Source organism: Vitis riparia, chromosome 11 (assembly GCF_004353265.1).
Source record: "Vitis riparia cultivar Riparia Gloire de Montpellier isolate 1030 chromosome 11, EGFV_Vit.rip_1.0, whole genome shotgun sequence".
NCBI lineage: Eukaryota > Viridiplantae > Streptophyta > Magnoliopsida > Vitales > Vitaceae > Vitis > Vitis riparia.
In genome coordinates, this window is record NC_048441.1 from 9,812,018 (window position 1) to 9,872,965 (window position 60,948).

General features: G+C 34.2%; 1 protein-coding gene across 1 annotated transcript; it reads right to left on the reverse strand.

Annotated features, from left to right (window-relative positions):
- Positions 1-32,027: 32,027 nt before the first annotated feature.
- LOC117925614 (histone-lysine N-methyltransferase ASHR3) lies at positions 32,028-54,409 on the reverse strand. The gene is made up of 11 exons (XM_034844680.1): positions 54,021-54,409; positions 53,163-53,309; positions 52,286-52,450; positions 46,045-46,071; positions 45,060-45,177; positions 44,838-44,931; positions 42,444-42,537; positions 42,219-42,297; positions 40,525-40,696; positions 33,213-33,293; positions 32,028-32,511 (listed from the first exon to the last, which is right to left on the reverse strand). Exons 1-11 carry the CDS (start codon positions 54,375-54,377, stop codon positions 32,361-32,363), a joined length of 1,485 nt encoding a protein of 494 aa, XP_034700571.1. The 5' UTR covers positions 54,378-54,409; the 3' UTR covers positions 32,028-32,360.
- Between the last annotated feature and the right edge of the window lie 6,539 nt (positions 54,410-60,948).

Sequence of the window (60,948 nt, forward strand, 5' to 3'; positions counted from 1 at the left end):
AATTTAATTAAATTATCATACTATATCCTTATTATAATTTTTATTTAATTAACCTCAATTCATGTAATTAAGCTATATCCAAATATTTTTTCATATAATCAATCAACCTAGGGTGATAAATTAAATGACAAGTATGGAAAATTTGAAATTAATAAAATACAAAATTAATGTTTCATCTATATAGAACATTGATTTGATTAAAAAAATTTAAACTAGGTTCATTTCAATTTAATACCATGGTCGACCGATATGGGAAACCCACTTAAAATCCTCAACTTTTCCCTTTTCTTTTTTCTTCAACTTTCCCGAATCCTTAAACCTGAAATCAATTTGCCATGGCACCGAAACGAGCACCGACCATAGCAAGCTCTAACGCAAGCAAAGGGAAGAGATCAGAAGTAGCAAGGACGACCGCCACCAAAGGGAAGAGACCGAAGGTAGCAAGGGCAAGTACTATCAAACGAAAAACACAAGATGTAGCAAAGAGCAACGACAGCAAAGGGAAAAGACCGGTGGTGGACAAAAATGTTGAGGTTCGTAAGAAGGCCACCTTTGATCGAGCTACCTTCATAACTCCAGAGCTAGCACAAAGATTTAATCTTCATTTTGCCAATAGGACTATAATCCAGAGTAGGAACATTGATTTTTCAAAGCTTAGTTATTTCCAATTTGATAGGCTTTTCACGAGAATGGGCTAGCTACCTATTATGTCCGTGAAAGAGTTTCTTTATCTTAGGGTTGTGAAATGCTTCTACTGCAATACGAATTTTGAATATGAATGACCTATTAGTACAAACATTAATGGTGTAGAAATAAATTTTGATGTAGTTGAGCTTTGTTAGATTTTAGACATTCCAAATGAAGGAGCTTGTTTATATGAATCAAAGAAGTGGCCAAGGGTGGATGGTTTCAAACCTGCAGAAGCTATACAGAGGCTTTGTGGTTATTAGAAAGCTGGTAGACTAACATCTCATTCATTGACTGTGTTGAGTCACATCCTATAGCACATGATCTCTTACATTTGTATCCCTAAAGGAAGACATCAAGATAATGTATCTTTCTTAGAGGCGTTTCTGGTTGACAACATACTGACTAAAAGAAAGATTAATATGGGTTACATAATTTTCCGGCATATGAAAGCTTGTTCATTAAGCAAAGATTCGGTGTTCCCATATGGCATGTTCATCACAAAGATTGTGAAATACTTCAATGTGAATTTGCGGAACGAGATAGACAATAAGAAACTAAAATCCTTTGATACATATGATCGGGCTTCACTTCATCGCATGCATTTTGTGTGCAAAAAAATGGTTCATAGGGAAGGAAGTCTTCTATGCCCACTTTAGAGGTGGATGTGTTTTCAGACGACGAGTCCTCTGATGAGGAAAATGAAAATGTGGATGTAGAGGAAAGAGATACTGAAAATGAGAATGCGATAGCAATACTGTCAAACGATGGGGTAGGAGTTAAGGTGGTTGTAGATCATCCTTCACAAATTGCTAGAAACGAGGCTGAAGCAGCAGATAACCTCAATGCCCAGATTAGCTCAATTGGTACGCCCTTAGAAGAGATGACGTTAGCCAATGATCGACATTTGACATCTTTGGAGCAGTGCATTGATGGTTTCCAAGAGGAATTCAAAACGAGTATGTAGGTTATATGAGACTAACATGATGAGTTGATGGCATTTTTGTGAGCCCAGTTCCCACTAGATGCCACATGCCATAAATGACTCCTCTACATTTTCCACTACTTATATACTTAGCAAAGTTTGGTTTTTTTTTTTGGACATTTGGATAATGTAATTGACATTTTCTATTTATGACTTCCTCTTACGACTTATTTGAGTACTGATAGGTCATTCACATATATGGCATAAATGTTTTCCCTCAATGTTGATGATGGTATATGGATGATATCGTTACTTATACATTTATGGATTATGTTATGCATCGATAGATTTAGCAAGTAATATGGTACTTCTACCTTAATTTGATATGTGTCATGCAAAGATTGAAATTTCCTGCACTTTAAGCTTCTTTAACACTTCTTTTCTATATTTATAATTATGGGTGGAGATGATATAATATGGGTTTCCATTGGGATGGCATGAATTTTTAAGTCTCACTTTATTGATTTTCCAATCCCTATAGAAGGGTTTCCTACTCATCACATGAGGGTAACGGTAGTTTTCTCACCATGGAACAACTGGTCTGATCCTTAAGACCACCATTAATTCATATCCATGCATATTTACTACTACTGCAGCATGTAATCTTGATGGGGATTTCGAATGCACTGTGGTTATTGAACATGAAACAAATGTTGAAGTAAGTCTATCATAGTAACTCACTTTTGATTTGTATTTACTTTTTCAAATTTACTAATTGGTGTAGTACTAATGAATGGTATCATATATAAATCATACACTATGCACTATTGAGACTAATAGGATCATGGTAGACCAATTTTATATGTTTGAAACATAAGTTGAACCTTATTTGTTGAACTGAAATTAACCGATGAAGGCATATAATTGGTAATGGTTTGTTGAGGTGAGCTATGTCATAATTGGCCAATACCAATTTCATGTCAGAAAAAACGGGTGAAAATCAAAAATTACATGAAGATCATATATTGGTTAACTAGTCGGCCTATAAAACAATTGGTTGCAATTATTTCTTTGTCGCTACACACTACCACTTTTGGTTCTTCCTCAGCAAAAATGGTAGTGTCTACTAGTTGAGAAAATTACTCAACCGCTAGGAGTAGCGGTCGACCTATTGTTGATGCTCCAAATAAAGACCCACTAAAATCTATACATCTATAAAGTGTTTTATGAGACAACCTTTGTCTTTCACCTTCTTTCTTAATCCTATTTCAGTGTGTTCACCTAACTTTTATGTGAGAGAAAGAAAATAGGGAGAAAAAATGTCAAGAAAAAAATGTTAAGGAAAATAAAAAAATAGATTCAAAGTCAATAAATTATTTTTATATGTTTCTTCAAACTCATTTTACTTACTTTCCTCCATTATATAAAGATTAAAAAAATTAGGATGCATGAATTTCTCACTAATTTTAATTATATTTGACTTTCTTTCATATTTCCCACGATGAAATCAAACATGAGAAAACCATTTTCCCCCACAATTTTTCTTTTTCAATACTTTCCACGAATGAAACATAGCTCTAAAGAAAATGTGATATTAATCTAAATGGATTTCCACAACTAGTTTTGAGATTGATCTAATTGATCTAAATGGATTTCCACAACATAGCTATAAAGAAAAGGTGCATTTAGGATTGTTTTTAGTGGAAGTGTTTTCTCATGAGTGTTTTTATAAGAATTACTTATCAAGTGTTTGTCTATAAAATATTAGAAGTGATTTTTCAAGACTAGAAGTGATTTTTCTATATTCTAAAAATGTTTCCTAAATTTTGGCAAACACCTAATGTTTTTTCAAAAACACTTTGTAGGTTAAAAGTGCATCTTAAAATCACTGGACAAATGGACTCTTATTTTCTGAAGACTAGAGTGTAAAGTAGAGGTCTACTCAAAGGTTGGAATATTTTTCTTTTAGATTTGAATTATAGTGTAGCAGATGCTATAACACAGTAATACACCTATTGATTTGTGCCATCAAATCATATGGAAACTATAGTTCCTTGAACTCCTGCTTTCATGGTTGTAAAATACAAATATATTTTGGATCAGTGGTTACTACTCATAGGAATTTATGGTTCTTCTATTTTATTTCCTGGCTTTCCTGCTTATTTTCTTTCCATTTGCATCAAGATTTTTTTTTAAAGAAAAAATAGTAGCTCCAACAAGAAGAAAAAAATAGGCCATTGTCATCTCTATATCAATTACAGGAATAGTTCTTTTAAGTCTGGTCCTAACCTTGTATGTGCTGAAAATGAAGAAGCGGAGGAAAGTAACAAATCATAGTGCTCGTGTCACTATATGTATTACTCGGAAGTACTTCCACACCTTGTCTGATTATGTATTACTAAAAAAATGAGCAAGAGAGTAGCCTAGCTTATTTTAATAAATGTAGAAATGATCTAGGCTTGGAAATAGATCAAGTTCATGATTTCTGTATATAAGATTTATGCATTTTGTAATCTTTCATTCCATTCTCCATTATCCAGGATACATGGGACACAATTCAAAAGGAGATGAAACCAATGAAGGTTGGAAGCATCTAGAGCTATCATTAGTTGACTTGGATACATTATTGAATGCCACTAATAACTTTTCTAGTGACAATAAGCTTGGAGACAATGGTTTTAGACCTATCCACAAGGTAAGGGTATACCATACAACAACTTACAAGTTTTTGAGAAGTTATCGATGTTCCCAATCCTCATATTATCTAAATGAAGCCACTTTTAGATATATGCCTTAATATCTTGAAACCAATACATGTGTTAATATTTTTGTGCCACTAGTTTTTTTAGGGCTTCTTATTTTGAATATTAACAAGTTTCATTTAATATGCAAAGCTTTGGAATAAAACAAATTTGATATTTTCAGGGAAAATTGCAAGAGGGACAAAGATTAAAAGAATTAAAAAATGAAGTTCAATCCATTGCGAAACTTCAACATCGAAATCTTGTAAATCTTTTTGGATGTTGCATTCATGGCAAACAAAGGATGTTGATCTACGAATACTTGCCCAACACAAGCTTTGACCTGTTCACTTTTGGTTTAGCTCTCTAAAACAACTATTTAGTTTCTTTATCTACTTGAGTGGCTTTTGGTTTTTTTTTTCTCCATTCCAATGCACATACTAGGAAAATTCTTTATTTATAATGGATTTGACTGATCCTAAAGAAAAATTGTTGGGAACAAGATAAAGAATAGGTGTATTAATCTGGAAAATCTTTCTTACTTATATTTTCTATAATTTTTTTGCTCTTATAAAAAAAAAACTAGGGGTTTGGATCCCTACCATTAATTGGGCAATCTATGTCATAATTGGGCACTACCATTTTAATGTAAGAATCACCATATCAAAATCCTAAATTACATCAAAAGCATATTGGTTTACCGATCAACCACTAAATCAAGCGGTTGCAATTTTTATTGGTACCGGTAGCCACAAGCCATTTTGGTGCTTCATCAAAAGAAATTTCAGTGTCTGACAGTAGAGAAACTGGCTCAATTGGTTGACTATAAGCGGTCAACTGTTTCATGCTTAGCCAAAATCTCTCTTCTCCTTATTATCCACATCTTTAAAGATTTAAAAAATGTTTGGTACTTCATATGGTTTGGATATTGTTTAAATAGGTTCATTACACTTAGTGGATGTTCAAATGATGCCCGAGAAACTCAAAATAAAAAAAAAATACTTAAAAATTAGAAAGGGTACAAAGAATGTGAGGAATCCTCACATTCTTCATACCCTACCCATTCTCCACTTCTTTGATGTTTTAAAAAAAAATTGGGACTTTGTATGGCTTGGATATTGTTTAAATAAGTTCATTACACTTAAGGGGTGTTCAAATGATGCCCAAAAAAATAATACTCCAAAAATACATAAAAATTAGAAAGGGTACGAAGAATGTGAGGATTCCTCATATTCTTCATACCTTCCCTATTCTCCATTTCTTTGATGTTTTAAAATAATTTTGGGACTTCGTATGGCTTAGATATAGTTTAAATGAGTTCATTATGATTAATGGGTATTCAAATGATGCCCAAAAAAATCAAACTCCAAAAATACTTAAAATAAGAAAGGGTACGAAGAATGTGAGGAATCCTCACATTCTTCGTACCCTCCCCATTCTGCACTTCTTTGATGTTTAAAAAAAAAAAAATTGGGACATCATATGTCTTCGATATTGTTTAAATGAGTTCATTACACTTAAGGAGTGTTCAAATGATGTCCGTAAAAATCAAACTCCAAAAATACTTCAAAAAAATAGAAAGGGTACGAAGAATGTGAGGAATCCTCACATTCTTCGTACAATCCCCATTTTCCCCTTCTTTGATGTTTTAAAATAATTTTGGGACATCGTATGACTTGGATATTGTTTAAATAAGTTCATGACACTTAAGGGGTGTTCAAATGATGCTCGGAAAAATCAAATTCCAAAAATACGTAAAAATTAGAAATGGTACGAAGAATGTGAGGAATCCTCACATTTTTCGTACCCTCCCCATTCTCCATTTTTTTATATTTTAAAATAATTTTGGGACTTCATATGGCTTGGATATTGTTTAAATGAGTTTATGACACTTAAGGGGTGTTCAAATGATGCTCAGAAAAATCAAACTCCAAAAATAAGTAAAAATTAGAAAGGATACGAAGAGTGAGAGGAATCCTCACATTCTTCACACCCTACCCATTCTCCATTTTTTTATATTTTAAAATAATTTTGGGACTTCATATGGCTTAGATATTGTTTAAATGAGTTTATAACACTTAAGGGGTGTTCAAATGATGCTCGGAAAAATCAAACTCCAAAAATACTTAAAAATTAGAAAGGATACGAAGAGTGTGAGAAATCCTCACATTCTTCGTACCCTTCCTATTCTCCACTTCTTTGATGTTTTAATTTTTTTGGGGGGGACATCGTATGACTTGGATTTTGTTTAAATGAGTTCATGACACTTAAGGGGTGTTCAAATGATGCTCGAAAAAATCAAAATAAAAAAATACTTAAAAATTAGAAAGGGTACAAAGAATGTGAGGAATCCTCACATTCTTTGTACCCTCCCTATTCTCCATTTATTTGATGTTTTAAAATAATTTTGGGACTTCGTATTGCTTGGATATTGTTTAAATAGGTTCATTACACTTAGTGAATGTTCAAATGATGCCTGAGAAACTCAAAATAAAAAAAAATACTTAAAAATTAGAAAGGGTACAAAGAATGTGAGGATTCCTCACATTCTTCGTACCTTCCTTATTCTCCATTTCTTTGATGTTTTAAAATAATTTGGGACTTCGTATGGCTTGGATATTATTTAAATGAGTTCATTATACTTAAGGGGTGTTCAAATGATGCTCGGAAAAATCAAACTCCAAAAATACTTAAAAACTAGAAAGGGTATGAAGAATGTGAAGAATCCTCACATTCTTCGTATCCTCCCCATTCTTCACTTTTTTATGTTTTAAAATAATTTTGGGACTTCGTATGACTTGAATATTGTTTAAATGAGTTCATTACACTTAAGGGGTGTTCAAATGATGCCAAGAAAAATAAAACGTCTAAAATACTTAAAAATTAGAAAAAGTAAGAAGAATGTGAGGAATCATCACATTCTTCGTACCCTCCCCATTCTCCATTTCTTTAATGTTTTAAAATAATTTTGGGACTTCTTATTACTTGGATATTTTTTGAATCAATTCATTACACTTAAGGGGTTTTTAAATGATGCCCGAAAAAATCAAAGTTCAAAAATACTTAAAAATTAGAAAGGGTAGGAAGAATGTGAAGAATCCTCACATTCTTCGTACCCTACCCATTCTCCACTCCTTTGATGTTTTAAAACATTTTTGGGACTTCGTATGACTTGGATATTGTTTAAATGGGTTCATGACGCTTAAGGGGTGTTCAAATGATGCTCGAAAAAATCAAACTCCAAAAATACTTAAAAATTAGAAAGGGTACGAAGAATGTGAGTAATCCTCACATTCTTCGTACCCTCCCCATTCTCCACTTCTTTGATGTTTTAAAAAAATATTGGGACATCATATGGCTTGAATTTTGTTTAAATGAGTTCATGACACTTAAGGGGTGTTCAAATGATGCTCGAAAAAATAACACTCCAAAAATACTTAAAAATTAGAAAGGGTACAAAGAATTAATTGAGGAATCCTCACATTCTTCGTACCCTCCCCATTCTCCATTTCTTTGATATTTTAAAATAATTTTGGAACTTCATATAGCTTGGATATTGTTTAAATAGGTTCATTACACTTACTGGGTATTCCAATGATGCTTGAAAAAATTAAACTCCAAAAATACTTAAAAATTAGAAAGGGTACGAAAAATATGTGGAATCCTTACATTCTTTGTACCCTCCTCATTCTCCACTTCTTTGATGTTTTAAAAAAAAAAAAATTGGGACTTCATATGACTTTAATGTTGTTTAAATGAGTTCATTACACTTAAAGGGATTTTCAAATGAAACCCAAAAAATCAAAATCCAAAAATACTAAAAAGTTAGCAAGGGCACGAAGAATGTGAGAAATCCTCACATTCTTCACACTCTCTCCATTCTCCACTTCTATGATGTTATAAAAATGTTGAGAGACTTCGTATGACTTAGATATTGTTTAAATATGTTCATTACACTTAGTGGGTGTTCAAATGATGCCCAAAAAAAATCAAAATCCAAAAATACTAACAAATTAGCAAGGATACGAAGAATGTGAGGAATCTCACATTCTTCGTGCCCTCCTTTCTCTCCATTTCTTTGATTTTTTTTTTTAAATTTTGGGACTTCATATGACTTACATATTATTTAGATAAGTTCAGTATATTTGGAGGGTGTTAAATGGATCCCTGAAAAATTCAAAATCAAAATTTACTAAAAAAATCAGTGAGGGGTTTGGAATTTCATATTTTTACTAATTATACATTTTTCGTATTTTCAATATTTCAACCAATTTTTTGTGTATTTCAATTTAAACGCTAAGAAATATTTTATTCATATATTTCTCAATTAATAATTAGTACACAACTAATTTAATTTTAAATTAATATATATTTTTAAAAATTTGTTTCTATTTTTTCCCATTTTTTTCACTTCATAAACCAATTATATTGCCTTTAACACTTCAAATATTCATCCAATTTTGTCAACAAATAATTTGATGTTAAAATAAATTTAATTTAATTTTCTTTAATTTATAAATTATATCACCAAATTATTTTTTTTTTAAATTTGTGTATTTTAAATTTAATTTCTATCTTTACCTCTTGGGTTTAATCACTTTATATTAAAAATAAATAAATAAATAATAATTTCCTTTTCCAAAATTTTCTTTATTTTTTTGCTTCATAAAAAAAAATTCCCAAAAGGAAATAATTACATTAAACATGATTTTATAATTGGTCATTATAATATAATTAGCCATTGTAATAAATATTAATAATGTGTGTTGCATGAGATTAATTCTCATGGCAACCGATTGGGTAACCTGAACAATTGGTTTTCTTTAATTTTTTATTTATCTTGCATGTCATGTGTCTTAATCATATTAGCCTAAAAAAGTAGGTATGGTACTGAAAAGTGATTTTGAGTACCGTAGCATAACCTGAGTTGGAGTTAAGCAGAAAACAAGCAAACTGATTGTCAGGTCATCAAGTGGTGAGGATTAATGTGGTTAGGTGTGTTAAGCTCTCTAACTAATCCACTATAACCATAAAAGCTAAAATGAAAGAATTGAAAGATGATGGAGTGAGAATAATAATAGATCCCTATTTCTAGAATGTTCTCTACTTTCTTCCCTCTTCCAAAATTTTCTTCTATGCTTCCTTCATTCAATATGTTGTTTTTCTTTCTTCATGGTATCAGAGTCCCAAAAAGACAAATACCATGGATTTTAGAGTTTCTTCATCTTTGATCCCCAAATCAACTTTAGCTCAAATGTAAAAGATAAACTCATATTCTCCCTTCACCACAACTCTGAGCACAATTATCTCTATAAGACTTGATCGCAAAAACTACTAAATTGGGTGATCTTAGGTAATTTCCGCGATTCGTGGTCATGATTTTCCAAGCTATCTGTTTGGAAAAAAAAACCTATCCATAGGAATTTTTGGACACTTATAATGAAAAAGGCAATGTTCTTCACACTGTGAATGCAGCCAACTGACCAATAGTTGATCTTCTTTTTTCTTTTTCAGTTCCAATTTTGCATTATGTTGTAAGGATTCGAACATCACATGGTGTCTGGAAGGTCTTGAAAACTTGTTCTCTATTTGCTCTTATTAGAGTGTAAAACACTGTAGCTATTTTGCTTTACTATTTTGATTGCTATTTCCTGCCACATGGCTAACAACCCTCTTGTACAACACATTTTTGGCATTTTCTGTTTCTGGTATTTTTCTGATACATAACAAAATAGTTTATGCTCTAGCAGTGCACTGAGCAAATTCCAATCTCTTTATTCTCCATTTTCTTCTCATTCTCTGCTTCACTTTCTTCTCCTCTTTCATCTTGGTATCAGAACCATGTTGAGTTCCCTTCGATCCCTCTCCAATGGCTTATCAACCTACAGCTTTAGGCAACATCGATCCTCAACCAAACAACCCTAATCAATTGGTTCCAGACGCTTCAAATCCACCTATACTGTATCTCCAAGCTTTTTCTCCCCTGAATTAACAAATTTCTATCAAGCTTGACACAACCAACTATTTTCTTTGGCAAACCTATATGTTGAACATCATTATTGAAAATGGTCTTAAAGGCTATATTGATGGCTCAATTCCCTATCCTTGTCCATTTTTATATCTAGAGCACCAACATCTGAATGTTGAGTTCACACAATGGAGACGTCTCAATAGGCTAGTTATGAGTTAGATATACTCGTCCCTTACCGAGAGCATGATGGGTCGCATTGTTGGCTTGAATACGGCATAGGAAATCTAGACCTCTCTGCATCAGGTATATCAAACAACCTCCATCTCCACTATTCTAAGTCTGAAAACCCAGCTCATGAATATTAAGAAGGATGACCTGACTATCACCGATTATCTGGATCGCCTCAAAACTATTTTTGGTAAATTTGCTGCTATTGATGAACCATTTTCTTACAGAGATAAGATCATTCACACCTTTAAAGGCCTTGGACCTGAGTATAATGTCATAGTTTCTGCAGTGAGTGCTAGACTCGATGACCCTCCATGGAGGAGATACACAACCTTCTCATAAACCATGACTACCATCTTGAAGAACAACAAACTAGTGACCACCTAAACCTCATTCTAACTCAAGCTCAGCTCGCGCAACTAAACCTCTACCAACTTTAGCCAAACAACAAAAACCAAAGATCCTCATCCCAAAAGAACCACTCTCCCTACCAAAGTCACAAACCTTTCAACTCATTTTCAAACAATCAACCTGGTATATTAGGCAAACCAAAATTTCAATCTAATTCTTCTTGGCCAAAGTAGAACACTCAACCAGCACCTATGCAATGTTAGATTTGCACCAAGTTTGGTCACTCAGTCTCAGTTAGCTACCATCGACCAAACCTCTAATACCAACTAAGGCCTCCACTAAGATTCAACTACAATGCCCCATTCAAAGGTCCAACAACAAATCAACCCAATGCTTTTACAGCAATGATGGACCCTCATGGCAATGCTACAGCAACCACATCAAGTGAGACTCCTTGGTTTCTTGACTCAGGTGCCACACATCATTTCACACCGGATAGCTCAAATTTGGACAACTCCATGCCTTTCCTTGGTGAAGAACTGGTGATGATGAGAAATGGTAAGACTATTTCAATCTCTAATATTAGTAGCATTGTGTTAAAGTCTCCATTTAAGGATATCAAACTGAACCATATTTTTCACACGCCAGCCATCTCTAAACAGTTACTCAGTGTTGGTAAATTATGTCATGATAACAAAGCCTTTGTTGAATTGCACCCAAACTTCTTTCTTGTGAAGGATCTTTGTTCGAGGAATATTATGCTCCACAGTCTTCTTGAGGGTGGTCTTTACAAATTGCTTCCAACCAGAGTCTCCAACTAGTCATCTCAATCTTGTCCAAGCACTCAAATTCAAACTTACCACACTCAACTTCAAGACCTTACCCTTTGGCACAACCATCTAGGTCATCCATCCTTCCCCATTGTTCACAAAGTATGAATCTGTGTGATTTGAAAGTTCCAAACAAATTTGTTTCAAATTTTTGTATTCCTTGTCAAATGACTAAGAGCCATAGATTACCTTTTGTAAACTCGGTTCTTGAGCTTCCAAGCCTTCAGATTTAGTATATTCTGATCTTTGGGGACCTTCACCCATTGCTTCAATTACTGGTGTGAAATATTTATGTCTCTTTATCGATGATCACTCTCAGTTCACTTGGTTGTATTTACTCCATGCTAAACATGAGACCTTCATTGTGTTTAAAAGGTTCAAACAACTGGTTGAAACCCAATTTGATACAAAAATAATGGCATTACGAACAGATTGGGGTGGTGAATTTCGCCCTTTAAAACCATTTCTTGAAAACCTTGGTATCGACCATAGGCACCTATGTCCAATCACTCCATAACAAAATGGGAGAGTTGAGAGAAACAATCGTCATATTGTCGAGGAGGTTGGTTTGTCTCTTTTAGCCCAAGCTTCCATGCCCACTTCTTATTGGCCTTATCCTTTCTAAGTCGCTATTTATTTAATCAATCGACTACCAACTCCTGTTATTGATAACCAGTCACCCCATATGAATGCTTGTACAAGAGACTACCAACATATGAGTTCCTCAAGACTTTTGGTTGTGCTTGTTTTCCATTTCTCAGACCCTATAATGTCAATAAGCTACATTATCACTCCACCCAATGTGTCTTTCTTGGCTTTAGCAATTCTCAGGAGGGCTATCTTTGTTTACATGTTCAAACAGGTCGTATCTATGTGTCTTGACATGTGATTTTTAATGAGTTTTGTTTCCTTTTTACTTCACTTGTAGTACCAGTCTCTTCCACCTCACAATCCTCACTTCCAGTTCTTCACCCTTCACCTGTAACCTTTATTCCTCTCACACAACAATATTCTTCCTCTTCTCCATCTCCTTTGAACTCATCCAACTCTGAGTCTACCCCTTCAATGTCCATTTCGACAACCTCACCTGCATCTTCTTCCATTTCTTCTTCTAACTCTCATGTTCCTTACCATCCCACGTTTCCTTCACAATCTTCCCAAAGGGAGACTCCAAGCACTAGTGTTCCAATTTTTTAGACTCCTAGTACTTCAAATTTTCTTGTTTCAGGTCCTATTATTCACAAGCATCTGAATGATTCAAATGTTCACTCCATGGTCACTAGATCCAAATCAGGTGTCCATAAGCCCAAATTATTCACAATAGCCATTAACTCACTGCAAGTCATGTTTTATTTGAACCAATCACCTATAAACAAGTTGTCTCCTCTCTAGAATGGTTCAAGGCTATGGAAAATGAGTTTCAAGCACAGCTCAAGAACAATACTTGGACACTTGTTTCTCCTACACCTACACAGAAAGTAATTGGTAGCAAGTGGGTATACCATCTCAAGCTACTTCCAGATGGCTCAGTTGCAAGACACAAGGCTCGTCTTATGGCTAAAGGATTCTTGCAAACTCTAGGCTTGGATTACTTCCATACTGTCAATTTGGTGGTTAAGCCAACAACAATTCGGGTGGTTCTTTGCTTGGCTCTCTCTCGTCATTAGCTTATTTGACAACTTGATGTTCATAATGCCTTCCTAAATGGAGACCTAAATGATGAATTGTATTTAGCTCAACCACAGGGATTCAATGATCCATCCAAACCTAACCATGTGTGTAAACTCAACAAATCCCTATATGGTTTGAAACAAAGTCCTCAAGCATAGTATACTAAGCTCAATCAATACTTGTTTTCTTGGGGCTTTGTCAATTCAAAGGTTGATTCATCCATGTTTATGTTTACTACATATTCTTCCATGCTTATTGTTTTGGTTTACGTCGATGACATCATTGTTACAAGAACTTCTTCTCAACTGATTCACCTTCTCATCAAGCACCTTCATAGTAGCTTTGCTCTAAAGGACCTTGGGCATTTGCATCACTTTCTCGGTATTCAAATGTCTCATGTAGGGACTCCATCCATTTGTGTCAAACGAAATACATCTATGACTTAAAAGAGCTGATATGTTTGACAGCAAGGTTGTTTAACTCAACTTGATTCGAGTTTCTCCGTTAACAAAGTGTGTCAGTATATGCATGCTCCCACCACCTCTATGGACTATCGTTAAACGAATCTTGAGATATCTCATAGGTACACCATCTCATGGTATCATGTAGACCTCCATTTTTGCCCCTTTAGCACATGTCTTTAAGTGCTCTTTCAGTACTTTGTAGAAACTTCTTGGTGGCCCATTGCTCTCATACGACTTACCTTTTTTTAGCCACCTTAGAAACTTCAATTAAGGGATTTATCTGACCCCTCATTGTGACCTTGGCAGCCCCCCAATTTAGTTTAGGTTTTCTTCACTTAGGTGCACTTTAGGCTAGATTCAACTTAGTTTGTCCTAGGTCACTTAGTCACTTTTAGACTCACTTATTCCTACATAGCTTGCATGATTGCATGGTTATGTGGTTTGCATGGTTTATATGGGTTGCATGCGCTTGATCTATTTATTTATTTATTTGTTCATTCACTTACCTATTTTCAAAAAATGCATGGGATTGATAGATTTGCTTTATTTATCTTTTTTTTATATTTTGTTTTACTTTATTCTATTTTATATATTGCAAGATCTCTAACTTCTATTTTATTTTATTTTTATTTTCGTTTTATTATTTTGCAAGGAAATTTCTAGCTGACTATTGACTCTCACAAAGGCATGTACACTCAAAAGAAGGCAAGCAAAATATTTTTGGAGGGAAGAGATCAACTTGGCTGCATATATATGGAAGGAAAGGATTCTCTAAAGGAAAAAGGGAGGTATTCTGATTTTCAAAAAATGAGAGGGGTACGGAGTTTTTGGGGGCAAGAGATTCAACCCACATTAGGGGGAAAATGAAGGAAGGGGGGAGAAAGGAAGGGGATTTTCCTTAAACAAATTTGTTTTCTGTGGGCTGATATATATATACGTAAAAAAATGAGGATTTGGTAGGACGCTGGAGCGGGAAGATTCTTTGATTGTCTTCGTAGAGAAGAAGGAAAACTGATGATTCACTGGTTTTTGAGGAATTTTGGAGATGAACGATATTCGAAGCCAAGCAATATTTCTTGAGATGAGGTCCTTCCTAGTACGATCACATGAAACTTATATCTTCTCATTTTTTATGATTCTGCATCATTTTTCTGCAAATTCCTGTGTTATTATGTTGATTATTGTGGACATCTAGGGTTGCTTGTTCATATTACTAAATATGTTTATATATATGCATGCCATGTTTTCTGGTTTCACTTCAGTCTTTCTAATCTCTCTTGTAAATGGCTGATGCATGGGTTTGTATATGACATTGGTGTTTGAGAATCATGCTCTTTTTCTCTTATATCCCCACCTGCTCCAAGCCATTAGAGAATGCATGAAATGAGGCCTCATATACTTAATTTTTGTCTGATTTTCTGCTGTTTTCCCTCTGATTTTCTTTATTTTTACTCTGTCTTCATCTTTATTCCTCTGTACACTCTCTCGTGAGTCTTCTGTTGGGGTAACGCGAGGTTTGAGAGGAGAGAATGTGTGGGACTGTTAAAAGTCCCTCTGAAGCTGCCTTTGAATCAAGTGGGTGATTCCATCAGATCTATGGGATGCTTGTGGGGATAGGTCTAAAGAAGATGCATGATAGGGTCCAATAGGGTGACTTGCTCGCTACAAAAAATAGTAAGGAATTCAGAGACTTTTGTACGTAAGCTATATGATGGGCAGTTGGTGATAAGATTGAAAAAGGGTCTTCCACCCACTACTCTTTGAACTGGAGATAGTATTCCAATGGCATCAAATTGGGTTTTCCTAACTCTAGGATTCAATGGCCCGTGTAGAGTCGCAGCTTCTGAAGTAATCTGCAGGGGTAATTAATGGGTCAAAGTCAAGCTAATATATCCCCGTGCGTCCGGGTGATCATGCGATTATTGGTCAGCATATTGTCGAGGACAGCATGATTTAACGTGACGAAAGAAATTCCTGCTGGATCTTTTGTTGGAAAAGTGGCAGAAAGCGCACATTACCAGTCTTGCTCTGTATCTTAATATACATGCCTTTTCAAATTGGGGTTGAAATTGTACTACAATTTTGAAGTGAACAGATGAGCACACTCTCTACTGCGGCGTGATACCCTTCCACTCCAAAATGCTTCCTTGCTGATTTCATTGGAATGTCACAAATGTTACCCAGATGGATTGTCCAAAATTCTAGAAGACATATAAACTGCTTCTCCAAGGCACTAGCGGCATTTTCAAAAATGTAATTATTGGGTTCTGGCCATGATTGTAAGCATGTCTGTTTCACCTGCTATATGTCAACTGCTTGAATAGATTCCTGAGATCATTAATCTCTCGAATAATCTGTTAATACCACTTCCACAAGGGATCAACCCTGTTCTAACTAGCTCTAATCTTCTCATTAAAGGGACTCTTGTGAAGGAACCTCTATTGAGCGATTCTAAGAAGCAAAAGAACCTCAAAGAAGAAATGTTAAAGGCATAAAACTGAGAGGCAACTCAATCTAGAGAGAGATGATTTTACTCACAACATGCTGAATGATAGTCTCAATCATTGGAAATAAGGCAAAATCTCAGCCTGTTGAAGAAAACGAGAAAGCCAGTGCAACCCAAACCAATAAAAGGCAGTCTGAATTTAAGCCGAGAGGCCAATCATCTGAGCTTGGTGCAACTGATATATTGACGAGTTTCAATTATACAGAGTCCGTGGAGACAACCCCACCCTTATCATTTTCAGTTTGCAAAGTGGTTCTGACCACAGGACTAGCAACCTTAGTAAAAAAGACGGAGATTGCGTCAGAATTTGTAACCCGAATGGGCGATGCGAGACCTAAGAATCTGATTAGATTGTTGGGTTTCTGCTGAAACAAACATGTGACATATCTCTTGTATGATTACTTGCCTGATGGGAATCTAGCTGAGAAGGTCAGAGAAAAAGGATTGAGCAGCCAAGTACAAAGTCATGATTGAAATTGGAAGGGAACGGGTGCAGAGTTTGGGGTATGAGAGCAAGATGATCATTTTTATGGAGAGGGAACTAGTGCATGGTTCAAAAGGAAATGAGGCAGAAAGGAAAAGATAAGAGAACAAGATGAGCACCTTGAGGAATGGCTACTGTAGATATCGTATTCCTATTCATCATCACCTCTTTTTTCATTCATCGCAACTGTGTTTTGATCTTGAGGAATGTGGTTTCTTTAGTGTTTGGGTTGACTGCAGTTTAGTTTGCCTTGGGGATTGCGTGGATCCATCTGATTTGCTCCCATCACTGATCAAGAATGGGTGGCTTCTATATTAACAGTCCTCTGCTGCAATGCAGAACCCTCCAATCTCCAAAGACTCCTATACAGATGTCAAAGATCTAGCCCACTCTGCCCTTGAGCCGGCCTTGGCCAAGGCTAACCAAGCTCTAGTGCACATCGGAGAGCTGTTCAAGAAGGCCACCGACCTTGTGCTGTACAAATTCTATGGCACGTGCATTGATGAAAATAAGGGAGCTATGACAAGGCATCTGCCTAGAACCATGAGTGCTTTGGAGTTTAACAACTACGAAACGTCCAAACAAGAGGCGGGCTCTGCTGCCACCAGTGCAGATACGTGTGAGCAGCAATTCGTTCCTAAGAAATCACCCATGGCTGATAAGAATCAGAAATGCTCACATGCAAGGACGTTGACTTTTCTATTCTAGCAAGTATGTCTAAAAGTGGCTTTGTCATAGTTAGATTGATTTCCTCTCAAAGAATTGCACTACGTGAAAGTTTGTCACCACAGCTACCTTTCTAGGCCCAAGAATAGGAACAGAGACTCAAGTACCACCAGTTTGTCAAACATCACCATGCTCACTCAACCACCCTTCACGCCCCTATTTTGCATGTCATCCGGGACTCTTTTTTATGCACCCTTTACCAGAATCATCATCAACTCATCCACCAAATTCAACATTTAGTACACTTTTCTCAGTTATCAATGTGGGTCACTATCAATTTACCTGAAATTGCTCATGTTCGCCAGTCACCAGCCGATTCTGCAATAGCCGACCTGCTTTCCAGATGGTAAAGGTCCAGAATTCCAGCTATTCAAGACGAAGTTAAGAGACAGTCCTGTTCATTTTACAGTAGAGGCATGGTTCGGAATATTCCTACAGATACATCGATCTTGAAGGGGCAGACCATGATGAAACCAAGCGATACATTCGTTGACTTTTTACCTGCGCGGACATAATGGCCTAGCTCAATCTGAAGTATCAGAAACCACAGGAGAGTCTAAACCAACCACCAGAATGACATTTCCATGCATTTCAGTAAGGCCATTTACCTGCTACTACATCTCTGAAAACTGACAGGTGTGGAATTAAAATTTCTGATCTTCCAGTTGAAAATGCTAGAAGCATGGAAAATAACAGGCTTTGCAAATTGTCTTGTATCCCACCTATAGCACTTGTTTTACACACATGCCTTAGGCCATCACGTGATTCCAAATCTACATACTGAGGCTATTATGGTGGATTTCTCACTTACACTTTAGAGTTCAGCTTGAAGGTCCGGAAAGGCCGAATGAAGACCAACTCTCCAATGAAATGCCAGAAATAGACTTGACTCAAGGATAAAGAGAGAAAATAAGGAGAAACAACGGCTAAAGAAGCAGTTTAGATTAGTAATGGTCTAGAAAGTGGGATGTTTCTAATGAGGTTTATCTTGGAAGTGCCAAACCGAGTTCTAAAGCTTTTTGTTCTGTCACAATTCTTATCGGACAGTCTAGAATTCATGAAGCTGTCCCCAGTTGCTCAGTTTCCAGCACCCTTCCTTCAATTGAAATTTTAACTCTTCCAGTAAATCCCAATAATAAAGACGATTGGTTGGCTACCGTGGCTATAGAGAAAACATCAGAAATTGAATTTGAGCAACACATCACATCAAGCAGTTCCAATAAAGATCCTGAGAGCTTTGTCTCTATGGATCCATCTTCTTCAGAAGGTCAGATTCCTTATAGAGCTGTACGAGTTTTCCAGATAGAGGAATTCAGTTGGAAGTTCCTGATACTTGTCCTGGTGAAGTGGAGGTTGGTGAGTCCCATAGAGAGAACTATGAAGTTGAGTTGACTGATGGCGAAACAACATTAATTGGAGTTTTATTTGAGAGAAAGCCTTGCAGAAAGAAAATTCAGGTGGACAATATGGAACCACTCCCTGATGAAAGGTGAAGGCAGATCATCTATAATATTGGGACCCAATCAAAATTGAAAAGCTACTTTTGTCCTATTTTTGTTGAGGTTTGGGAATGGCAGAAATGAAGAATTTCATCTCAAAGACTTGTTGGAGAAGTCAAAGAATGAAGTGAATACTATCAGGTCTTTCACATATCAGTTGAGTCATGAAGTTGAAAATATAAGGAATGTGTTATCTCAAAAAGGAGAGGAACTCCTTGAAGCAGGCCAAAAGCTCAATGCTCTATCCAACATCATCAACACCAGCGACACAGTCTCAAGTACACTCCCAGGCTCGACTCTTACACGGCCACCTTGTCGCACATCTTTTCCTTTGTTTGCTTCTTTGATTGGGAATTTACTGTTTTGAATTGAATTTTCAATTTCTTTTTCAATTAAACATTTCTAGCTCTGAAAATTCCATCTTTAGATCTCTTTTAGACAATAAAATCCAGATCTTAATAAATTTGCTGATATTTTCCTTCTAGCATGCATTTTCACCATTTTCTTTAATTTTCAACTATTTTCTTGATTTTTCTCGATTTTCAGCAAGCATGAACAAATCTCATGGTTCCAAATAAAGGGACTAATTGAACCAATTCATACAAAAGTAATTTGGATCTTGGTGGGGGTCCAACATTCTTGACATTGTCTTTGATATTGATTCAAGTGAGATGATTGTTTGGTCATTAATTGATTTTGATTCCTCTTGGTGATATACATGAATTTGTTTTGTATTTATTGTTGAGCTAACCATGTTTCCCTTTAAAGCGCTTAGTTGGCTACCCAAGTACTCTTTCTACCACCCCACTTTCAAAAATCTCATGAATATGTATGTCATTGCCCTTGTTTGGTGTCATACTTGACTATCTTGATATTTGTTTGATTGTTTGATTATCTTTGATAAAAATGCATGTTGTGTGTCATATTTTTTAACTAACTTTGATGTCTTTTAATAGCTCTTAAGAAGCAATCCAGGTACACACTCTAATTCTTCTTTGTACTTGTGATTTGATTTCTTATTTGGCATGTTAGTTTTGAAATCACCTTAGTTACCTAGGTACCTTCAAATCAATCAATTAATTGTCACATTTTCCTCGACTAGGCCAGTAGAGACCTTTTTAAGGCTTAGAGGGGTGTTATCTCTTTGAGGTACCTTTTTAATAAGTAACCTGATCACCGAACCTAGACTTAGGTTTTTCAAGACTTGCTTTTCCAAAAACTATGGAGTCACTTCTTTAGAGTTTTCTTTCTTGTTTTATTTTTCCTTTTAAAATAAAATAAAATAAATAACAACTCCAACTTTTCCAAAATTAAATTTTCACCTTAAAAAGCAAGTCTCACCGATTGAGTGGGGACGCACATGAAAAATGAGGATCCACACATCATCCTCACCGCATCCTCTGATTTTTCTTTATCTTGATTTATGGATGCAGACTAGGCATCATGCTCTGATGACCGACGAAGTATCAATCGTTACTACACTTTTATGGGACCCAATCTTATTTCATGGTCATCCACAAAGCAACAAGTTGTTTCTCGCAGCATCACAGAATCAAAGTATCATGGCCTTGCAAATGTAGCAGTAGAGGTGTTACGGCTTTGTACTCTACTCCATGACCTTCGCTTTTTCTATTCCTCACTTCCTTTTCTTATTTGTGTCAACATTAGTGCTCTTTATCTGGCCACAAATCCTATCTTGCATGCAAGAATGAAACACATCGAGATTGACTATCATTTTGTGCGAGAGTGTGTTATAGACAAAATGTTGATAGTTGAGTACACTTCATCAACTGATCAACTATTTGATATTATGACTAAACCACTGCCTTCATCTCGATTCTTGACATTAAGAAGCAAGATGGTGGTGTCTCACCACATTCGCTTGAGGGGGATATTAGAGTGAAACACTATAGCTATTTTGCTTTTCTATTTTGATTGCTATTTCTTGCCACATGGCTAACAACTCTCTTATACAACACATTTTTTGCATTTTCCATTTCTGGTATTTTTCTTATATATAACAGAACTGTTTCTGCTCTAGTAGTGGTGCACTAAGCAAATTCCAATCTCTTTGTTATCCATTTTCTTCTTCTTCTCTGCTTCACTTTCTTCTCCCTTTTCATCTGCTCTAAAGCTCGAATTATGTCCCTCAAGATACAAATATAAACAACCAAGAAAGGATCAATGAGTGCGTATGAATACTTTACAAAAATGGAGTCTATTTGTATTGGACTTGCAATGGTAGGGTATGAGGTACCTCAACATGATTTGATACTATACATCTTGACAGGATTACTAATTGAATATGATGTTGTAGTAACTCTGATCACAAATAGGGCTCAAACATAGGATCGAACAATTCAATAGGTTCAATCCATGGTGTTGAACCAAGAAAATTGTATTAAATAGAAAATTACAGCAAGCATAATTGCTGTACAAAATGCTTCAGCAAACTTTGCTAAGAATCATGGTCCTGGAAGTCATAGTCACAATTTTGGCCAACTAAACAGAGGTCGTGGTTGTGGAAGGACCAATAATGGTGTTGGAAAAGGAAAAGGCTCAAACTCAAAGTTGATCTGCCAAATATGTGGAAAACAAGGACATATAGCCTTAGCATGTTTGGCATAGAATGGATGAATCCTACCAACCCAACTCAATGAACTAAAACAACAAAGCTTTTTTTCTTGTTTTACTATAGATTGTTACAGATCCAAACTAGTATGCTAACTATGGAGTAACTAACCATGTGATTACAGATCTTGAAAATCTTGCACTAAAGACTAATTACAATGACCAAAAGAAGCTGATGGTTGGTAACGGTAAGTGTTTGTCTATAACACATATTAGTTCAACATTTTTACTTTTCGGTTGCTCATCTAGACCCTTAAAACTCACATATGAGAATCACGTTTATGTTAATTTTCACATTCGAAAAAGTTTAGTTAGTATATCAAAACTCACATATGAGAATCACGTTTATGTTGAATTTCACTCAAATTTCTGTCTTGTGAATGACAAAACCTTAAGAGAGGTGTTATTGCATGGGAAGCTTAAGGATGGTTTATATCTGTTAAGCAAACCTAAAGCTAAGACCACATTGCATAGTGAGAGTTGTTCTACTCCCAATTTAGACTATAATACTATTTTGTTTTCCAATAAAGCAAATGAATTTCATTGTAAACCTGTGAAACCAACTTGTTTTTCTGTGTCTATTGCTGTTTAAACTCTAGCATAAGAGGTTAGGTCATTCTTCAAGCAAAACACTTTCTCTAGTTCTCACACCAATTAGACCTAGTTCTTTTGGCTTAAGGTAGGTACAATTCAAGACTAAACCACCGCTTGTGGCTTTTTGGTTCAATCTGAGTTGTGCGCCAAACTATAATATATCCAACTCAAGTCAAGCCAATTCACTAAACTCAAAATTGCTCCCAAGGCTATTTGATTTTCTATTTTCACAATCAGTGCAAAAAGTATTTACTTTAGTTGAAGTTGACTTTAAGTTATTCATAGGTTTTTATGCTTGGAAGCAATGGAATTCGTTCAATATGCTCAAACATACTCCCAGAGATTCTCGATTTTCTACCTTCACACCTCTGTAACATGCATTTACTATAATAGTAGGTTTCATCAGAACCTCTACAAGTCATTGAACTCTTTAGAGGGTTGAACTAGGATATCGATGGACTCTAGCTTATTCACCCCATGGTGCTTAACTAGCTTAGTTCAACACAATTTTTGAAAGGAAAGACATGTGCTAGAAATTTGAGCACACTTAGCTTGATCACTTGAATATCAATGATTAATCGGGAATTGAAATAGAAATTCAACATGATGTATTGAATATTTGAGCTAGAAACTAAAATTCCATTAATGGAAAAATAGTGTTTTCAAAACTCTTAAGTAACTAAAAATATACAAGAGCAAAATACAAAATGAAAGATAAGAGACTCAAGACAATCTTTTTTTCGAGTGATTTCACACCCTTCCAAGTTAGTTTCTTCTTCATTTTATGGACTCTCCTACCACCCAGTTTCTAGCTTGGGTAAGTAAACTTAGTTAGAGAGGTCAAAAATTGTGGGTACTATTGCAAAAGGGTCCACTGTCTTTGTTAATCTAATCATTTGTGGAGGTTGCTGATGATTTGAAGAAAATGGTTGCCTCATCTTTAGCCAATCCAGTTTTTAGGGAGGTTGTTTCTTCTTGTAATGATGATTGCCAATGCCAATTGTTTATATGCATGAGATTTTTCCAAAAATGAGACGTTGCTTACTTAGTTGTTACTCAACAGCTCAACATGGTCCTCACCACGCACAATCAAGGTGGAGTGTGAGAATGATGGCTTCTAGGTGGCTCCTTCTTTGCTCATGGTCAAGGTTGCGTGATGGTTAGAGGTGAGCTTGGTTGAGACATCATGCTATTGAAGCGAGCCAAGTGGTCATCCTACTTAGTAGAAAGGTTGTGCATGGTAAAAACAACATGCTCAAGACAGCTTTTCTTCTATATAACTGATCCACAAGCTTGCCTTTACTTGCATTACACTTCTTTGACCTCCAAAATGGCCTAAAAAAATGCTTGAAAACTTATTAGACAAAAAAATTAAGGTTCTTACCCCCAAGCACTAGTGGTTTAGGTTAGTTTTAAGCAAAGTTTTTAAACTCGGAAGCATAAAGCAAGGTGAAAGCCTCAAAGTGTTGAGACGTAAGCCTTTTAAGACCTTAATTTTTATTTTAAAATGTGTAAAAATATAAGAAATAGATATAAAAATATAAAAAACTAAAAACCTTCATAACAAGTTAATTTAAGTCAAAAAAACCATCCAAATAGTTCCACACTTAAACAAAAAACCATAATAAGTCATGAAAAGAACCATTATAAGTCAAATACATATAACTAAAATGTATCAATTTAAATCATCTTCTTCAATATCATCATCATCCTCATCTAATATATCTATAATAGTAAAGCTTGCACTATCGACTCCTCCTATGTTATCTAATTCTTTATCTTCATTAATTAGTGTCAAGTCCACCTTATTTTCTTTCCCGTCACTTCCACTTTACCTAGTATTAAGTACAAAGTAGGTGTAAAAAATTACAACTCATCCTTAAATTTAATAAAGTTTATAACTTTAATTTTTAGTACTTATTTGCAAAGTCATCATGTTTTCTTTTGTTGCTTGAAGAAACAATGTTGATTGATGGTGCTTGAATTTCCTCTCCTTTTGGAGGCATAATTCTAATGGTATTGACATTAAATAACTCATCGTCTTCAAGCCAAATAACATGAAGTGGGAGGAGGAGATCTTATTTCTCTACAATCCATTCATCATTCAAATCAATCTTTTCCACTAATATTATATCAACATTTTGTCTCCTTTGTAAACTTTATTCTCTCAATCTAGTGTTGTACCTCACATACACTAAAGCCTTTAACCTCTTATGCTCAATTTTTTTTTTTTTTTTTTTTTTTTTTGTTCTTTTTGTATAAATCTACCAATGAAAAAAAAACAAATTCATATGTTAAGATTGAAATATCCAAATATTAAAATGTTAAATATCCAAGTTAGCTAACATTTATATATATATTAAAAATTAGAAGTATTATGGATTCAAAAGTGCTTCAATTTCTCACATCCTTAAGCACTACAAGTGAGGCTAAGGACTTGAATAACAAACTTTTGCAACTCCAATATTGAAGCCCCAAAATGCATTTACCAACTTATAGATCTTTTCAATTATCGAGAATCAATCACGACACAACTTCCAAATTCACCTCTTGCTTGGCCAAACAAGTCCAATTGAATGTTAGCTATTAAATGTTCTTTGTAATCCAACATTGTATCCATGCAAACAAATGACCCTTTCCTCACTTCATCCACATTAGAGAACTTGTTTTCATAGCGCAATTGAGAGTTAAGATAATAACCCACCACATGTAAAGGTTGATGAAGTTGTAGAGTACATCTTACATCTACTGTTCTCCAAATTGACCTATATTTTTTCTCAATGCCTCCATAATTTAATGCAATCTTCTCCTCGGCTAAATCCATCTACTCATAAATACAATCCATGATCAGTCTCTCCTCTAAATAAACCTCTCTCAAAACACTAACCAATGGGACAATGGTCTTTATATAAAATATAATATGAGGCCAACATTTTGGATCAAATAACAAGGTACTTCAAGCTTTCACACCTTTTATCTTTTTTGCCCAACTACTAGAACACTATTTCTCAAAGGATAACATTGCTATAAGAGCTTGTTTTTGCTTATAAAGACTTTGGAGAGTGAAAAAAGTTATAGTAAACTATGTAATTGTTTGACAAATAAGTTCATGATTTTTTGTAAATGTTCTCATCAAGCTAAGAACCCAAGTGTGTCCATAAATAAACTTCACCACTTGCCTCACTTGTGAAAGTGTATTAGCATGAAGCTTTGCTTTCTAATGTCCTCTCACATCAAATCAATGCAATGGGCACATAAGAAGTCCACCACAATTTTTTCCTCTTATGCATGGGCCTCATTCTAACATTCACATAATTAGATGCATTATTAGTGATAACTTGTATAACATTCTCCTTTCTAATTTCTTCAACCACCTCATCAAGATATTTGAACATTAATTCTTCATTTTTAATTGTGTCAAATGCATTAATTGATTTCAAAAACCATGTGTCAATTGGACTATTCACAAGAAAATTTACAAGAAACCTACTCTTTTCATTCGTCCAACTATATCAAACATAATGATACATCCATATTGTTTCCACGCTTTTTTGTGTTCTTCCATCATGATGTTGATATCATTCATTTTTTCTTTAAGAATTCATGTCCTTAATTCATGTATAGATGGAGGTTTAAACTCAAGCCCAAAGTTTGCAATAGGATCAACCAATATGGATCATTTGTTGTATTGAATGAGAATCTTTGAGTACATGAAATGACCCATTTTCCTATGTACTTCCTATCTTTCTTCTTGCTCCCATTTTGAATTTAAAGTATTTTTGTCTAGGTTATGAAATGGTGAACTTATCCATAAGGCCCCTAGGAATAAGTTGCCCACTCCCACTCACACTCTCATTCTCACTCTCATTTCCACTTCCAATTGTTTTACAAAATGCACTCTCATTTCATTGGATTTCAGCCTATGCCAATTTCTTCAAGTAATTCACTTTTTTTTTTTTTTTTTTGTTCTCTAAAATTGTTCAATGACTCTTTGCATTCCAATCTTACATCTTCACTAACTTCGGTACATGGTTTTATACCATGATGAATTCTGATCAAGTGATGTTTAAGCTTATTTACCCCTTCCATGCATCTTTGATGACAAAATTTGCATCTTATATACTTTTTTTCGGAGACTTCAATAACATACTTCCATACAAAATCTTTTCTTGAAACTTTCAATTTCGAGAGACTCATACTGAAAAAATAATAATAATAATAATTCAATTACATAAGGAGTTTTAAATAAATTACATAATTGTTCTAGAATATAAAATAAAAATAAAAACAATCCGTTTTAAAATTTTTTAAATTAAATATTGGTGTGGCTAATTATTAATAATTTAATATACTTAATTATTTATATAATTTTACAATTTTTCATTAGAAAAAACCATGAAAAATGAGAAAATGAAAATTAGAATTTGATAAGTGGATGCCAAATTCTAGTAACCGCAACTTTCAAAGATGAAAAAAAGAATAAGAAAAAAAAAAAAAGTAGGTCAAACACAAGCAATAAAAAAATAAAAAATTAATTCCTTTTTTTCCCATTACACAAAAAAAAAAAAAAAAAAAAAATCTAGTGTTCACTAACCAATTACTATAGTTGTGGGATTAAAAAAAAAAAAACTTTTTCCCATAAAAAATTAAAACTAGAATTTGGTCTTATTATAGTTGTGGGAGATTAAAAACAAAATCCAAGTCTAAGTGGTCTCTACTAACTAGTTACTATAGATTTAAAACAAAAAAACAAAATAAAAACAAAAACAAAAAAAGAGAAAAAAAAAAAAAAAAAAAAAAAAAAAAAAAAAACAAAGTGGCCTAGTCAAAGTTCAAACCACAAACAATAAAAATAAATTAAAAAATTGGTTCTCCTTTTTATCACAAAAAAAAAAAAAAACAGAAAACAAAAGAGAATGAAAACAGCAAAGTGGCCTAGTCAAAGTTCAAACCACAAACAATATATATATATAAATTGGTTCTCCCTTTTTCCCATAAAAATAAATAAATAAATAAAAATACAACAACTTGGCCTCGTGGTGAAGTTCTAAACTTAGGGAGGAAAACGAAAAAGAAAAAATAACAATAGAGAAAGGGAAGAACGGTGTACCTATGTCACAGAAAAGACTGTCAAGACAAGACTTGCTTGTTGTCAGGTGAGATGGTGTCGCCGGAGTGAGAGAGTGTCATCTAACTACCACAAAACATTGAGGTATGGGTTTCACAAAGCTAGGGTTATGGTTGGGGTTTTTCTTCTAATTTCTTCTATGTTCTTAATTCTCTTTCCACGAGATTTTTAGGTTAAAAGGTTCTTTAGATTTTTATTTTTATTTTTAAAAATTGTCATCTTATCTGCAAAGACCAAGGAAGTGTACTCCTCATTCCTCGGTGCGTAAAAGGCACAACCAAAGCATGCCTCTACCATGCCTCACCACAAAAAAAGTGTACACCTTTCTAAACTCCTGTTTTATTTTTAACACCTCAAGGTGTTCTTGCCATGCTTTGTTCTAATGTGCACCTATAAAACCCCTTTGAAAACTTTGGTTTTAAGCAATGTTTTAAAAATCGGACCGAACCAGTCGGTCCAACCGGTTCAACCGTCAACCAGTCGCATTTCCAGTCTGGTCCACTCTATTAAATCGTTTAACTATTAGACCGATTACGAACCGCCTAAACCAGCAGTCAAACCGGTGAACCGGTAGAACCGGATGGTTCTAAACGAACCGGACAGTCCATATTGGCCCATCATTTTGCAAGCCCATTGTATAAAAAATTAAATGTTGTAGGCCAAAAACCATACTGGGCCATGTCTTAGCATGACAAAGCCCACACCCAAACCATTTAAGTAGACTCAGTCTTGAGCCCACAAGGTGGGCGTGTTGCTGTCAATGAGGATACCTTTTATAGGCATCCTTTGCACCCTTATTTCTCTCACAATCCAATGTGGGATTGCAAACTAATATGATAATATCAATGAAAAAAATTTAACAAATGCAAGAGGATTTGAAGGTGGGACCTTAGGTTTTGTAAGTAAACAAGGACACCACTCGGCTACACGCGATTTGTTATTTGATATGCCAAACAAAACAATATATATTGGATTTTAATTTTTTTATAATATTAAATAAAAATAATATAATATTTTTAAAAATTATAAAATTAGTTAAATTTTTCATTTTTAATATATTCACATTTAAATATTGTACATATTTCATTTAATATGATTTAATTTGATAATATCAAATATATAAAATAATATTATTGATTTTTAATTTATTCATATATATTTTAAAATTTTATAATTATTTTTAATTTTAATAATATATAAATTATATATTTATGATGTTACCGGTTCGACCGCGATTCGACCACCGGTGAACCGTGAACCGGTAACTTTTCTGGTTTAATGATCGGGTCCGGTTCTAAAAACATTGGTTTTAAGCTCTCAAATGCATTGAGATAGGTCCAGTTGTTCCTATCAAAATGCTAAGTTTAAGATCTCATCTATGGTGCTGAAATTTATTTAGAAAAATATTTTCTCAGGGTTTGGGATACTAAAGCCATCATTAGTGATAAGGGTGCTCGCTTCTATCAATATCCTTTTGCAAATCTATTGTTGAAGTATGGAGTAAGGGATAAGTTTTCTACACCTTACAATCCCCAAATGAGTAGACAAGCAGAGCTTAACAAAAGGTATTTTACTGATGCTTTTTGGGCTTATAGAACAACTTATAAGACTAATCTTGAAATGTCTCCTTACAAAGTAGTCTATAGGAAAGCTTGTCATATATTTATGGAGTTGGAATACCAAGCATATTGGGATATCAAGAAAGCAAACTTTAACTATTAAATAGTTAGGATGGAGATGAAATATGACCCAAATGAGTTGAAATCTTTAAGAGAGGAATCTTATGAATGTCATAAGAGAGGAAAAAAAAATAGGACTTAGATCCACCAAGATCAAATGATTTTAAGAAGGTAGTTCAAGCCAAATAAGAAGGTACTAATGTATGATTCAAAGATGAACCTCTTTACATGCAAGTTGAGATCAAATTGAATAAGACCCTATATATTTAAAGTAGTTCTCCCTTTGAATCAGACATTATCCTAAATTTTAAGACCAATAATGAGTTTAAGTTAAGTGATTAGTGGCTCAAGCACTTTGTGGAAAGGTACAAGAAGGAAGATCAAGATGTCCCTCTAGAAGTAGTTTTGGAAAGATCAAATTAAGTTTAGATGTTTTATTTTTTTTATTTTAACTTGTCTCTTAAAGTGGTTCCTTATTTTTTTAGTTTTTCGTTGATGTGTTTTCTTAGAAGATGCAAAAGGTTGCAAGTTAGTAGACAAGGAGAATCAAAAGGAAATTTTGATTTTGGAGTAATTCTAATTATAATTGATCGTTTTCCTTATAACAATCAATATTCCTTCTATTTGAAGTTGAAAAACTAAGAACTAAGAACAAAATCATAAAAGCATCATAATGATCATAAAAGCATGTGATTGTCTTAATACACTAAGGTGGTGTTTTTTTTTTTTTTTTTACTTAATTTTAAATAACACTTAAAATTAAATAGTACTTAATCGTGTTAAGTATTAAGTTATTTATTTTTTTAATATTTTTTATTAAGTATTAAGAAATAAACAAAAACCAAGAAGTTACTTTTAGCATTAAGAAAAAATCAAATATTTTGACTTTTTTTATTCAATAAAAAAAATTAAGAAATAAATATAAGTTAACAAAAGTTTAGAAAAAAAAACAAATTAATTTTAACAAAAAATTAATAAACAAACAATACCTAAGATTGTCTCAATACCCTAAGATCGCCACATTATGAAGCATAGGATGATTCAAAATGATTGATCACCTTTGTTCATTTTCTTAGTCATTCTATCAAACAAAAGTGAACTATCAAGTAACAAAGGAAAATTGATTATTCATACTCGCTAGTTTCTTAATCATTATGGATGAGCAAGATATAATGACCAAGGCACAAAAAGAACAATGATTATTAGACATCCTTGCCAAAACAATCACTATACTCCTAAGGCATTAAAGTAGCTTATGGGGTAATATTTTGAATTTTTGGCAAATGAGAATGGTGGTTGTTACTTGTTACTAGTCTAATACGACTAAAAAAACCTAGGGTTTTATCATAAAAAGGATTTTAAAATAAATGTGGAAGAATAAAAGTTCAATCCTCTCATTGTTTTTTCTTATCATTTAATCAAAATGTTGCAAAAATTATAATGATTGTTATATCACGTGTCTACTATCATGTTTTCCATCTAACTAATCAATATGTCCTAATTGTTGTATCTTACTTAAAATGTTCATAATCTCCTTGTATACCCCTTTCGCACTTTAATTTAATTGAATCCACTAGACTTGAATTGATACCCTTGTGGAGCAAGTCGGAATAATATCTATATGACCCATCTCAACTTTCCCCACTTTAAATTAAGGGTAAAAAAGAAATAAAATAATAATAATAATAAAAATAATAATAAAAAGAACGGTTTGGATTTTATTTTTTTATTTTTTTTACCCTTTTCTTTTCCTGTATTAATTTTTTTATTCATTTATTTATTTTGACATAAATAAGTTAAGTAGAAAATCGAATATACAAAGGAAGAAAAAGAGGTAAGGAAAGATGGAAAAAGAGTGGGAAAGACAAATTAAGGGTCTATTTGAAAACTGTTTTTAAAACAATTTTTTTGTTCTCCATAATGAAAAACACAAAAAACATATTTGATAATCAAAATTATTTTTTATTCTTAAGAACAAAAAATATAATGTTTTCAAAAAACATCTTCTAGTTATTTTATATTGTCACTTGTTTTCTGATGACTATTTTAAAAAATGATTATACAAACATATAAAATAATTAAAAATAAAATATTACATATAAAAATTATTTTTAAAACATGTTTTAAAATATCAAAAAATAGGTTTAAAATATTTTTTAAGTTTTCATGTAAACTTTTGTTTTAAAAAAATCAAAAAATAATTTTTAAAAAATATTCTTAAAAACCATTTTTTAAAATTACTCTTAAAAATAATTATTAAACAGACCCTGAGATTTTGAATGCATGCATAAAAGAGAACATGTCCTTTTTAATTTAAAAAAAAAAATGAAAAGAATTGCGAGGCAAGAATTAATATCGGACAAAGGTTACCTTTCAAATTTTCACCAGCTACACAGCTTCTAAGACTGTTTTACATACCTCTAAAAAGCAAGGTAGAAGATTTTAAATTACAATCCTTGTTTCCATTTAACTATGAATTTTGCCTGTAAAAATACTTGTAACTCCGCTGTATTTAAAAGAGCATTTTAAGTGTCAAATCTCTCTTGTTTGAACTCTACTTCAATGATATTAAAATATTTTCTATTAGAAAATGATAATAATAATAATAATAATCAGAATAAGTATTAAATAATAAAAACAAATCATGGCCAAATGACTCTTGAATGAAAGGGATTTCAATTCAAGGCGAAGAAACCAATGGGAAGCCATCTGGCTTGCCTTTAGGAAAATAAAAAGAATCCCCCTGGTACATCAACATGACTAGGCATCTATATCTCCGAAGCTTAGGAGCAACTGCCTTCAGGGTTACTCCTATAATTGGGGTGGATTAGTGGAAGCTCAACATCCTACATGTCTATTCATTATGCCAATGCAGTGAATAATAAATAATAACAGAACCTGCAATCAAGCACTTGACCAAAGCTACAGGTTATAAAACCTTTTAATATCACAGAACTGTTTAGTTTCAACTTTGAAGTAGCTCTTTAACCAATCCCAATGTAGAAACCCAATCAGAGGGGAAATGAATTACACACATTCTTACATTGTTACAGCGTCTACAACAAAGCAAACTCCCAAAAAAAATTGGTGAATTTCAACTTTCATGTGTGGGAGGTTGAATGGATACAACAATGACATGATGAGGTTGATTACTTTCTTTTTCCTTTTCCCTTTTTTTATTTAGCCTACAGATCAAAGTAAGATCAATATACAACAGGACTGATTCACCCAAAACAAATTGCTAATCATACAGTAATAAGAGCAAAATAAGATGATCTCTTGCGTTTTGAACCCCAACAGAGTTCCACCTTTGCAATCTTTTTTTTGGTCCCAAGATAACCATGACAACTTGGAGCACCACAATGGCACTTTACCTCCGGCCCAAATCGTACAAATCTACAAATACACAGACCATAAAACTCTTAATCTCTGTTCAAAGCTTCAGGCCATCAACTACAGTTTGAAATATGTAAGGAGAAAAAAAAAATCACATTTCCCCGCCATCCTAGACAAAATGAAAAGGACTTAGTTCTTTAATACACTATCCTTAACACAAATGGAAGGACATAATAATTTCTAATTAGTATTTGCAACTTCAGCTATATCCCGATACTTCTGTGGGTACCCATCCTCACCTTTACTCATCTTTCTTCCAGAAAAATAAGGCTGGATGCATATGGCATTATTTATACAAGAACCCATGCAAAATAGGACTATATCTTAACAACCCCAACCCAAAAAATCTGATCAATATAATGCAAAATTATGCCATATTTTGCAAAGAGAAATATCTTTCAAACAAATAATCAGATAATTTCTTAATAAACAAATCACAAGAACTCTGAAACAAGCCTTGCCATCATCACATACCACTAGTTTAATTCTAAATTTCTACTTAAATTTTTCATAGAACAAACACTCCATGTATATATTATATATATATAAATTTTGTAGCATACGTCCATTGCTACAAATGGACAGGATGATATCACAATGATAACGTGAAAAAGGATATGGAAAGGAAAATAAGCAGTCGCATAAACACAAATAGAAGCATCAATTAGAAGTAAACAAGTACAAATTAGATCCACAAGTACCTGTAATCATATGTTAATGGTTCTCCAGCTTTTATAGATCGAGCAGCAAACACGCCCACACGTGTCTCCCCCTCAACTTGCCTTAGCAACAAGCCAAAACAAAAATGGTTAACCCCAAACTACCTCAAGACTGAATAGAAAAGAACAATGGTTTCCAAACAGATGCAAAGCTGCTAAACTTTACTAATTGGTAGACCTATGTTCATTAGGACAAAAAATCCTACAAAAAAACATATTCTGGCACTCTTGGCACCAAATATTATGTTATCAACACCCTTTTCCTGAGGTCTGGCTCAGGCGGCAATGGGGTTGGCATAAGGATGAGGCCCAAGGTTTCACCAAATGTACCAAAGAGAGAGAGAGAGAGAGAGAGAGAGAAGAGTTGCCTAGCTAACAACATGCACATGCACAAGCATTTTATAAAGAGAAGAATAAACCTTGAATTTCAATTATATGACTAACAACCTTGGGATACGGGATTCGCTAAAAAAGATCTCAAGAACAGGTCTAGATATGACATAATAAAAGAAAAAAAAACTAATCAACTAAAAATTAATCAAAAGCAAAGACATCTTTAATAAAAAGATCCACTCATTTCTCTTCTTTTTTTTTTTTTTTTTGATAAAAAACGAAGAAGATTATATTAATATAAGAACAAATACAGGAGAGATAAAAGAGACAAGAGAAAGAGAAAAAAACCAAGGAAAGGATAAGAGGCCCTTCCTACACAAATTGAACAAAGGAGAAAACTCCCAACAATAGAACTCTAAAAACAAAGAGAAACCCCATCAATCTTCAAACTTTTGAAACGCAAACCCCAATCCAATTGAGTTGTAGAATGTTTAGAGGAACTCCTCTAAAAGCTTCAGTACAAGAAGCCCATAGAGAAGAATAAAACCGGATCAAATCTCATACCATCTCTTCCGTTCTCCCTTTATCCTCAAAGATTCTATTGTTTCTCTCTTGCCACACCATCCAAATCAAAGTAAGGCAAGTAATTTGCCAAAGTGTCTTGCCTCTTAATGAGTTCCCCAAGCCTTTAAAAGTAATAACCAACATGTCCTCAAGGCTCCTTGGAGGGACCCAAACCAACCCTACTAGATTGAACAACCTGTGCCAAAGTCCAATGGTAACAGGACAATGAAGAAAAAGGTGGTCAATCGACTCTCCATTTCCTTTGCAAAGATTGAGGACAGAGGGCTTTGTAGGGTCTTCTCAATTGCAACTTGTCATTAGTATTTACCTTCCCATGTGCTACTAACCAAGTGAGGGCCTTAACCTTTGAAGGGACTTTTGAGCTCCATAAGAACTTGGCCAGAAGGAACAATAAAGGATTTGAGACTTTTGACAAGGCCAAGAAAAAAGATTTCACTAAAAACAAACCTGACGAAGACAAAGACCACACTCTATAATCTGATGAAGAAAGAGAGAAAAGCACAGAACTAAAGGAGGACATTAATCTCTGAAGGAGATCAATTTCTGAATCCGTTAGATTGCAGCGAAAGTTAAAATTCCAAGACAGTGGTAAGGAGTTGCCAAGGACATTTGAGACAGTGAGGTTTTACAAAAATAACTCTGTAAAGATCAACAAATTGAGAGCACAAAGTTTGGTTACCCCACCAAAGATCTTCCCAGAACCGAATTCTCTCCCCACTGCCTACCACTAGGCGGACAAAATGGAAAAACTCCTGGAAAACTTGAGCAATAGCCTTCCAAGGACATCTGTGTGACCATCTAACCACCGTGTTGGCATCCCATCCACTAGGATGTGTCTCATATATACTCACAATAACCTTATGCCAAAGACCACTCTTTTCTCTAGGGAACCTCCAAAGCCATTTCCCTAAGAGAGCAATATTTCTCATAGAAGTCTTCCAAAGCCCAAACCTCCCAACTCTTTTGATCTACTAACAACCTCCCATCTGATAAGATGATCTTTCTTCCCTTCCCCTGCCTTAGACCAAAGAAAATCCTTTTGCATCTTCTCAATCTTTGAAGTTATTGATACTGGGATTTTAAAGAGGGAGAGGAAGTAACTAGGGATGTGAAACAGACAAGACTGAATTAAAGTAATCCTCCCTCCCAAAGACAAAAAGGCATTTTTCCACCCATCCACCCTCCTCGAAATTCTCTCAACCATCGGATTTCAAAAGCCTATTGTCTTTGGGTTCCCTCCCAAAGGAAGGCCTAATTAAGACAAAGGTCACTCTGACACTCTGCATTCCAAAACCGAAGCCAAACTAGACAACAGCTCCTGCCTAGTGTTAATACCTGAAATGGTGTTTTTTTCTAAGTTGATTTTTAAACCAAATAGTTACCCAAAAACCAAAAGGATAATTTTGAGGTTTTGAAGATGTTCCATAGAGGCTTTAGAGAAAAAGATGGTGTCATCAGCAAACTATAACAAAGACACTCTAGTTCTATCCCTCCCCACAAAGAAACCCTTAGTTATCCCAATTTCCTCTACTCTGATCATCAACCTACTTAGCACATCTGCTACTAGAGTAAAAAGGAAAGGAGAAAGGGGGTCTCCTTGTCTCAAACCTCTAGAGGCCTTAACCCAACCCTTTGCATTCCCATTAACTAGGATTGCAAAACTTGATGAAGACAAACAGCCCCTTATCCAAGATTTCCATTTCTGGCTAAACCCCTTCCTTTGTAGCACATGATCTAAAAAGCCCCAATCCACATGATCATAGGCCTTCTCAAAATCAATTTTGAAGACTACCCCTTCCTCCTCTGACCTTCTTTTCTCATCCACCACTTCATTGGCTATCAACACAGCATCCAAAATGTGTCTCCCTTCCACAAAGGCTCCTTGAGAGCCAAAGATTGTTTCATGAAGAACTTTGCGTAAACACCTTGATAAGACCTTAGCAATTATCTTATATAAACTTGTAACCAAGCTAATAGGTCTATAATCTGAGATTTTAAAAGTTTGGCTTTTCTTAGGCACCATAGCAATGAATGTCGCATTTGTACTTTGATTTATTACCCTCTTAGTGTGGAACTTAAGAAACATCCTCATAAGATCCTCTTTTATCACATCCCAACACTCTTGATAAGCTGCTATAGTAAAGCCATCAAAGCCAGGGGCCTTTTCCTTATTCAATTGGAAAACTACCATTCGAACCTCCTCTTCAGAAAACAGTTTATCCAACCAAACTGCACTCTCTCCATAAATAGGGGCGCAATCAATCCCTTCAATCTTCCAAGAATCACCTTCAGGTTTGGAATAGAGCTTCCCAAAGAAATTTACAATCTCCTCAAAAATAACCTTAATGTTACTTAAAGTCTCCCCCCTTTCAGAGATCAGAGACTTAATGAACTTCCTGCTTCTTCTTCCAGTGGCCACTCTGTGAAAGAACTTAGAGTTGCAGTCCCCTTCTTTAATCCACTTAACCCTAGATTTTTGTCTCCATTGAACCTCTTCCTTTAATAACAAATCCTCTAGCTCCTTCCTTCTTAGGGTCCTTTCCGATACCAGATCAAGATTTAAATTCCCTTCTTGTCAATTCTGCCTAAGTCCGAAAGAATGTGTTTTTTCCTCTCTCTTAAATCTCCAAAGACCACTATATTCCATTCTTTCAACTTTGATTTAATAAGCTTTAGTTTCCTCATGAACTTGTGACCTTCCCAGCCTTCAACCGTACACTCTTGCCACCAATCTCTACACTTCTCTTTAAACTCAAGATGGAGCAACCACATATTCTCAAACCTAAAAGGAGTTGGTCCCCATTTTAAAGGATTAGTTTCCAAACAAATTGGGTTATGATCAGAGGTCCATCTAGGAAGGGCCTCTTGAAAACTTTAAGAGAAAAAAGAATCTCACTCAGAAGAGCACAAAACCTATCCAATCTTTTGCAAATAGGATCCACTTGCATGTTTGACCATGTAAAAGCTGCATTCCTTAGAGGGGGATCCAACAAACCACTCTCCCTTATAAACTCGTCAAAACACCTCATGTTGACATTTTAACCTAGAATCACCCATCTTCTCAGATATCCTCCTGATAACGTTAAAATCCCCTCCTACACACCACCTTGGGAAAGTCAAACCATACAGGTCTTGAAGCTCCAACCAAAAGTCCTTCCTCCACAAAGGCTTATTCGGACCATACATTGAGGTTAACCAAAAAGACCCTTCCTCATCAGAGTTCAACTTTACAGTTACAGAGAAGGATCTTAACACCTTCTCTGTACACTTGAACTTAATTGAATCCTACAAAATCACAATCCCCCCCGAAGCCCCACAAGTAGGAAGAGCAGCCCACTCCAAATTTCTGCCTTTCCAAACACTGCTCACACACCTCCCGTCCCAAATTACTCTTTTTGTTTCCTGAAGCATCACAACATCTGGGTTTTGAGTACTTAAAAACCTTCTCACAATCCTCATTTTCTTCCTAGAACCTAATCCTCTTGTATTCCAACTTAAGATCTTCATGTAAACAAAAACAACCCGACACAACCAGTACCCAAAACTAATCCTCTCATCGGGTTCCAGAGTCATTTTTCCTCTTTCTTCTGAAATAAACCTTATCCGCAAAGAGAGTACTCTTGTTTTCTCCTTCCACACCTTTTCCATTATCCCTAACAATTCTAATCCTCAAACTCTCCAAAACCGACTGAACCTTGACCATTTTCCTAGGCGTGAGTCCCTCAACCTGAAAACCTTCCAACGGAAGGGTGGAAGGTTCTAGCTCTGGGGACGAAGCCTTGCCTGAGACACCACGCTCCTCTGGGTTACTGAGTGTTTCCCTAAGGCAAGGCCGGTCTTTAAATTTTCAATTAGAGGTTTCTAAGGGAAACGTCACACCTTCAGAACAGGATGCACCACCACAACGATTGAGATCCACAACAGGAGAGATAAAAAAGGAACCACGCTGAAAGGCAAAGCTTGACTCCAACGGAAACGAAGAAAAAGGCTAACAACAAGAAGGATAAACCAAAGAAACAAAGGAGTCGGGAAGAAATTTTGGCTCAAAAGCCCCAAACAAAGGAAGATCCTGCTCAGATAAAGCTAAGAAAGGAGAACGCACCTTATTGATCAATTTGCATCGCGAAATCCCCTCGTCTCCTTCTGTCTCGCCGGTAAAAACTTTGGATGTTTTGAACCAAGAGAAAGATTGCTCTTACTAGAAAGAGATTTGCCCCGAAAAGTGTCTCAATTTGCCTCCGATGAGCCACCTCCTTCTAGGTTACGCTTCGAGGTAGAAGACGCCTCCTCTAATCTCGATGGCCAACTTCTTGCTTTGCGTCTTGCAAAGACTGAGGAGCCTTTTAGCTTTGACAACTCTTAAGGATGAACTTTTGGCATTATCTCCTTTGCAGAGGACCCTGGGCATAGGAGCTTTGAAGACGAAGGCGCTGCTGGGCCACCATTAGAAAAACCTTCGTGGACTAGACCCACTAGGGGCCCAAAATCTTTCGCCCCAAATTGTGCCCAATCAGAGCGGGCTTTAAAGGCGTCTGGTTTTGTTGGCCAGACGTTGCTTCCCGCCGTTGGGCCCAACATACACCTTCCCTTTCCTTTCTCCCCCTTGGACGATTTTGAATCTGGAGAACGAGAATGGGAACAATGACGAGGCCTCCAACTATGGCACTCATTGTCCCTAGCAGTAGCTCGTAGCCCCTCAGCAATCTGTGGCTTCTGAAAGACGCAACCCCCCGCTGACCTCAGCTCGTCCTTGTTGCGATTTGACTCAGGCCTGAGAGAGTCTTCTTCGTCATCTTCTCCGGTGACTGTAACTACAACCGTGTATGTCCAATCTCCATCTTCTACCTCTAATAGCGCTGGAAGCACGACATTTGGAAGCATCTCCACCCACAATTTTACCTTCGTCAAGTCAACAAGCTTCAACGATTCCCTCGCCACCTTCGTTACCTTCCCCCACTTCTACAAAATGTATCTCAGCTGCGCCTCATTCCACAGATGGAAGGGAAGGCCTCTTAGTTCCAACCATCCCCGTCTAAATTTTCCATTAACGACTGAGTTCTCTTTTGGCGACCATCTCCTCATAGCAATAACCTCTCATCTCGCTATTAAGCTCCCTTGATCTTGAATCCACTAAGCTCTCTTTATCCCTATCTTTTTATTCTCATCCTTAAAAATTTTATAGAAGTTCACTAATTTGATAGTGAACTCCATTACAGAAAGATGGTCAAGATACAGTATCAGTGTAAAACTCATTCCAAATCATCACTTTAACCATGAAGGCTAGTATTAGGAATTTAAAGGAAAGGCTTTCAGGTGATCTAGGATTTCGATTGGACCGGCAAGCGGGTAGGTTCCAGTTTGAGTCAAAATATTGGCCTTAGTTAAGTTGCATATTTAGAATAGGAGGAATAAATTTGATTGAGCAGAAATGCAAAAACAAGCAAGATATTGACTGGAAATGCAAGATGTGGAAATAATGAAGACTGTATAATAAACAAATATCTTTTATGATTATATCCTTCTCTGCTATCCTAACATTCATTCCATATCACATACTTCAAAAAAAAAAATTGGCCCAAAATGTTTCTCCTTCTTTCAAAAACCTTGTTATATTTCCTTCTTAATTACACTTTATTTGCTACATTGGAAGAAAATGTCTCATGCTTGAAATATTTTAAAATTCTAGGGGCATCAATTGCATATATGACATGTCCAAGTGTCCCCAAAATATGTGAAGCCATGTTGAAGGCGTGTTGTATCTGACACAATAAAGTTGGCTTCCCTTTAGAAGCATTTGAGCTAGATACAGCACGATGGATATAAAATCCATGACTCGCTCAAGAACTTGATGGTTGCCATTTAAAGACCTAACTAAGAACATAAAGTAAATTTTATTTTTTTTTATAATCGAGGAACCTTCCATGGCCAAGCCCTTAGGACTCTCCATGGAGACCCAAACCTCAGGGTACTAACCGCCCCGAATTGAGAACATAAAGTAATTTAAAACCAATGCACCATCAAAAGGAGCATTTTTGGCTTGACTTTACAACATTGGGCCAAATGTAGGTTGCTAACACATGCATGTTAGTATAGACAAGGACATTTATCTGGCTAATTACAGATGATTTATTGGCAACCAGTTCTCATCCATATCCAAAGGAAACTAAGTGTATAATTTGATTAGTGACATGATGGGTGACAAGTATGACAAACTCAACAAAAATCTCCTTAAAATAGGGAAAAATCTTAAGCCAACTATCTATGCTTCAATTGTAACATAATGAGTTCCCAATCAGAAAAGGAATCCAATCAAAAAAATTCCTACAATTCCCAAACACCCATGGAATAATAAAGTATTAAATTTGATTATACTAACCACTTTTCCAATTTACAATTGGGATCGCAGCTGTGGTTTAAGAAACGTGATGCATTCCCCTTAAAAGTTGCATCAATTGTGAAGTCCTTTCGAATTTCACACATGTAAAAGTTCTGATCACCTCTATCTTTCATGTCCCATAGCCTTCGCTCACACAAAGCATCATCAATAACTGAAACAAAAAATAGAACTCATGAGCTCAAAGACCATGTAATAAACTAACTGCAAACAAAATTTGATGTCAATTACAAATGAAACATCCAGTGTCCACAATGTAGTGCAGGCTTATATGGTATTAGCTAGTGAAAAATGTGCCCCACTATGAATTATGAATTGAAGAATACAAGAAGGAAGCCCTTAAACTCCCCATGGTTGCAATACCATGATCAGCTATAATAATTATAACACAATATAGGAGGTAAAACAATTCAAATTAGGACACAATATAGAACTCATGAGCTCAAAGGGCATGTAATAAATTAACTGCAAACAAAATTTGATGTCAATTACAAATGAAATATCCAATGTCCACAATGTAGCGCAGGCTTATATGGTATTAGCTAGTAAAAATGTGTCTCACCATGAATTATGAATTGAAGAATACTAGATGGAAGCCCTTAAACTCCCCATGGTTGCAATACCATGATCAGCTATAATAATTGTAACAACACAATATAGGAGACAAAACAATTCAAATTAGAACACAATATAGACCTCATGAGCTCAAAGAGCATACAAAATTTGATGTCAATTACAAATGAAATATCCAATGTCCACAATGTAGTGCAGGCTTTTACGGCATTAGCTAGTGAAAAATGTGCCCCACTATAAATTGAAGAATGCTAGAAGGAAGCCCTTAAACTCCCCATGGTTGCAATACCATGATCAGCTATAATAATTGCAACACAATATAGGAGGTAAAACAATTCAGTTTTCGCTGATTGCCTGTGCAATAGTTTGTCAATAAAAATAAGATCATAATGTTTTTTATATAACTGACAACAAGGAATATAAACCCAGATAACATTTTAAAGAAACAAACATGAAAAGTGTAAGCTTTCAAATTTTAAGAGCATTATCGAAAACCAAAACACCATACCCATTTTCCTACAATTGACACAACTGGCTATAGTTTTTGTATACTGTCCTACACTTAAAGAATTATGTTTGCAATTACACGATGGCTCCAACAATATGCCCATCTCTGTAAAAGACTCCATTGGATGAGAGACCAAACACGGATTTTCCCAACATGATGACATATTTGGGGAACCAATTGAAGGTGATACTGGAAGACTGTAAGAGGAATACAGGCCTCCAAGATAATACAAATACATGACCTTCCATTATGATAATAGGGAATTCATGGTAGAAAGCTAAATGCTCTCTATAGCAGCAATTCACTTGTAAGCCTAGCAAAGAGAAAATGCCTGAATGCACTGGAAGAACTTGCAAAATAAAACAAAAGCACCATTGAGAAGCATATATAAAGATAGGCATAAAATAGTGATCTCATGAATAATATATATATACATGTATATATGACTAAAATAATGATGATCAAAGAGAGTTCTCAGAAATATAAAAATGTGTTTGAACCAGAAAAACTCCGGCCACCTTGATCATAAAATGAAAAAGAAAAGAATTATGCTTTAATATATTTTATAATGTAAACTATAAGAAAATAAAACTACCTTCCCCAATATATTCAATAACAAAATCGCCTTTATTAATCGATTCAGCTGCATCTACTCCCCAACCACAAAGTTCAGTCTGAGAAGGAAAATAAGCATATTGTTTATAAAAGCGTATAATTCAATGAGCATTGCTCCTAATTAAGACAGTAAATTCTTATTTTTATAAGAAAAAGAAAATTCTACTTCAATATAAATTCAACTTAGGATAGCTTGATGCTTCACCTTGACAATTTTAATCTTTTTTTCCTTGCGAAATGGTCTGTTTGTGCAATTTTCTGAGCAGTGGCAAGACTTCGAGCAGCTTATGCATTGAACCCTGAAGATCGTATAGCTAAATTATGACCCCAGTATATAAATCATCAAAGTAAAATAGCTTGAACATTAGTGACATTTTATGAACCTAGTACATATACAATCAAAATGCAAAATAGCTTGAAGATCATCAACAATACAGAAATGAATGGTAATAACAATAGGAATAATTGATGGATTCAAGTGTAGGAGTAGGAGAGTGGTAACACTTCTTTTACTAAATTGGAGAAAGAAATCGCACAGATAATAAACAGTGAAAGAGGGGAAAGAAATGCTTACAAACAGTAAAAATAAAAATAAAAATAAAAAAAAGAGGGGAAAGAAATACAAAAACTGGCATCAAGGTACAATAGAAGTTTCTCAAATAATAAACCATCATTTCAATTCTTAATCCTAACATCCTTTTATCAATTTGATCCCGCTTTGGAAGTGTTTTGTCTGTCAGGATCTAAACTTGGGATTCCCAATCTAGGATGTAAGATTTCCATTCTAACTTTCGGTTTAAGTTGGAAATTTGAAATTTAGATCTAATTTTATTTCCATTATAACATCCAATTATCTTGGTAACAACCCCTTAAATAATATTTATAAAAATTAAATCTAAATTATAAATAAACAAAGAGAAAAATAAATTGTCCACTTTTTCATCTTCATTCCCTAGGGATGGGAATAAAAAAGAATTATCAAGTCCTTCTTGGGTATGAGATTTTCTAAATCTCGTATCAAGGAAATTAAATTTTCTTAAGTTATGTGCAACCAATGGTAATTTTATACTTGAATAAAAGATATTCATTCCTTAGTTAAGATACATGTGAACCAAATGTATCCCTGGGGTTCAACAGAAACTTCTAAAATAATTAGTCATAAACTTAATCCTGACACAAAAATGCCCTTTTTCAGTTTCATCTATATCTAATGCTCTCATTGTGCAGCTTTTGCTTCCCTCTTTAAAATCTCTCTCAAACCATAAATAGCCATATCACCACTACCTTAAACCACAATCACTATCATGAGCTACAATCTTCCTAGGTTATGTGCAACCAAAAATGATAATCTTATACTTGGATATAAGATATTAATTCTCTATATAAGGAGTGAACAATGCGCATCCTTAGGGTTCAAAAGAAATTTCTCAAGTAATTAGGCATAATTTCAATTCTTAATCCTAATATAAAAACTCTTCTTTTCAGTTTGATCTCTAAAGCTCTCATTTCTGCAATCTTTGCTTCCCTCTTTTTACAATCTTTCTTTTAAACCATAAATAACCATATCACAACCAACTTACTTAAACCAAAATAACTACCATGACTGATTCATCTCTGCAGCTTTTCTTCCCTCTCTTGGTGGTTTGATTTGGAGATGAGTCATGGTGCTAGTGTCATTTAAGTTGATATGATGACTATGGAAATATGATAATATTAAATGTCATAGGAGATGTTGGTAAGAGCAAATCATTTGGTAAGTTTTGAAGTTTATGGTGGTAGGGATGATTGTAGGAGAAGTATTGATAGGATTGATGAGGGCCAAAGAGAGAAAAGTTGGTTGGCAGTTGGCTTGAATAAGACACATGGGATCTTGGTATAGGTTTTTCAACTAAAACAGGTGCTTGTCTTTTCAACATGCATTAACTACCAACATCAATATTATACAGCATATGCAACAATTTCCAAACTAACCAATAGCATTGTCCAAATTAACTCCGAAATTAAATTCTAAAATCAAAACATGAGGTACTTTCATGAATCATGTGAAAAGCATGGATGTCAACTGCACAACCAAATTGCAATGCATTTCAGTAAAGATCATTTGATTGCAATAATAAAATAGACATGCAACCATGCCTTGTTTGTCTAAACAGAAGGTGCATCTTTGACTTGGAGTTGACTTAGAGGGACCCTAAGAGAAAACTACATTTAGATTGAAAGAATTTGATCATTCACTGTAGTTAAACAAAAGAAAAAGATATAATTGATCATAAGAGACTTTTGGTGCCCTCTTTTCTCAAGAATTCAAAAGACACTTTTTAGTTTTCCAATTAGCATGGAAAAAACAATTTTTGAAATATTTTGTAAAGAACATTACCTTTTAATATAGATGTGTACTTAAATTTAAAAACAATTTCCACGGAAAATGAAATTGAACAATTATTAAAACTATATTAGACCTGGCATTCAAATTCCTGATGGCAAATCAAAAACATGGAATCCAACAAAAATTAAGTTGACATGACAAAGGAACCAAAAGTTGCCAAAATGGTCTTTGTCAACAAACCATAGTTCAGATGATAATTTGGAACTACATTACCTGCACACACAATTCTCAGAGCACACCGAACTACAATTTGTGCATCCAATACCATCAGCAGCATCATCACGCTTCTTCTTGACGAGGTACACATCTAATTTCAATTAAAGTTAAGGTAAAATAATAATAACAATAATATAACTAAAGTTAACAATAGTATAGCAAATAAAATAGATTTTCAATATATCAACTGCCAACACGGTTAATAAGTGCATAGGATACTGCGCCTTATGTGCACATATGGAGTAGGCTCCATTTTATTCTCCACTGTGTCCTTCCAGGTTAAATCAATTTTGAACTCCTCTTCATCATACGGCAGAGGCAAGCGGCAGAATATTTCCTAAAATTGGAGGGATGGGAGGGTTAGAAGTTAGCCTGTGATTAGATAAATTGCTAAAGAAAAGAATAGAATATCTATGGTCTTAGTGCAATATAACATGTTAAGATACTAGTCATACATTCTTAGTCTCATTAAAACCTTTAAATATAAGTAGAAAAATTTAATCACTTTTTGCAAAACCCAGGTTTCTGTTAAGATCAAGTGAGGTTGTGAATCTAACCTCTGCTTTGTTTCTCCCACTTTTAGTAATCTAATAAGGTCCCCCTCAAACCCCACCCTCAAAAGTGAATTATCAACAGAACAAAAAAGTTACACTAAGAGAAGATGATCCCTCTAATTAATTTTTGGAAATATGTAATTGGTGATAGATTGAAATTGCTTCTTATAAATTTAAAACAGAATAATTAAATTACATTAGCATCTTTCTAACTGCACTTGATTATTTTATATTACATTCATCTATAATGTGTATAACATTTGTCTAGGTATTAGGTCCATCTGACCTCAAATTTTAAGACACACAAACACAGATAAGCTCTTAGTGTCCAGTTTTCTTCTTCAGTGTCATGGGTTAAATTAAGTGTTCATTGAAAAAAAAGGCATCATATAGATAGTCCCTTTGTAAATTATGTATGTGACATAGCAACAAATTCTACAATAAAAAATTAGTTTAAAAGATAAGCTCATTAGTAATTTTAAGCATGTGAGGAACATCTCTCTGCCTTCTTTGTTTCTTGGACACACCTCCTGGATACCTTAACAAGGTAAATGTTTTAACTTCTATACATGTCCAGTACCAAATTTGTCCATATGTTTAGTTCAGATATGCATACAATTGTATCAATAGATTTTAGAAAAAGCTCTAACCTCTATGTCACTTGTAGGGGCCGCATGCTGCTCATTCAATAAATATATCAGTCTGTGAGCCAGCCTAATCAATGAAAAATAAGGATGAAGTAATACAACACCAACAAAAAGTAAAACTAAATAGCTGAAGTAAAAATTGCATGCGGCTCATTCAATAAAACTGTAGTTCATTTCAATACTAATTGGTTCTCTTTTTGCAAGATCCATGTCATAGCACTTAATAACTTTCCAAAGCAAATAGGGATCAGGAACACCATGCGGGAAATACAACCAATGATGGAGAACCACATGAAAAGCACCCTATGAAAAATTCTGAAAGAAAAAGGAAAATTATTCAATAGTTTAATTTTAGTATTACATATTTTAGTTAGAGCCTTTTCAATGCTTTATCAGTTTTCATAGTTTTTTTTTTTTTTTTTGTTAAATTTCTATTTGTCTGAGTTTTTAATTAGATCAGGAAAAAAAATCATATTCCTACTAGGAAATGTAGTCTTAGTCCATATTTTAAAAGGCTACTAAGGCTTATGCCTTAAAGCTCACCTCAAGGCGAGGCTCTACAAATTAGCCTTGAGGCTATAGCTTCAATTGCAGTAATTAAGGCTTAAGACTCACTGTATCAAGGCTTATAGCTTTGATGCTATAGTCTCAAGGCTGTTGAGACCTAACCCTCAAAAATCTAAAGGATTTTCGATCTATATGGGCTTTTAGTATATATTTTACAAGAGGCTTAAGTCTCAACATTCAATGAGTTTTAATGGGTTCTATCATTTATGCTTTTGTGGACTTCTGATATAGATTTTATGAATTTTGTATTGGGTTCCTACATGGTTAAACCTTTTAGAAAATAAGGATTTACTTGACTTTCAATTAACTTTTCAAATGGAAGGGAAAAAGAGAGATTGAGAAGAATAAAGGAATTGTTAAGTGTCCTAATGGTTGATCTCATATATAATCTAATTATTGATAGATAAAAAAAAAAATTTTAAAAGACCACTAGGACAAAGAAGAAAGATGGGTGGATATCAACACCAATGGAGAAGATAATATAGCAATAGGATATAATTATATTTGTGGAGGATCTTAGTGATAGTAACAATAACATTGAAAATTATTTGGTAAAACCATGAGAGAGAGCTAAATTTTATGAGAAAAAAGAACTAAATTAGAACTATTAACGATGAAAAATAATTAATTTTATTATTATGAAGTTTATGTCATTTTATTACTCAATTTTATTATGACTTTTTGAGTATCTTTTATTTTTTAATAATTTTTTATTATTATTTCTTTAAGTTGATGCTTAAGCCTCACCTCATTTAGGCAAAACACCTCAAGATTGTCTTTATCTATTTAAAACATTGGTCTTAGTCTCATTTTGAAAAGGAATTTCATGAGTCCATATAGACCTATGCAATCTTTCAATTTTTTTTTTTTTGATAGGCAAAGGCAACAATATATTAGAAAAGGGCACCAAGAGGAAAACCCAATAGCATACAGGGAGTATACAAAAGGCCCCTTAAGGCACACACAAAAGAAGAGAAAATACAAACCCGACCCTCATCTAGCGCCTAGCCAATCAATAAAACTAGGTAAAGTAATAGAACCTTCATTTACAATTGATTTTGTCCATACCCAAAGATTACAAACAAAAGAATTTTTCACCCTATGAACCGAAAAGTCCTCGTTATCGAAAGCAATCCTATTTCTTTCCAACCAAATCGTCCAAAAAAGGCACAACGGGGCTGCCTTCCATACCTTTCTATGCTTCTTACCCCACATAAAGCCCCTCCATTCAATAAGGGTCTCTCTAGCCGAAGAAGGGAGGACCCAACATACTCCAAAAAGGGCAAACAATAAATCCCATAAAGCTCTTGCCTTGGAGCAATGTATGAGGATGTGATCAATTGACTCCTCTTCCTCACAGCACAAAAAACATCTGTTAGCAACAGCCCACCCCCTCTTTTTAAGCTGATCCATAGTGAGCACCTTACCCCAAGAGGCCTCCCAAGCAAAGAAGCTCACTTTGGAAGGCACACTAGGGTTCCATATCACACCGTGAGGGAAAAGACCAGCTCTTCTTGAAGAAAGATCATTATAGAGCGATTTAACTGAAAAAATCCCATTCGAATTCACCTTCCACATCAGTCTATCTTCCATAAGAGGACTAAGCCTTGCACCTCGGATTGCCAAAAGAAGCCTCTCCACCTCCTCCACCTCCCAATCATTGAAGGACCTAGAAAATCTAGGACTCCAAGCCCCTTCCCCTCCCGAAGTGTCCCAAAACTCCTCAACCCAAGCCTCCTTAGAGGAGGCAAAAGCATACAAGGAGGGATAAGAATTGCATAAGGCGAGATTCCCCCACCATATATCTTTCCAAAATTTTACCCTTCTACCATTCCCCACTACAAAAGCCACTTTATTTTGCATAAGGGCGCCTTCCTTCCTTATTTCCTTCCAAAATCCACTTTATTTTGCATAAGATCTCCACTTTATTTTGCAATCTTTCAATTTTATTAATAGAATCTATTAAGAATTTAACAGCTACCCAGCTTCTTAAGATGTAATTGTCTTTGCTAAGAAAGATTACTTAGGAAATATTAGGTGTGATCACTCGATAACCTTGGTGTGATTGCCAACATTTTTTTATATCGTTTTCTCTTCTTGTCTTGTTTAATATATCATCTCATTATACAACAAACAAAAAACTTCTACAATGTTGGAGATCTAAAGATCATGCATCAACCCATGAGGTACATAAAACTTGTTGGAGTGCATGATATACATTGTGGGATCAAATCCCACAAATTTAAGTTTCTAGGAAAATCAGTAGTTTAACATAGTATCAAAACCTCTTTTGTTGGAAGTCATATTCAAGCCTTAGCGCATATTTATATCCCTAATTTATTGAGAAAGCCTTAAAGAGGTTGATTGTAGTGTTTGCCTACAAGTTCGTGTGTCTCTCCATGTGCAAGTGTGGAACGGCATATGAGGGAGGATGCTAGAGTTCATAATATACATTGTGAACCCAAATCCTATAAGCTTAAACTTTTAAGAAAATTGGTTGTCTAACATGATATCAAAGCCTCATCTGACGGGAGATCATGTGTGTGAACCTCACTAGATGTTTATTTCCTCACTTTATTAAGCCTAAAAAAGGTTGTTTGTTGGTTGTTGTTTATTTACATGCAAGCTAATGTGTGCCTATTTGCCTCTCTATGCATGGATATGAGGTCACACGTAAGGGAGAGTGTTGGAGTGCATGATATACATTATGGGCCCAAATCCTACAAGCTTAAACTTTTAAGAAAATTGGCAGTTTAACAAAACCAAAGAATTAATTGCAAGCTATGAGCAAGTCTACAAAGCAAGAGTTGTGTATCCTATGCAGCCACAAACTGAAACAGCTTCAATGCACTCAAATAAATGTACCAGTGTACTAAAGCATTGACCTTGAAGCATCAAATCAAAACCCATCCCAGATAAAACTTAAATGAAAGGATATTCCAAATATTGAAATAATTTTTTATTTATGCAAAGAGTAACCAAAAACCTGAAGCAATAATACAGAATGATTCCATCAAAAAAATTTGATAATTTGCTTAAAACTTTCTCATAATCAAATACCTCTACTTTAAATTAGACAATATACATACTGCTGATGCATTAGACTACCATTCATATAGATTTATCACCTACCATGGTAGCTCCCCATATTAATAATTTCCCAGATAAAATCATGAGGAGGCCAATAGAAACACTTAAATAAAATCATGAGGAAACATTCTCGCCTAAGGGCTCAAATAGTCCAGTGTAACAGGATGAACAAACCAACTGTAGAGCTAGAGCATGTCCCTGTTATTCAATCCTCATTGCTTTGCATGAGTTCTTTATTCCATGGGTAAGAGAAAAAGGATGCATTGGAAGGAATAAGGGACATTAAAAAATGGAAGGATGCATGGCACTTGATTGTGGTAATATTTCCAATGAAGGGAGACTCAGATTCTTTTCAGTGATGAGGGAGTTGTCAAGTTGCATAGAATCATTCAATTTGGTGAATTTCGCAAGTTTCAAAAAGGTCACAATGAACTTGCTCAAATAATCATGATTAATTGCTAGTGTCAAGAATTAAGTTGCATCCTTACCTCTTTTGATTCAAAGATACTACTCAAAATTCATGAGGATTCGGCTCCAAGCACCAAGGCTAAATGGGATGTATTGAGATTTTTCTCAACAAAGCTAGGGTGGTGAGGGAGAGTATGATTAGTTACTAATATAGCAAATTCTATTTTTAGTGCAGGTGTTTTGAGAAATGCAGGATTGCTGTTTCAGGCCTATTAACTTGCCTAGGGGTTGGCAAAAGGTATTAACAAGGAGCTTGAAAAAGGGATAGGAAACATTGAGCTTATCCCAAAGCAAAATGAGAGTTGTTTTCCATTTTCAAAAAACATAAGAAATGAAAATGATGAAGGAAACGTGTATGGTAGCATCTTTGTTAAAACTATTTCCAAAAAACAGGGCCTAAAAAATTCATTATTAGGAAATGCTAAAAATAGTCTTTTGTTTTTAAAAAAGTGCAAGCACTTTAAGAAGCCATTTTAATTTCTGATATCAAACAGTCCCATCATATCTTAGACTTGAATTTAGTAGTTTTCTGCTGAAGGTAGATAGATTCAACATTTTGACAGCCATGAGTATGAATTCTAGGATAAAGTATGATAAATTAAGTATAGAAAAATGTTTTGACCATGTGAATTGTGAGTGCTATTAGTTGGGCATTTGGGCAGAAATGGAGGATTGCAATGTTGGATCAAGGCTTATATTTCTTCAGTCAGATTTTCATGCTGTTTAGAGGGTGCGCTTACATGTTTTTTAACAGTTCAAGGGGTTTGAACCAAGAGGTCCTCCAATTTTACTTATCACAATCGTAAAGGAATATAGATTATTTAGTAGGTCGGTGCATAGTGCAATAGAGAAAGGTATGTAAGCAGGCTTTCAGGCAGTGCCTTGATTTAGGAAGGCAAAGAAGGTTCTTCACTTTCAAATGATGCAATAGTCATAGATAAGGAGGGCTTGACTAGTTAAGGAATCTTTGCATTTCTTTTGTTTGGAAATAATAACAGATATCAAAGTAAATATAGGGAAGAGTGAGCTCATTCTAATGGGGAAGGTTAATGTTGTTTCTTTGCTAGCTGAGGTTCTAGCATAAGAGTAAGCTTATTCCCAGGTATTTATCTGGGTTCACCTCTGGAGTCTTCTTTTCGAAGAAAATTTAGCATGGTTTGAGTGGTAGAATCCATATAGTGACTTCAGGAAGCAGTCTCCATTTAAGGAAACCTAACGAACAACAAAAATTTAGCTTAGTCCAGCATTGTTTAAATTAACAACATAAATTGATCCAAAACCAGCATTTTAATTGATCAAGTCTACACAGCTTCAAAGCATTAATAATTAAGATGATTTAGACAAAAAAAAAAAAAAAAAAAAACTGATTACTTAGCTGAATTGGTAAAATTTACACTGATCACACAAATCCAGAACTAAAGGCAGAATCTCTGAGGAAAAAAAGGCTGTAATCCTTTAATGTGTATGTATTTCCATACATCAGAGATCCAATAATGAAAGAAGAAAAAAACAAAGGATGGCCAAGTAATTAATTCATTTCATGAAAAAGCTAAGTTGGCAAGACCAAACTAATCATAATTATCAAAATATTTAAAATGGACTACTATAAAAACAAATAAATATACAAAAACTAAAAGCTCTCCTTGTGGAGTTTTCCTTATTTCCATAAACAAGATGACAATAACATCAGAAGTATTGAATTCCTTTTATATGAAATCCCTCAAAATTGGAAAGATGTCTTACCCAAACAGCACTTCATTTTTTTCTTCTTTTCATTTTCATTCCTGGGGAAAGAAAATTAAAGGAAAATGGACAACCATTTGTATTTTCTTCTTAATTGATAACTAATTCTAAATTTTGTAAATTCGATATGAAGGGCCATTATTAAAAAATACATTAATCGCTAAGCAATTCCGAAGATAAACAAATGCTAGAATGGGGATAAAACTTGCAAACATCAAATAACCAGCCTTAACCGGATATTGGCAATGACATCTATAAATAATTTTCACTCCTAAGTTTAAATGTCAAAAAACCAAGCACACCTTGAGATTATAGAGATTGCAAATAGTAAACAGGAATAAGGAGATATTGCTGATGAAGGAAAGAAGAGATTGACCTTCTTGTCCAGCCGCCAATCAGTTGGATGCCTCCAACAAACAGCTTGACCTGAGCGATTTCTTAAAAGGGTCATCTCTTCTGGCCATGGTGCACACTTTTGATGGGATGCTATTATGCATCGCACACACCGCAAATATGATCTGCGCTTACATACAAAGCATGCCTATGCAAGAAAAATATCATGTATATAAACATCATTGCAAGTGATAATAACTTCCCACCAAAAAAGTACAAGTAATAATAACAAACAACACTAAAAAAAGATACCTTTCAAATTACAAAATTCATATTCATATATGTCAAAAACCAACTATGGGATTAGAGAAACCAAATTTTGAATCTCTAAGAACCATATGAATTCTAGCAAAACATACATTGACAAACATGCAGTCAAGCAAAAGGACAGATAGCAAGCTAGAGATTCAGAGAAAGACAAGAACTGGTAGAGACAAGGACTCCCTCAAAAATATGGAAAAAAAAAATTGATAATAATAACTGAAACTTCTGTAAAGTTATATCTGATGAATTCTTTCTCCAGAAATTTAGAAAAGATAATATGCTTTATGAATTCAATTTTTGAGTGAGCATAGGATAGTTCAAATCCAAGATAAGTTTGAAAGAAAAAGAAAATTCAAATCCAAAGCTTCAACATAGCCTTGGACCACTACACATTTCTATTGCAACTCTGGCTTCCTCAGACAGCACTTACTGACTCTTGTTCCATCAAACAATAAGAAACAGAAAGAATTAACTTGTTCAATAACCTAAGAAATCAAAAGGCTTGTTTTAGATTTTTTCCAGAACCAACAAACACAGGATTATCCACAGTGCTTTTTTTCTAAATAGTCTGTACAGGCATAAGGTAAGAATTTTACATGTTGGGGGCACTTGAACTTCCTCTTAGTTGAGAACCCAAGCTCATTCTTCGCACATTTTAAGTGATAAACTCCTTGACAACCATCAATGGTGCATGAAACCTCCTCCCCAGGGTAGATAAAACTATGACATACAAGACATTCATCCTGAAACAGAATAAAAACAAATTGTGCAGCATTATATTGTCATTTTCAGCAGGAAAACATCAAATAAAAAAATTGCAAAGCCAGTGTCAGACTAAGAACTCATTTTTTACTCAAGGGGACTTGAAAATAAAAAGCAACGAAAGCACAAAGAAACTCCTTCGGTTTGGCTTCATATCTTTGCATTTCCCAGAAAATGAAATCAATTACTACCAACTGTATCTTAGTATATTCAAAATACTTAACACCCCACATACTCATATAGGTCATTTCTTGGACCATCTCATATTCAAAATACTTCTCACTCTACATACACATGTGGGTGTTTTCTCAGACCACCTCATGTGCCAAAAAAAACCAGTAAAAAAATAACAATACTTGTAATAGTAGGTCTTCTGATGTTTCTCTCATTATCATCAATTCAATATTCCCTTTTGGAAATATCATTTCTTGGAGAATAATTCATCCGGTATAGTTAACAATAAAATTTTCAAAGAACCACTACAGAAACTGCTGCGGCCATGGTCTTTTTAAAATTGGACCTAAATTCAATGGCTTTAGACGTGTAGAAATGTAATGTGCCTACGAAGAGAGCACCATCCTTGTGGGATATATTACCATGGAAAATGGCAAATATTCCCAAATCAATGGTACTATAGACCACAAATTAGGCTTCAATCACAGTAAAGTGCGATCAAGGAAACACGAGAGTACCAATCTAGAAGCGCCGGACATAAATGGCAACGAACACTGCGATTTAGTCGCACCAGACTCCATTTTCTTGTCAGCCCAAGCCTTCACATGATCGTCCAAACTCTTACCGTTGGATAACTTCTTGCTTCGATCTAGCGAACCACCTCGAGTGCGCTTCAAAACCCTAATCCCCACGCCGCTCTTCTCGCACTCAATCTCATCTTTGGGAGATAGTGGGAACCGCAGCCTCTGTTCCCAATTGACCGAGTTAGGACTCAGAGGCCCACCCGAGTCGCATGAGTCGCTCAGTGGTTTCAGATTGTGGCAGCGAGATAGGGTTAGGGAAGATGAGTTCAGGAGATTGCCAAGGTCGGGCATGGTGGTTGTCGTACTTGGGTGATATTAGGGTTTGGGCGTATTTCAAGGGTGGTTTGGGCGGGAAACTGAAATTTCATATGGAGTTTCAGCCTTCAGGTGTGAAGTTACTGAAACTATATTTTATGACACCCAATTTACGAAACTGCCACTCGTATTTAAGATACACGGACAGTTACTGTGTCTACTCTGATACGTAGCCACGTGTCAAATTGTCTGCGAAGTTAACCCGAGCGGTTATAAAACTAACCACATTTGCGGCAGTGAACGATTATGCTTCTAGCGATTGACACGTGGCATTAATATATTAGTATTACTTATATAAAATAAATCAGCTTATTTGATCAATTTTTATTATTCTATCTTGCTTCTAATTAATTTCCCGGTTAAATTAATTTCATTAACTAAATGATGAAAATGTTAGAGCATGTTTAGTGATTGTTTTCAAAAAAAAAAATTTTAAATAGTTTTTGAAAATTATTCTTTTATTTTTATAAAACAAAAGTTTGTTTAAAAACTTAAAATGTTTTTAACATGTTTTTAATATTTTTAAATATATTTTAAAAATAATTTTTATATGTAGTATTTTATTTTTAATCATTCTATATATCTGTATAATCAGTCTTTAGAAAACAAATAAAAAATATTCTTTGAAAACACTTTATTTTTTAGTATTAAGAATAGAAAATAGAAAACAGTTTTTAATTGTCAAACATATTCCCTGTGTTTTTTGTTTTGGAAAACAAAAAATTTTTATAAAAAATGGCTCCTGAATAAACCCTTATTCTTGTGATATGTAGGTTCAATTTGGATTGATTTATTATAAATCAAAATTTTTAAAATTGAATAAGTTTTTATGCCTATATGGATAATTTTATTCAAAATGTTTATGATTTGAAAAAGTTAAAGATGAAAACCAAGAAAATGTTTATTTTTTTGTCAAAATTTTATTTTGATTTGTATAATAAGTTTTTTTTATTTAATAAAATGTATATATAATATCAATATTGTCTTGTAAAAATTAAGATTTTAATCTCACATTTTAACTTTTAACTAAAGATTAAAATAGGAAGTTTTCCCAAACAATTTTGTAATTTTGTTCCGTCAAATGAAGTAAATTTATATTTGAAGTAAGTAAATAAAATATTTTAAGTTTATAAAATAATGGAGATTTTTTAAAGATTTGTATTTTATTATAAAAGTGGAAAAAGAATAATACAAAAAGAGATGATAAAATGCACAGGAAAACTCAGTAGAATTTCATTAAGGATTCTTTTATTTTATGAGGAGTTATAAAAGATATTTATGAATGATCATTCACAAGTTACTATAGTGGTACAAAATCTCATATTTTATAACACTCCTCCTTTGATGATCATAAAGGATATAGTAATTGTTTCATTAAAAACCTTGCCAGTAAAACCAAATGGTAATTGTTTCATTAAAAACATTGCCAGTAAAACCAAATAGGATAAAACATGGACGAAGGAAAAAAGAGTGCAATATATTCATATTAGCTTTCTCCCCATTTTGTAGACGTGATTATGATTTCTTCAACTCTTCAATTAGTAGATCACTTAATCTTCACATTTTGATATCATACCTTAACCTTTTCAAAGTAGTCAAAGGTAATGCGTTTGTGAATAGATCTGCTAGATTATTGTATGGTTGAATTTGTTGAACATCAATTTCACCTTTCTCCTAGAACTCGTGGGTATAGAAGCATTTAGGAGAGATATACTTAGTTCTGTCAGCTTTTATAAATCCTCCTTTAATTTGTGTAATACAAGCAGCATTATCTTCATGTAATTTGGTTGCATTGTCTCTGATGGAAGGTAGTCCACATGTTTCTTGAATATATTGAATTATTAATCTTAGTCACACACATTCACAACTTGCTTCATGAATTGCAAGAATTTCTGAATGATTTGAAGATGTGGTTACCATTGTTTGTTTGATTGATCTCCAATATATTATTGTACCACCATAAGTAAAGACATATCCCCTTTGTGATCAAGCTTTATGGGGATCTGAAAGATATCTTGCATTTGTATACCTAATCAATTGCGATTTTGATTCTTTTGAATAATATAAGTCCATGTCAATTGTTCTACGAAGGTATTGCAATATATGTTTAATCTCATTTCAATGCCTTCTAGTTAAGGCACAATTGTATCTTGCTAGAAAGTTGATAGAAAATGTTATGTCTAGTTTGGTACAATTTGCAAGATGCATTAGTGCACCGATTGCGCTGAGATATAGTACTTCTGGACCAAGCAATTCTTCATTTTTTTTTCTTTAGGACGAAACAGGTCTTTATTCACTTCAAGTGAACGAACAACCATGAGAGAATCAAGTGGATGTGATTTGTCTATATAAAATAATTTTAATACTTTCTCTATATTTGTCAATTGATGGGCTAATATGACATTTGAACAATGCTCTATCTACAAGTTGAGACAATATTTTGTTTTCCCAAAATCTTTCATTTCAAATTCATTCTTTAAATAATTAGATGTTTTTGTGAGCTCTTCAGGAATCCTTATAAGTTTCAAATCATCCACATATACTACAATTATTATAAGTTCAGTTTCCGATTTATTGATAAAAACACGTGGGCAAATTGGATTATTCACATATCCTTTTTTTAATAGATACTAACTTAAACGATTATACCACATGCATTCAGATTGCTTTAATTCGTATAGATCTTTGTAGTTTGATTGAGTACATGTTTCGAGGCTTTGGTTTAGTTGCTTTAGGCAATTTGAATCCTTCAGGGACTTCCATATATATGTCAATATCTATAGACCCATATAAATAAGTTGTAACAACATCCATGAGACGCATATTTAGTCCTTTAGAGACCATTAAACATATCAAGTTTCGAAATGTGATTGCATCCATTACAGGGGAATAAGTTTCCTCATAGTCTATACCAGGTATTTGAGAGAAACCTTGAGCAACTAGTTGTGCTTTATATCTTACAATTTTATTATTCTCATTTCACTTTCTCATAAAGACCCATATATATCCAACAGGTTTTATGTTTCTAGGTGTTTGAACTACACATCCAAATACCTCTCGTTTTGCTAATGAGTTTAGCTCTATTTTGATCACTTCTTTCTATTTTGGTTAATCATTCCTTTTTCGACATTCATCCACAGTTTGTGGTTCTTGATCTTTATCATTTCTCATGATGTCCATAGCTACTTGGAATGCAAATATATTGTCTATGATGGCGTCACTATGGTTTCTTGTTCCTCCCGTGTGACTCATTGAGATCTCTTCAGTTCTAGATACCAGTATTTGATCAATTTGTACCTCTTTAGGGGCTAACTGTTTACCAAGTTAGGTTTCATCATTTGACACTTTCATATTTGTAAGCTCTTCAAGAGTACCAAACTTTTCATATATTGTTTTTTTTTTCTAGGAACTAAATCATTTGAGCCAATAAGTCTATCGCGCTTCAAGTGTGTCTTAGATTCACTTGCTATGACATTATTCAATTGTCCTTCAGGGACATCAATATGTGTCGAGGTATTCATAGTTGGTATGTGTGACTTTTTTACTTTCTTTGTATCTATGAAAGCATTAGGTTACTGATTTGCAAGTCCTTGCAAATGAATAATTCTCTAAACTTCTAGTTCACACTGCCTTATACGGGGATCAAGATGAGACAAGGAGGATACAGATCATGTAATGTCTCGCCATTCTTTTGGAATTGACTTGCCTTCCCTTAATGGTGGGAAGACATTTTCGTCAAAATAATAATCTGTGAAAGGGGCAATAAAAAATCTTCTGTTAAAGGTTCAAGATAACAGATAATGGAGAGAGAATTAAAACCAACATATATACCAAGTCAACATTGAGGACCTAACTTAGAACATTAAGGTGGAGCTATGAGAACATAGACAACATAACAACAAAAAAAAAACATAAATATGAAACATTTGGTTGGGAGCCTAAAACAAGTTGTAAAGATGAACATTCCTAATTAGTTGTAGGACGAATCCGAATTAAAGTAGTAGCATGAAGAATAGCATACCCCCAAGCAGACAAAGACAATTTAGTTCTCATGAGTAATGGTCTTGCAATCAGTTGCAAACGCTTAATAAGAGATTCATTTAATCCATTCTACGTGTGGATATGAGCAATAGGATGCTCAACATCAATACCAACTGGCATATAATAATTAAGAAAAATCTAAGAGGAGAATTCGCCAACATTATCAAGAAGAATTGTCTTGATAGGGTGATCAAGGAATTGTGCCTTGAGTCAAATTATTTGAGCAAGTAACCTGGCGAAAGCAACATTTCTAGTTGATAGAAAACAAACACGAGACCAACAAATTGATGCATCAATTAAAACCATAAAATAACGAAAAGGTCCACTAGGTGGATGAATAAGTCCACAAATATCACCTTCAATGCGTTCTAGAAAGGTTGGTGGTTCATATTCAACCTTGGTAAATGATGGTTTAATAATTAATTTATCTTGTGAGTAAGCAACACAATTGTAATCATTGGGCATTAGAATGTTCTGGTTCTTCAAGGGATGCCCAAAAAAATTGTTGATGATACAATGCATCATAGATAATCTTGGATGACCAAGACGTTGATGCCAAATTATAAAAGTTTTTACTCACAAAACTTTTAGTTAATGACAACATATGACTCAATGGGTCTAATGATTGTTTGAAATAACCCACATAAATGAGAGGGAAACTTTTCCAAGATATGTTTTTTTCCATAAATAATTGAAGTAATGAGCAGGTATTCAATTCTACTATTATTCATCTTTTCAATGTGATATCCATTTTAGCAAATATCCTTGAAACTAAAAAGATTTCACTTGGGATTTAGCATAATAAAAAACATCATTAATATGGATTTTAGTTCCACTAGGTAAAATAATGGTTGCCCTTTCGAAGCCTTGAATCAAGTCTAAGACCTGATATTGTATTAACATTAGATTTAACCAACGATAAGTTGGAAAATATTTTTTATCATGAAGGATTGTGTGTGTTGTGGCACAATCCGCAAGGCATGCATCTACATTGGAGGTCATATGATGTATCAAGGTATGAGAGAGATCCATGTATCTTCAATTATAAATAATAAAAAAAAAATTAGATAAGAAATTATAAAATGTGAAATAAACTACAAAAAAATGAAAAATAATGTGTTCAAAGGATGATAAAAAAAAAAAAAAAAAAAAAATTCTTGCAAAGAATAACATTTAATCATGACAAATATTTTTGTCACCAATTAGATGGTCAATTTTCCCATTAGGATTCTCAAAGAAGTCTAAAACATCTAAGTGGGTTAAATCCACTGAACCATCACCATCAATGAAGTTCATTTCAACTCATTTTCCTTTTTCTTTTATCGAGGCTTGATAAAGGTTAACCAAATGCTTTGAAGTACGACAAGTACATGACCAATGTCCTTTCATATCACATCTATAACATTTATTCTCACGAGCATGTTTACTTTGTAGTTCTATCCATTTTTCAGGTTGTGCCTCTGAATTATTCCACTTATGGTGGTTTGAATTGTTTTTTTTTTTTTCTAAGAACCACTACGATGAAAAGAATTGTCTACTACAACCTTGACCACAACTGCGGTCACATCCTCTACCTCGACCTCGTCCATATCCACCTCATTGCTCATGTCCAAGAGTTTGTACAGATGTGGCATTGGCTTTAGGCAATGACATAGATCTAGTAAGACGAGATTGATGGTTTTTTAATAAAAGCTCATTATTTTGTTTAACCACAAGAAGACATGAGATCAATTTTGAATATTTAGTGAAACAACACTCTCAATATTGTTGGTGTAGGAGCACATTTGAGGCATGAAAAGTTGTAAATGTTTTTTCAAGCATATATTATTTAGTGACTTTTTCTCCATATAATTTTAATTGGGAGCTAATTTTGAACAAAGTCAAGTTGTAGTCATTAATAGACTTGAAATTTTGTAATCTCAAGTGCATCCAATCATAGCGTGCTTTTGGAAGGATTACAGTTTTTTGGTGGTCATATTGTTCTTTTATATTATTCCAAATGATGATGGGATATTTGACTATAAGGTATTCTCCTTTTAATCCTTCATCAATGTGATGATGAATGAATATTAAAGCTTTGGCGCGATCCTGTAGGGATGAGTCATTTCCTTCTTTAATGGTATTTCCAAAAGCCATCGCATCTAGATGAATTTCAACATCCAAAACCCAAGATAAGTAGTTCTTGCCCGAAATATCGATGACAACAAATTCAAGCTTTGCAAGGTTTGACATTATCTGAAAAACTATATTAATCAGAAAAATATATCAATTTATTGGGATAAGCTATGAATAAATTAATAAAATGATTTAACAATATTTCAAGTAAATAATATCTAAAAATATAGTGAATGAAAATTTATCCAAAAAAAAAAAAAATGGTAAAAAGGTGTACACACGAAATAAGAATTAAAATCTAATATATATATATATATATATTCTCTCTTTCATAGCTTCGAGCTATGATTATTTTGTCAATAAAAATGTCCAATTAATACATAGCTTTAGG

Excerpts from the sequence above, each read along its gene's own strand:
- LOC117925614 (XM_034844680.1), bottom strand. The coding sequence starts at position 54,377 with ATGCCCGACCTTGGCAATCTCCTGAACTCATCTTCCCTAACCCTATCT. Across the intron at positions 40,697-42,218 it reads TATTGAATATATTGGGGAAG|TTATTGATGATGCTTTGTGT; the intron begins GTAGTTTTATTT and ends TTTTTGTTTCAG. Across the intron at positions 33,294-40,524 it reads AATTGTAAATTGGAAAAGTG|GCAAGTTGAGGGGGAGACAC; the intron begins GTTAGTATAATC and ends CTTGTTGCTAAG.